At 40.3% G+C, this 54,682-nt stretch overlaps 1 protein-coding gene across 1 annotated transcript; it reads left to right on the plus strand.

The window, feature by feature from the left end:
• The first annotated feature begins 2,622 nt into the window (after nucleotides 1–2,622).
• Nucleotides 2,623–38,372, plus strand: PAXIP1 (PAX interacting protein 1). Its single transcript, XM_033009729.2, has 21 exons — nucleotides 2,623–2,808; nucleotides 8,068–8,202; nucleotides 10,126–10,169; nucleotides 14,964–15,027; nucleotides 15,998–16,111; nucleotides 19,968–20,612; nucleotides 23,454–24,165; nucleotides 24,958–25,052; nucleotides 26,033–26,128; nucleotides 26,463–26,600; nucleotides 27,925–28,046; nucleotides 28,607–28,791; nucleotides 28,922–28,965; nucleotides 31,523–31,590; nucleotides 31,985–32,087; nucleotides 32,987–33,155; nucleotides 34,916–35,016; nucleotides 36,199–36,333; nucleotides 36,417–36,492; nucleotides 37,073–37,133; nucleotides 37,583–38,372. The coding sequence occupies exons 1-21, from the start codon at nucleotides 2,722–2,724 to the stop codon at nucleotides 37,596–37,598; spliced, it is 3,210 nt and encodes a 1,069-aa protein (XP_032865620.2). The 5' UTR covers nucleotides 2,623–2,721; the 3' UTR covers nucleotides 37,599–38,372.
• The last annotated feature ends 16,310 nt before the right edge of the window (nucleotides 38,373–54,682 follow it).

The following is a 54,682-nucleotide window of genomic DNA, read 5'->3' on the forward strand; positions in this document are numbered from 1 at the left end:
TATTATTAAAAATCCCATTCGAAGTGTGCTGGTTGTTTGCATTATGCTTCTTTGTTGGTATTAGCACAGCACCTGACTGAAATACTTGTCATCTTGGAGCAGTATGAAGAGCTAAAAATAATGTGGCTATGGTAAATCCAAAGGATAGGAAAGCCAGGGGAACTCATTAGAGTAACAAAATAGGCTGAGCAGAGAAATCAAGAGGACAGATCACTGGTTTTCTCTGTGTGGAGTGGGAATATGTGGTAGCATATGAGGTTAGATATAAGGAAAGTACTCTTGTGAGAAGGGGCAATTTAGCAGTCCCACTGAGAAAGAAGATGAAGCCAAGTAATGAATGACATCATGAAAAGAACCCAGAGAAAAATGTGGAACAGAAACCTGAGAGACAGCGATATTTATGAAAGAAAAGAGGTGAGAATTACCAGTGCTGAAAGATGCAGATGATTACAGAGGCACTGAAATACAAAAGGAAAGGACACTCAGGAAGCAGTGGTGTTAATGGTACCTGATAGATCCAGAAGAAAAATATTTCGCTGCAAGTGAATGAAGATTTTGGTCAAAGTAGTTCTAATTTAGTGAGAAGAAGTCAAAATGGATGAAAAATGGAGTTGGAAAGAGGGAAAATTATGGAACAAAGAAAGCAAGGGCTGGACTTGGGGGCCTGGACGGCAGCTATAAAGGAAGGCAAGGCTCAGAGAAGTGTTTTTCAAAGACAGCCCAGGAAATACTTGGGGCAGGAGAAAATGACCCTGAGCAAGAGTTATTAGAAAAGACTTATGAGGACTTATTGGAAGTGAGATGAGAATATAAATTATTGGATGAAAGGGATAAATAGATTCAAAAGCAGATGGCTATTTCTACTTTTTTTCCTGTACTATGAAAAAAGTATATCATATCAAAGTTTAATGAATTTTAACCTTGGTTTTCACTAAAAAAGTAAATTATAATTGAGGGGGGGGGCAATACAGTAAAACCTGCAACCAATGGGTAAGATCTCTTTCTGGAGTACAACAAGAACAGGTGATAGGTTGGGTATTTCTTATACAGCTAGAATAGAAAGTGGCTGATGTCATTTGGAGATCCAGGAGACCAGAAGCCAAGCAGATGAATCACCTTCCTTGAAAAGGGATGAGAGCTATGTTAGGAAACTGTAGAGCACAAATTTTACTTCAACTCCCCCCAAAATACTGGATAAATAATAAATTGCTTGTAAACAGCTTAACAGTTTCTACCAGGTATATTTCAAGAATAACTTGGGTTAAAGAAATCTAATTTTCTCCTGGAAAAGTGTGATAGGCCTTGTAGATAGAAGGCAAATGATAGGTGTCCCGTACTTTTATTTCAGTAAGCCTTTTGATGTCATCTCGTAACTTCACTCAAGTATGGGAAAAAAATATTGTCCACGTAAAAGTATTACGAGAGATCCAAAACTCCTTTTGAACGCATAATGTGGGCACAAGATTTCTCTCACAATGCACAGATGTTTAAAATATGCCAGATGAACCAGGTGCTTGTGAGTGCTTATTTCTCTATGTGGACTATAAAGGTAATTTATATAAAGGTAAAGGGATTATTTCTGCTTTCTGATCAGTTATCTGAAGTTAGGCAAGATCCATCCCCCCTCTAGGTTTGAATGGTTTACCATCAACATAGAAGGATGCTTTGAGTAGGCTTTTGAGTGAAAATATCTGATCTTGGTAGTAGTCTGTATGTTCATTAAGGAGTTGCATGCTGGAATAGGTACTACGCCTATTGGATTTGCTGGCAAGCCCCGCTGGAAGGGCTAACCTGTTTTTTGGGGGAAAGGGTTGAATTTTGAAAGGTTAATTGAAAAAATGGTTTGAAACCGTGAAGCGCACCACGTTGCAACTCGCGTACAGCCTACACTGTGTAGTTTATCACTGCTCGCACTGGTAACTGTCTGTTGCTTCATTTCCCCCGATGGACAGAGATGAAAGCTCGGAATAGTGAAGAAAACGGGAGAACCACGGGCCTTGGCTCCTCGCTTTACACCGTGGGTTTGAGCGCGGGGAGGGCGGCTCCAGCCTCGCCCGGGCCCTCAGCGCCACGCAAGGACTCGCCTCAGGGGCCTGCGCGGGCGCCTTCGCCCGCCGGGGTGTCCGCCTGCGGGGAGCCGGGGGAGGCGAGGCGGAGCCGGGGCGGGAGCAGGCGGGAGCGGGGACCGGGCGGTGACGGCAGATGGAGCCGGTAACGGTCGTCGCCCTCACGGCGGGAGCGAGGGGCGGGAAGCGGGGCGGCCCTGGGAGGCGGGGCGCTCTCCCTCCCCCGCCTGCCTGCCAATGGGCGGGTCCGGGTATCCCCGCTGCCCGCCTCTGTCGTTCGGGGCGAGTCCATTGCGTTCCGTGCGGGGGGAAGGTTCGGTCCCGGATGCTGTGTCCTGGTCCGGTTCGGAGAGAGGGAGAGGAGCAGAGATAGCGCCCGAGCGTCAGAGCGAGGCGCTATCCTGCGGCAGTGGGGGTGGCTGATCGGGCGGGGGGAGCCGCTTATGTCCGGGCGGCTCTCCCCTCCCCCTTTCACCCCCCCTGCGTCCTGGCGGGGGATGGTGTGTCCCGCAGCGCGCGCCTTGCTCGCGCGGTTCGGCGGCTCGAGCGGGGGGAGGGGACGGGAGACCCGGGCCCCGGCGGCTTCTCCACAGTGAGCGCGGGGGAGGGGGGGGGTGGGGGGCGGCCGGGCGCCGCTGTGCTGGCGGCCGGGACCATGGCGGCGGACGAGGAGGAGCTGAAAGTCCCGGAGGAGATGTTCAAAGATGTCAAGTTCTTCGTGGTGGGAGACATCGACCCCAAGGTACCGGGTCACCCTTCTCCCCTCGCCCGCTTCCCGCCTTCCCCCCCACCCCCCTCACCGGGGGGGGGGAGAGGGGGGGGGGCACTGTGGGATCGCCCAGCTCCTCTCATTACCCCCCCCCCCGGACACTTCCCGCGCGGGCTCGACGCTCACGCGGCGCCTCGCTGCGCGCGCCCTCCCGCCTCCTGAGGGGGAGGGGAGGGGGGGGTAGTGCGCGCGCGCGCCTCGGGGGGTGCTGTGGGGGAGGGGGGAGTAGGGTAACGGCCGGTAACGGCGGCGCCGCCGCCCGCCATGGGAGCCCTTGGCCCCGGCGCGCAGGCCCCGTTCCCGCCCGAGCGGAGGAGGGGCGGGCCACGGGACTTCCTGTCACAGCCCGGGCCGGGCCGGGCCGGGCGTTCGGGGGGGGGGGGGGGGGGCAGCGGCTGCCGCTCCGCCGGGCCGGCCCCCGTCCGCCCGGCGCGTCCCGCCGCTGGGATCCGCACCCGGGACGGGGAGCGGCCATAGGCCGCTGCCGGCGCGGGGAGGCTCCGCCGAGGGCGGCGTGGCTGAGTGCCCGTTCCCCGCCCGCCGGGACCCCCGGGAGCTCTCGGGCCCGGCGGACGCACAGCGGTGCCGTTGTGGTTGAGGTGCCGTCTCCGTGTCTTCCCTGCCCCGCTGCAGAGGGGGTGAGGAGCAGAAGGCGACGACAAATGACCGGCCAGCCCTCTGGCCTAGGGCAGCAACCTGCGTGACAAGGTTGGCCTGCCCTGGCCGAGGGCCATACCCAAGATGGTGAAATTGGCTTATAGCTAATAACACCCCGTCATGTTGGGTGAAGGTGGTTAAAAAAAAAGTTTCTGTGGCATGTCCAATTAGACAAGTGTTTGAAGAGCACCGTACCTAGCTTTAGGACAGCACCTTCATGCTACGCATTTCACACTGAAATAAAAGTCTTCGCTGCTTTGGTAGGTGTTGCGGTCAAATCTTAGTTCAGCATCGAGTTCATTTAATCTCGTGTTCCGGCATTCACTGAGTCTTGCAGGCCTTTAAGTGAACTTGAGATGTAGGCACTGACCTGTTGAGATGGTTTTTATTCACAGGAATAGGATTATATGCTAAAAGAAATGCACTCTAGGAATAAAGAGCAGGAAAAAAACCCCAAGGTCTTTAGACATAAAATCTTTGACAATGAGTTAGCGCTTGAATAACAATTCCTGTATTAAAAAAAAAAAAAAGAACCTATAGCAGCAGTATTATTATGTGTATGAAGAAGGGTGCAAAAAAACCAGTAAGACTCTTGTATATAATTTATCATATAAATAGTGTCCCAAAAGTCATGTAGTTAGTTCTGTGTTGACATAGCAAGACAATCAGGGTATTCCCAGAGAGTGAGTAAACAAGCATTCTGTTAAGCTGCTTTTCTTACGTTTTTTTCTTCTTAACAGATAGTGTCATTGTCTTAAGGCTTCAATTTGCTCTAAGTTAGGTAGGCTAAATTCTGTATTTGTGGATGGCTTCTCTTGGTTGCAGGCAGACGCCGAAAGTGGCTCTGAAGTTGCTAAGGTCAGGCCTAGCGCTGCACAGAACTGGCTACGCTGCTTCCAAGACCAAATCATTCTGGGAGCTGTTTAGCCCCTCTCTCATCGCGAGCAAGACCTCAGTTGAGAAGTCCTGTGTATCTGAGTTGTTTCTGCAGCTGGCTGGTCTGCTTAAACACTGTTCCCCCAGTGCTCTGGTTTCTGAAATGGCTTGCTGGCGTGGACACGGAGGCCAGGGCTCGCTCCAGTCACGCTGGTGCCTGCCGAGCCCCAGGTCCTGCCTAGGCTGGGTTGCAGAGCTGAGTCAGAGCAGGAAAGTTGGTTGTGCTGAGCTTGGGGCCAGCTCTTGGTGGGTGCCTTTGTCCTCCTTCCTGCAGGTGCCCTCTGTGCCTGGGAGCAACCTGAACAAGAGGAGTGTTGGCCAGTTGTGTTTTGAACCGAGACAGGAAGCAGAAATTCTAAACTGAACTCCACAAACTGCTTTTTAAAACAGTTCTTCTAGTGAAATGTTGCTCCATTACTAACATAAAAGTTACAAATACATTTGGTGCTTTTGACTTCTTCATATACAAACAGTTGGTAGCTTTATTTTTGAGAAGCTTCTTCCTTCATTTTTTGGGGAGGAGCACACCTTGATCAACTTGTTTCCAAATGATTTGATGGAAAACCAGTTACCCTAATAAATATTAATACAGGCCTAGCACAAATGAGCACACTAATCCAAACATCCAAAAGTAAGAAAAGGAAAAAAAGTAGTATATTCAGGTGAATAACTGCATACCCACTACCTATTAAAACATACGCAGCATAAACTTGAACACAACAAAAGTCTGGAATTGTGCCTAGATGTTCTTCAGCAAATGAGGGAGAATTAGGATGCTGGCTCTCAACTTTAAATCCATTCTGTTGGGATGTGCATTTGGCTGCTCACACTTTACAGGAGGGATGAGTAGATATCAGCTTATTTTTTTTTAAATGCTTTTCCTGCTTTCCTAAGAGATGTAAACCCAAACCATAAGGCTTTGGTAACACCAGCTAAAACCTGTATTTCATACAGAAAGAGATAAAAAGTAATGCAATGCAGCATAAGGACTTGGAGCAGGATATTTGGTTTCTGGTTATCTCTTGTTTTATTAAGATTTGGGGTTTTTTTGTCTGTTGTCTTCTTTGTTTTGAACTATTCCTCTTGTTTCTCCCAGCATAGATTTTAGTGCGAGAGAATAAAGACAAAATTTATGTGCCCCAAAAAATGAAATTTCATTTAATGGAATTATGTCAAAGGTAACACCTAAAGGGTAGGATTTTTGCAATTATTAGGGCTTTTCAGCATTTTATTTTCTAGTTACAGGTATATGGTCAATACTAGTATAGGTGAAGTTCTTTAACTGTGCCAATACAGCTTTTCAGTCCAGACATCAGTTAAACTGAAGGAGTCGTGTGTTCTGGCAGTTTTGATGATGACATGAGATAAATTAGGGAAAGTCTTCTTTATACCACTTTAAAGAGACTTATGAAGTTATTATCTATCATATTTATAGTGTTTAAACTTATGACCTGAAATTAGTGTAACTTTTTGCATAAGCAGACTCTTTGCACAGACTCTTTAACACAGCATTGTTTCAATATAAAAAAAGTTCATACTTGTAGCTAATTGGTTATAACTTCTGTCTTGTGCTGGTGGATTTGGGTGCTCTGTTTTCATTACATTCACTCCTGTTTTTAGGCTTCCCTTAAACAGTTGAATGGGGCTTGTAACTCGGGGGAGCTGTGTGAGACAAGGAGCTTGTGTGGTGGGCTGTTCTTAAATAAGTACTGTAATTTTCAAAAGTGCTTTATTTTGATTTAGGTTTTCCCATTGGAATTATAGCACCTTGTGTTACTTAGCAGTTAACTGGATTTCATGCAGGAAGGTATCCCATGATTTAGGAGATTGATGTGTAAAATGGAAACACTCTTTCTTCTTCCTGGCTGTGTTGGCAAGAACAACAAGCTTGTTATCAATTTTCTTGATTATTTTAGAATAATTCTTTTATAATTTGATAATATCAAATACTTATCCACTGCAGAAAAAAGTCGTTATTTAAAAAAAAATGGCATTTTGAAGTCAGGTACTTCAGTGAGGAAATGCCAAAATTGTCTTCTCACTGAGTGGTGATTTTTCCATTCTTGTTTTTCTGCTTGGCATAGATGCTTTATAAGAGCCCCTGGCCACATTTGGAGAGTCTCTTTTTCAGTGTCTTCTCTGTCCTGTTTAGTGTACCTGGTAGGTAGTAATTGCTTAAGGACCAATTACTTAATATTTGGACGAGTGCGGTGCCTTGCTCTCTGCTGCTCACTGTTGTGCGGAGAGCATCCTGTTAAAAAGGGAGTGTCCCCAGCAGGTTTTGAGGGATGGACATCTGTCCTGAGCAGGTTTTGGAGGATGAACATCATATCAGTTTGGTTCTGCAAAATCATTATGAATTAAAACTATTTATTTCTAAGCAATAAAAGGTAAGAATAATCTTAATTGGCATTTTTAACATTTGAACTCTAGATATTATTTTAAAACATTTTTCTCTTCCTCCCCTCTACACCCTATTACCTTCTCTGTTACTTTTATTCAAATAAAAGTGAGTCCTGTTTTGGGGGGTGGGACTGGATTCATCACACTGATCTCTACAGTTGAGCTGAGAGAATGCTGAACTCTTAAACCAACATCTTCTATATGGGCCTTGCAAAAATAAGAGTAAGATGTGCTTTGTGAGTTGTGAAGTGTTTTGCATTTTCTGAGGGCAGAGTGATGGAGTGAGACATTTCAATTCCAGGTCTTTAAGGTAGTAATTTTGAGGGCATGTGTCCTACTTTTTTTTTTTTTTTTTTTCTTCTCTAAATCACTTAGTCTTCCGTCACTTCTTTTCCCAATACATCAACTCTTTGTTGGAAGATTTTTCCCTTCTCAAGGCAGTGCTTACAACTTTTTTTTTTGCTTGCAGATCCTTCTCATACCAGGAGGGTATTAGACATTTTCCTTCCTCAGTTCTTCTGTCTGGCTGCACTGTTTTTGAGCAGCTGGGTGACTTCTTCAAACTTACTCATATGCTCTGGGATGGGGTATATTGATTTGATCTAGAAATATTGGAACCAAATGCATTCGGTAAAGATGGAATTATTTTCTTAGTTGTTAAATGAACATTTACAAAAAATGCATGAACTTTTTTTTTTTTTGGTCTCTATCCATGTAAATAACTGGCCAAATCTGGAGGAATTCCTATGAAGACTGAAATGTACAGTTACGATTTTAACTTTTCTAAGATAATCATTGGGTTACCTTTTTTTAAACTTCAAGCTCTTCTTTTAAATTATATTCAAACGCTTCCAAAGCTACCATGTGCAAAAACAAACACTGAAGAAGACTTTCCTTATCCTGCCTGAGAGAAAATTGTTTTGAGATATTTTTTCAGGAATATGTTTTGGAAAAATTTTGATGTTTTCCAGATTTCTGTCTCAGCCTGAATTAATTTGGAAAGCAAATCTTCAACTTGAATGATTAAAATATGGCAAAGGTGTAAACCGTTGGCAGTGAGGTTTTCAATGGGATGCATTTGGCAACTTCAGGAAGAGTGCTAGCCACTTACAGGAGGACAAGCAAGAGAGGTCATATTAATTTCTCCCATGTATTAGTGTGTTCCTATGTTAATGTTTTTCTCAAATAAAAGGTGCTAAAAACTGTTGACTTATCCCTGTTCTCTTTTGGGTTTAGGTTATTCAACTTCTGAAAGCTGGGAAAGCAAAGGAGGTTTCTTACAATGCACTGGCGTCACATATTATTTCAGAAGATGGGGACAATCCTGAAGTTGGAGAATCTCGTGAAGTTTTTGATCTCCCTGTGGTAAAGGTGAATGACTCATCTATGATATTGTCAAAGTACTGACATGAATACTTCATTATTATAACAGAAAACATTCGTGTTAGGATGATGACCAAATTAAACATATTTAAAAATCTTTTTATTCTTCTTACACAAGCTTCTAGATATAGAAGTCTAGTAATAGACTTCTGTTACAATTCTGTTCTCTCCTGCCTCTTGTTGCTATCCATCTATCAGTGTTTTGGGGTTTGTCCTCTGTTTTGTTATTTTTCCAGATCGTTCTTTCAGTCATCTGTGAGATGGTGTCCTATTAGCTGTACTTTAGAAATGTTTTTGATGGGAAGGTTCTTGCAAGCTTCTGGCAATGGAAAACCTCAATTTAGAATAAGTATTAGACTGCTGAGCATTTTTTTTAAATGCATATAATTGGCAGGGTGCAAAATCATTTTGTTGATTCTGCATGTGTATACTATGCTAATTTTAAACAATATGAACTTGTAGAAATACCGATTTTTTTTTTTTTTTTTTTTTTTCTTCCTATTGATTTTAGTTTTTCAAGGTGGTTGTGTTTTGTTTGGTTGGGTTTTTTTGCCTTGCTCATACTGGAGTTACCAGTATTTTGTTACTACCTTGCAATATTGGGTTATTTTTCCAGTGAAAGAATCTGGGCTTCATATTTGAAAATATGAACTTGTCACTCTGCAAGTCATGAGAGTGCTCAGAAGAAAAAACACCGGTATTTCACTGCCTATACTTGTGGGCCCATGATTTTTGGGTTATTTTTTTCATACAGTTTCAGGTGGCAGTAGAGAATTTTGATAGCTTATGTCACGAGAATTCACCTGACACTGTAGAAGTATGAATTAATTCCAAAAAATAAAAAGTGCTTAGCTAGAGATTTTATGGTTATAGTGGGTGTGCTGATTAATTTTTAGTTCCTTTTTCTGAAGTGTTCTGATCTTATAAACAAGAAGATTGCTGCCATTCTCATGTGAAGGAAGGATATCAGTGTTATAACAGTGCTTTCTGCTTTCTAATGCCATTTACTTAAATAATTTTCTTTATAACTGCTACTAGCTAAACTTTTTCATTTGCCAAATGAGAGCATTTTTTTCAGTAGTGTCACTTAGTTTGACCTGAAAACATCACAGCATGATCTGTACTCAAGAAGATTAGACTAAGTATTAAGTGAGAGGCAAAGGTAGGTTGTTACTGAGAATAAGGAAGAGAAAAACTTGAAGTAGGAAAATCTCCCATTTTTTTTTTTTCAGAGGATTGAGTTAGGTATTAAATGCTTTGAGTTATTTCTTTTTTTATGCCTTCTAAGAGAAAGAGAATGAGAAGAATTGGGACACCATAAATGTAGTCATCACTATATATTTTTGTTTGTTTTTGAGGAAAAGTAATTGAATGTGATGCCATGCTTTCCTCCTTCTTCCTTATATGTTGTTCCTATATCTCCTCCATTCTTTACAACCTTCCTCTCTCCCCTCGAGCCCTTCTGTCACAGATAACTGTGTGCTTAGCAGCCAGCATTGCTGTGTGTTTAGAAACTTCTTTCTGTGTAAGGTTATGGTTCCTGACTCATTGGTGATGACTGTAAGGTAGGTTTTATTCTGTTATTTTTAAATTAAGAGCAGGGAGAACTGAAAGAAAGGGGGAGGATGAAAAAATACTATAAATGGTTTTCCTGGCACAATAGAAGGACAAGAGAAAGGGGTCTTGCTCCCTTATTGCTGCATATCCTTTGAGCAGTCCTTACATTAACTCTTACAATTATGTCAGAACAGTCTTTTTTGTAGAGGCTGAAGTACAATGTCTGTGAAACACTTAGACTTTCGAAGCTGGGAGATGGATATTGAAACTATCTCTAGTATAAACTTGGAAGGGAATTCATATTTTATACATGCAGACCAAGGTTTTTAATGTCTTGTGGTTTTTATTTTTCAGCCTTCCTGGGTGATCTTGTCTGTTCGCTGTGGAGCTCTTCTGCCGTATCCTTTAAGTTCAAATTTGAATCAATTCTATAGGAAACATGTTAAAATAGATACTAATGAGGGATTAAGGACTGCTTCAAGTATGTACAGCTTAAATTTTTAAAAAGGTAGGATGTGTTTTGCTTGCCAAGATTGCAGCGTGCTTGGAGCTTCTTTGTCTTACTTCAGTTTTCTTGTCCCTCTGGCTATTTTGGATGCATAATAGGCACTTGCAAGAAAACTGTCATCAGATGGACTGAAAACATTTTATCTGGAAGTTGATAATTACTGTGAGGAACCAGGAAAAATGCTGGAGTGCAGTAAGGGGGTGAATAATGGTTCAGAGTAGAATGGCCTATTCTGCCTTTTCTAGAAGCAGAATTAAATAAGGGATAAGTACACAACTCATATCAACACTGTAATATAAATAAAACTTTATATACAGATAGTTTTAGTATTTCCATTTTTGGCATAGTTTGTCCTTGCTTTTGGTAGACCCTTGTTGTTTGTGTTTGACTAGCTCCATGGTTCTTAACTTGTTTGGAGCATGTATTTTTGCATATAGATGGCATGTTCCTTCTTTTCTTGTCAGTTATTACTGTTTATCTTTATTTATGTTCCTCTCAATTTTTTATTTGGATCATAGGAATGGTGACAATGGCTATTATTATAGCGAAAAAATAATGCATTTTTTTCCTCCAGCAATTCATAGTAAAGATTCTGTATATGGAAAAGCTGAAGCAGAGCAATACATTTCAGTACAGGTATAAGCAGATGGTTGCAACAGAGAATGCCAGGACTAGGGAGGTATGCTGTCAGGCATGAGATCTCATTTTGGAATGAGGTTAGCAGGTGATTGTGTCTATAATAAAAACCATGAGGTGGTAGATGCAAGAATCCAGGTGTTCATATCAGGAATTAAGGTTTTAATGTGCTTCAGTGATTCGGAATTCATGTTTTATCCCCAGTATTTCAAGGTATGTGCCTTTGCATCTTGCTGTGACTTCTGGAAATAGCCTGTATATTCTCTACTTCTGCAAGAGAATTCAGCTCGGGGAGTGAACTGTAGGAAGAGAAAGCATTAAATTCATCAGATAAAATTATGATAATCGACATATCAGATAGGATTTAGCAGTTAGTGTGAAACACTTGCCATAGTCAGGGATGGTCTTCTGACCGAAGCAGAAGAAAGGTTTTCATGAATGACTTGGTTTCCAAATGGAAAAAGTGCACCAAACATTACATGGAAAAACCCAAATTAGCAGAGCTACTCCATTGTCATGTGATATAGGCTGGTGATTTTTGTCATTTGCATCTGCAAATAAATGTGTTTATAATCCTTTCATTATCATGATGGGAGTGTACAGTTGCTTACGTCACATGTCTTTAAGTCTTTTCTCTGTTCCTGAGGACTGGTTGAAAATAAAATAGCTTGTATTAGCTACATTTTCAGGATTAAGTAATCTAGCATTGCATTATTAGTGTTGTTCTTTCCCATGGAGAAGTTGCACTGTTAGAAAATTGGTCTGTCTGAAACCAGGGGTTTTTAAAAGGGTACCCTTAAGAGCTGACATTACATACTGAGAAGAAAATCAACAGATAAAACCACTGAGTGATGCAGTCCATAACTAAATTGTAGCAATAAATGTGTGAATGTAGCCCTCAAGGGTTATTGCTCAGGAAGTCTTTATTGTGCGTATACAGGGATAGCTGAATGAGAAGACCAGGTCTCAGCAGTATTATGTTCTTGAGTTGCGTGGAAGAGGGAAGTTTCGCCCACCTGTCAGCAATAAATGTGTCCTTGGATCTGTGACTTTATTCTTTCTAGCACTTCATGTCCTTAGAACCTGGTGGTTTTAGATTTTATTCTGAGCCTTATAGTGCTCACTAAAATGGGTTGTTAAGTCTTAACTTTGTCCTGTTTCAGACTCTTTATGACTTCTAGTGCAGTGGCATCTGGCCTTTCATTAGTGTTTTAGGTACTACCATAACGAAAAAAATATAGTTAATGGGAATAGCTTACAGTTGGTAGGTTTTTGACCCTGTTTAGGTAGAGGTAAGAGATTCCACATTTTTGTCTTTTGTTTATGTTTTAATTTGGAGATTTAATGCTCAAAGTGGTTGTTAGATTTCTGAAGAAACAAGTCCTAGAAACATCCTTCATCAGTAGATGTATGGATCTAATAAGAGGCTTAAAGATTTTCATGTTGGCTTACCAATTCCGGTACTTACTTGATGGGCATTTGCCTGTCAGTTGTTAAAGGTGAAGTTTACTGTAGAAAGATTTAATACAATATAAAAGCACAATAATTTTGCCTCTTTCTTATAATTACATTTTAATATTCCACTGTGAAAGTTGTTTTCACTAGGGAGCTTCAGAAGGCGGAATGTTCTGTTCCCTGCTAACTGATGTTTGCAAAATCTTAGTAACTTGCAGTTGAAGGGAAGTAACAGAAAAATTAATCTGTAAGCAGCCTTTGTGAAGAAGAAAAGACAGTTTTGTGTATGAAAACCTCAGTTATAATGCCATAAAGAGGGCTGGTGATTTCTTTCTTAATTCTCTTGATAGCGGCAAAATAAAGAATGAGGAAGGTTTATTTTGCCATGGTCTTGTACAGGTGAAAGAGGGTCAGAGCACTGCTGAATTTTGGTTGCTGGGAGGAAAAAAAAGTGAGTTTTGTTGCCTTCCCTCTTTTGTTTTCCAGACTCATGTGGAACATGATTGTTGTGATGCTTGTAACTGCTTTAAGAGGGCCTATTTATTTTCTATTCTTGGGAGAGTGCAAGCTGCAGTCAAACTGATGGACCTTTTAAAAGTTAAATACTGATCTATTGCTCCTTTATGTGCTAGGAGCAGATGTTAAGTCAGGAAGTAGACAACTGCACACTTTCAAAAGACCCAGTACTGAATCTCTACTTTAGGTGAGTTACTGAGCAACACAGTGAAATTTAGAATGTTCATCAGACCTGAATTTCTTGGACTATTCTGGATCATGGCAGCAATCTATTCTTAAGTTTTAAAGTGCTCTGGGCTTTGTTGTCAGCTTGCTATGTGCTGTCTCCTCTGGGTCTCAAAATTTAAGCATTGATGGTGCATCCGTCAACAGCACAGGGAAGACAATTTTATTAAATTTCAAAAATCTCAGTGTGTACTTGTAACACAATGGACATCTGTTTCTGTAGTCGTTTTTTTCAACAAGATAGGCATGTATCTTAAACACAAAATCTTACGAAAGTGTAGAAAAGTGAGAGAGGTGACAGAAGTCAGGTGGTCTGTCTGTCTTTCCCAGGTCACTTGTGTCAAACTGCTCTTATCTCCTGTTTCACAAGGCCCCTCCCATAGTGAAGATTTCATAGTCTCATCAGTCAACTTCCAGTGCCTCACTATTGTGTTGCTAGAGTTTAATCCCATTGCCACGTTGCAGTCTAACCCTGTTTTGATTTAGCTGAGGTACTCTGAACAGAGAGAACAAATTACTGTTCATTTGGCAGCCTTTAAGGGATTTGAAGATGTTTCGTCTTAGCTTGTTAAACACATCAATTCTGGTCTTTCAGTTTCCTCTTGTAAGTCATATCTATTAGGTCTGTAAAAATTCTCACTGCTCTTTTTCACATACTGTTTAATTTATCTATCTCTTCCATGCATTCGCAAACAAACCTGCATTGCTACCAGAGATCTTGTTGAGTGTTGAAAGCGTGGTGGAAAACTTCATGTTAGTTTCAGGCTGTGTTTCTGTTTCTGTGTCCCAGTGTAATGTTTTCTCAGTTTGTGTTTCACAGTTAACTCCTAGATTTCTTCCCCCTCCCTGTATCTGTTGCCTAGCCAACTTGCAATGCAGTGTTATATACCTCAGGAGGAGAAAATCAGCTGTGGAAGATTTGATACTTGCTTATACTGACTTGCCTACTACTGTTTGCAGATAATCTCTCTAATACTTTGGTTTGTTGTTTTTCTTGATATATGAGCTTGTTCCTTGATATGGTTGTTGTTGAGTGCCTTTTGTGGACTTAGTAACGTACTGTATGCTAGGAAGCTTTCTACTTTTCAATCTTTGAGTAATTGCAAAGGGCAGGTTAGGTTCCAAAAGAAATCTTCAACCAAAAACTACTGTTTGTTTACCAAACTTAGTAATTTCTGAAACCTCTGGCTTCTGTATTGCTTTCTAACCTTTTTTGGGGGGTTGTTTGTTATTTTTGGGGTTTTTTTTTGTTTGTTTAAAGTTGTGCTTTTATTTCTTGCTTGTTTTAAATTAAGTCGTCTACCAGATGGCCATCTTTTATAAGTGTGCAAAAAAGGCACTTTAACTTTCACACAGGTGTCTGCTATTAACTTTCATGTTAGAATAACACACTTCTCTTGGTCTGTCTTATTTTATAGAATTTCTTGTGCATCATAATACTTCTAGATTGTCTGTTGCTGACAGTAGAACAGATTTCTTCTTATTCTGTATTTCTAAGCATGGAAGATAAGCACTTAATAATGGAAGAATGCTCTTGATAATGACTTGACTTCTGTAAGCTAAGCATCCTGAGATGGGCTGAGGGAGATGTTCTGGGAAGAGGCAAGTTTATAATGTTACCAACACAGTCATAGTATTAGAGATTTCCTGATTCAGCTTGCGCCTCAGTTTTTTCCTGAGGCATACAACTTGAATTGGAAATGGACAACGTGCTTTTAAAGATAGAAGTTTTTGAATGGTCAAATACTTGATAATATCTGAGAATTACTATGCACACCATTTAATTTCCTTCTCATGTCCCTCAGAAAACTCTCATTTAAATTATTTTTCATCCTTGACACCTGCTTTCCAGTGTAAACGGCTTTTCTCCAGAATCGTGTCAGATCTTTTTTGGAGTCACTGCCTGTCTCTCTCAGGTAAGAAGTGAACCGTATTTCAGACTACTCCAATGTACAATATGTGTGCGATGCTTTGCTTTTTGAGGAGACATACCAGTTTTTCTGTTGTATTAGGACTTTTTTTTCTGTTAGGTGAATTATTGTCTCGGACAGTTTTTCACTGAAAATAAGGGCATGGACTGAATGTTCAATCAGTAATTTATCTTGTATTCAGCTGTGTGGTGATTCTAAAATGCAGAGTACATGAGACTATAAAGTCTTTGCTCCTGTTCTTATATTTCTGCATTAACACAATGTTCAGTCAACATGTTGACCTACTTCTGCACTGAAACCTTAACAAGGTTACCAGTGAATAAAGCAAGTGAAAAGGTGGTGCTTCAGTGTTCATAGCCAGCTCTGTATATCTCTGTGTGTGCAGACGTACAGGATAAGGCCCTAGGTGCTGATGGAGTATATGCATATATGTGCTTAGACTTTTCAACAAATTATTCCTGTAATACTGTCACTAATTCGGAATGGTAGTGGCTTAAATACATGTGACTTTCTTGGCAGGGAAGGGGGGACATTGATGTGACTTAAATTGTTAGAAATAAACACTTCATGTGTTTACAGAGTCTATTATTTTGGGTCTACTTGTTAAAATTCAGTTTAATGAATTTAAACAGGTTGTATAAGATAAATAATTCCTGTTTGCTTGATCACTAACTTTTTTCTCATGTGGTAAGTAATACATTAGTGTTGAGTTTTACAGGAGTGAAGAATGTTTTCTCTTTCTCTGTGCAGGTTAAAAATGATTGTTTGATGTCTCTTCTTGTGTGTCTCCGTCACCCTTTTTTCTCTGTAACTTTCATGCTAATTTGGTATTTAAAAGTGATAGGTAATACATTAACCAGACTTGTAAATGGTATGTCATGGATTGTACTAAAATTCTTCAAGCAGAAGGCGGCTGGTTGCATAGAACTAAAAGGCTTATTTACCTTCCTTTTAGGTTTCATCTGAAGACCGAAGTACGCTATGGGCTTTGATTACTTTTTATGGAGGGAATTGCCAGCTGAGCCTCAATAATAAGTGTACTCATTTGATTGTGCCTGAGCCAAAGGGGGTAAGGGTTTATTACATGTACAATTCTTCTTCTTGTAGCTCTCATTAACTTTTGAATAATCAAAAATTTTCCATCTCCCTGAAGTTAGGATTCTTAAGACTGTTCATTAGTCTTGAACTGCTAAATTCAACACAATTATGCTTTGCAGCTATTCAGTTCCTATTTATTTTCTGCATGGCTTTAAGCCTGATTAATTCAGAAGATGCCCAATTTCATATCAGTATTTGTATTTCTGGTTGAATTAATGCATTTTATTCTTTATTCTGTTTGTCTTAACCTAATTTTGACATGTCATAATCATTAGTGATTGTGATTTGTAATTCTGTAGATACAGAATCAGTGAAGAAAAATGAAGGACAGAATTGAAAACTTGGGTAAAATGCCATTTAGTGTTATGAGGGAGAAAGGAATAAAGAGAGCAGAAGGAGGAACAGGGTTGGTTTTGACTTTATTTTTCTTAAAGAGAACTCTCAAAATCCCTCCACTCACTCCTCTTAAAGAGAGATGGTAGGATAAACAGTACACAGCATTCCTGTCCAAGTGCTGATGAAGTAGTCATATTTCAAATCACTCCCATTATAGCATCATAGAATATCTCAGGTTGGAAGGGGGCCCATAAGGATCATTGAGTCCAACTCTCTGCTCCTCACAGGACCACCTAAAACTAATCCAGATGCTCCCTGAACTCTGACAGACTTGACCACGTTGCTGGGGAGCCTCTTCCAGTGACCGATCACCCTCTCAGTGAAGAGCCTTTTCCTAATCTGAACTAATGTGAGTTTCCCCTGACGCAGCCTCATTCCATTTCCTCATGTCCTGTCATTGGTCACAGAAGAGAGGAGATCTGCACCTCCCCCTCCCCTGCCACCCTTGAGGGAGCTGTAGACTACGATGAGATCACCCCTCAGCCTTGTCTTCTCTAAACTGACCAAACCAAGTGACCTCAGCTGCTCCTTATAAGTCTAGCTCTTGGGACCTTTCACCATCTTGGTCATCGTCCTCTGGACACACTTGAATAGTTTGATGTCCTTCCCAGCTAAATTGAGGCACCCAAAACTGCACACAGCACTCGAGGTGGAGCTGCACCGTGCAGTGTACAGTGGGACAATCACCCTCCCTGACTGGCTGGCTGTGCTGTACTTGATGCACCCCGGGACACGGTTGTCCCTTTTGGCTGCTGGGGCACACTGTTAATTCACATTCAACATACCATCAACCCAGACCTCTTTCCATGGGGCTGCTCTCCAGCCTCTTGTCCCCCAGTTTGTACACATAAGTAGGACTATCCCATCCCAGGTGCAGAATCCGGCACTTGCTCTGGCTAAATTACATACAGTTGGTGATTGCCCAGCTCTGTCCAAATCTCTCTAAGGCTTCTCTACCTGCAAGGTGATCCACAGCTCCCCCTAATTTAGTATCATCATTTGACTTCCTACTCCCATGTAGGAAGTCAAATGTTGTTGTCTTTATGGAAATGGAGAAACTGAATTGGAAAAATCATGTAACTGGCTAAAGGCAGCATTGAGCACATCAAAACAGCCTCCTCTACTGTAATAGCTCACTGAAACTTCATGAAGTATCAGGTTCTTCTCTTCCTGAAGAAGAAATACAGTTGTAATTGATTTGAGGGGGGGTGTGTGTGTGTCTGTTCAGAGACTGAAAATACTTAAAACAAATCGAAGCTCACTTAAAAAAGATTTCTTGGATGCTTTTAGGTAAGATGGTAGATGGAGAAAGGTTTTGGTTTTGTTTTTTGTGTTTTATTTTTTGCCTAATAACATGAGCACATTTCCATCACCATTTTTTTAAATTTCAAATGAGTGGAAGGTATCACACAGGTTAGTTATTTGAACATCAGTAACTCGAAGATCAGGTTCTATACACTACCTCCTTACATAAAGCATAAAACTTTGTCAAGTCTGTCTGTAATGTTGTTTTATACAAACTGAGTATTTTATTTTACCACCAGTGACGCTTTTTGTATTTTGGAGTTAATGTAGGCTACCTAATACTAAGAGAAAAACATGTGGCTAGTAGGATGACAGTAGACTTATGTGTGCAATACATAGGAAAGTGCTTTAGAATAAAACATGGGCTGGCACTGGGAGAAGAGAAAGTGTGGACGTGGGAAATGCTTGCTTTTTCTTCCCTGTTTCGTTTAAAACTATAAGAACCTTTGTAGGTTTGTTTTGGGGGTGGGAGGCATAGTGGTGGTGGTGTTTTTTGGGGAGGGTTTGAGTGTATGATCTTCCTTCTGTGGAAAATTTAGAAGGGTGTACTGAACATCACCCTAGTTGTCTCCTCCATCACAACAAGATAAAATGCTTGGACAAAGAGCTTTGCTACCTAATTTTTTTTTTTTTTAAGAGGCTGATAAACATTTAAGAAGTGTTGCCTTAAATCATAAGCTTTTTGAAGCAAAGGCTGCTGTCTTGAACTTGCCAGTCAAGAAACTGAGAAAAAAACCACATTAGCATTTCGTATCTGTAGGATAAAATATCTATCTTGTTTAATTTACATAATCATTGAATGGGAACAATTTTATAGACTGATTACTTAAAATGCTTCTAATCCTGCTGCTCTGACATATTACTACAAGAGAATCTGCAGCAGTTTGTAACGAGAACGGTTTTGACACTAGTGAAAACTTAAATGATTGCTTTGACTAGACACAAGATGATAAAACAAGGTTCTTAATAATTCTCACCACAAAGAAAGAATGAAAACTCATATCTGCAAATAAACTTGGTTTCATCTGTAATCTCTTTATTGTGTATGAATGACAGTTTAATTGTAGAAAATAACTCTAGAGAATCATTAAATTAAATTAATTTCCTCTGAGTGTGCTGGTTGTTAATTTATATTGTTTGACATACAAAGAAAATCCCAGTTCAATCACTTCTAAATATTGGATCCTGAAATTAGTTTCAAATATTCCAAAGAAAGTTTTCTTTTTTTTTTTTTTTCCCCCCCACTGTCTTGATATTTGTGAGGGTTTTCCATGAAGGAGCATGTTTGAGTAAATAGAGCACTGATTCTGTGTCTATTTCTATTTCTTAGGAAAGGAATCAGTTAAGTTTTACTAGTTTTATATATCTGCAAATGATGGAATGATAAGGAAGGAGGGAGGGATAAAGTGTTCTACTTTATCAGCATCCTAACCTCTCATTGAAATGGATTTACCTAATACTTGGATAGAAGTGTAACTTTCAAGTTGAAGGCAGCATTACAGTTTGCTGCTTCTGAGAAGGTGTATGGGATATATCCAACTGGTTTCCAATTTGTATTCCAGCTGAAATGCATTTTCTTCAGTGATCACCTTGTAAATATTTGTTTCCATTGTGGAATTCTGTTTTTTCCCTAAATACTTTTTCATGGTGTTTTTTCTTTTTTTTTTTTTTTTTTTCTTTTAGTGGAGAAAATATAAGTATAAACTGTATTTAGACTTACCTTAACATCCATCTAAAAATGAGCTGCATCTTAGTGTTGACTGCAGTGTTCCTAGTTGCTGGAATTCTGAAGGCTTTCCCAGAACCAAATTAATGATTTTCAAATCCTTTGGTGATAGGGTTTGTGAAGAATTTGGGGAGTGGTGTTTTTGCAAGTGAACACTTAATCTTCTGCACTTGTGTCTTCTGAGTTCTTTATATTGTAAATGTGGAGGGTTTTGTTTCAAACTCTTGGAACTTGTGGTTATGCACAGTAGTGTAGTTTCTCCTGTTAGTTCTGGGAGAGATCACTTTCTGTTATTGGACAGCCTCTGTGATCTGCCTCTCCATGCTCTATGCCTGACATCAAAAAAGTTATTTGGGATTTTTTGTCTTCAAATAAAATCTTTTTTTTTTTTTTTCCCCAGGAAAAATATGAATGTGCTTGTAAACGGGACAGCATTAAAATTGTGACACCAGACTGGGTACTGGATTCTATAGCTGATAAGACTAAAAAAGAAGAGACTCCGTATCATCCTCGTCTAATTATATACGAGGAGGAAGAAGAGGAGGAGGAAGAAGAGGAGGAAGAAGCAGAAAACGAAGAACAAGATTCTCAAAATGAAGCTAGTACTGATGAAAAATTATCAAGCCCAGCATCTTCTCGAGAAGGTTCACCTTTGGGTGATCAAGTTTTTTCACCAAAATCTACTACTGCTGATAAGGCGAAAGGGGAACTGATGTTTGATGATTCTTCAGATTCCTCTCCAGAAAAGCAAGAAAGAAATTTGAATTGGACACCAGCTGAAGTCCCACAGGCATCTGCAGCAAAGCGTAGGTTGCCTCAAGGGAAAGACTCTGGGTTAATTAATTTATGTGCCAATGTCCCACCAGTGCCAGGTAATATTTTGCCTCCGGATATGAGAGGCAATCTAATGGCTTCAGTACAAGGTGCCCAAAGTTCTGATCGACAAGAAATGATGGCTACGTGGAGTCCAGCCGTGCGGACATTAAGGAATATTACTAATAGTGCTGATATTCAGCAGATTAATAGACCATCAAATGTAGCACATGTAAGTGTTGGATTTTTAATTTATAAGATACTGGACTTTTTCTTAAGAACCGTCATATCCAACAACTTCAATTTCCTTTCATTGTTCTCTAAATGTACAAAGGATTAAAAGTTTCCCATGTTAGAAGTTGTAGCTAAATTAGTAACCTCTCCATAATAAGTAACTTTATTCCTAGCAGGTTCACAGAAGTAAGAATGCATTTGGAAAAAATGTTTGGAAGAGTAAAGCTGTGTTTAACTATAGCATGGTTTAGAGTTTCAGTAAGAGAAAAAAAATAATTAGTTAATTCAGAATTATTTGGCTAGTTCAGGAAACCTGATTTCGTACCCATCAAGCTTTTCATTCAGTGCAAGAAATTATTTGTGCTATAAACACTAAACTGTGAAATTGATCTCACAGTAGGTTCAGTTCTATATTGTGTTCTGCTGGGCATCGTTAAGTTGTTACATCGTATGAGCAGGATTAAAATGTAGAAGTCCTAGCTTACAAGTTCTTACGCCACTTGTATAGTTGAAATAATTGCAGCTTTTGTATTGAATTTATTTTTAGAAGAAAAGAAAAAGGGAGTGAGCATGCACTGAAATAACTAGCAGCATTGAAATTCTTAGATGCTAATGGGAAGGGAGGAACATGAGAAAAGTAGGTGCTGGTAAATGTTAAATGCATCTTTTACTTAAATAATTGCACTGATGCATTTATTTGGATGTTCATCTGATGGTAAAACTTTCAAAGGTGTCTGAATAATATAGAAGCTTACAGCTAGTACTTAAACACAAAAAGAGGAGTCACTCAGAAATCTTGGTTCCTTGTTGACCGTATGACTTCTGAATATGAAATGGAAATACAGGCTTCATTTTAAAACTCAGTCTTAGATTCCTCTTCTCGGTGCCTTGAATTGTTTAAGGACTGAGCAGAACTGCCAACGTCCTGGTCGGTTGGCCAGTGGTGGTGAGTTGGCTGATGCTTTCACGTCTGAACACTTAATCTTCTACAGCCCAGTCACTGTACTATCAAATACTCTTTAGTGGTGTCCCTGTGAAAGTATTTTTCTGTAAGTAATATTCATTAGAGCTACAGGGCAGTTGATGGTACCATGCTTCAGCTAGACTTCATTCTCCACAAGTCTGAGGGACTTGTCTGTGGTGTGCAAGCACTCTTCTCAGGAACTTTATCAGGCTGCCGTGCAGGTTGCCACGCTAGCTCCATGTGGAGAAAAGCTTTGCATCTTAGAATTTGTGAATCTGCTTCCTAGAGGGAGGAATACCAATTCTACCTTTTTACCTTACAACTTCCCTCTTGCTAGATTAAATTGTACTTTGTATCCTGCTTGGGTACCAGTGTTGGGTGGATTCCATGTTTTGTTTCATAATCTTGGAAAGTTAGTGTTTACTTTGAACCTCAGATTTCTACTGAATGGCAAGATCTGTAATAATAAGGTATTTTGCAGGTAGAAAAGTACTTTCTGAATATAGCCCTAGGATACTTTTGAAAGTTTTATCCCTTTACTTTGAAATACGTGTCCTGAAGTTTCTGTAATTTTGACTTTTGGGACTTCTTGTGGAGAGCAGCATGAAGGTACCTCCTCATACTGAGCCACGGAAACATTCTTTTTGTGTATGTTATTTTTAGTTATTGAATGTTTATACTGTGGTCCTGTCTAGACATTAGTGATGGGGAATGCATTGGTAATTGTGGTTGTAAATGTATGCTACACCAACAACATCAAAATTACTTAGATGAAACCTGAGGTGTTTTGAAGGACATTGTAAAAAACACTTTGAGCCACCTCTGATGAAGAAAGAGTCGATGGACATTTCATCAAGAGGATACAGTTAATTGGCTTTGTGTTTTACTGATGTGCTTTGATTACGCTGTCTCGCACACACGCATCACTGAAGTTTACTGTGATGAAATAGTGTGGATGAAGGAAACAAGCTTTGCAAGATTCACCAAAGCTGATTTCATGTTTAAAAGACTTTACAGATGGCAAGTCTAGAGTTTCCTGTTGCTCCTTCTGATTTTTAATAGGTAGCTTATATTGAAATATTTTAATAAATATGTAGACCTCATCCTAATCTGTTAGGAAGTTGCCTAATCTTCCCTCTTCTGATGCTTTAAAAACCTGATAACTGTGTCTGCTTAGTGTGAAATGATTCTTCCTTTAACAGTGAGTTATACATCTAAAAATGAAATTAAATTTAAGATTACTTCAGCATTCTGTAGAAACCTAAAATACATTGTTTTTAAGTACGGGGTGGTTAGTTTTTTTTCCTCCAAGAAACTATTAGTGCTAAGCAGATTAATGTTTTTCTTTGTATTTTGGGATTCAGTTTAAAAAAATAGAGCTAAATATTCCTGAATTGGTTCAAAAGAAAGCAAGGTTATATTAAGTTTCCGTGTTTCAAACAGGACTACTAATTAGAGGCATTATTAGCAATTTTTAAGTTAAATAAGATTATGGCAGTAAACTTGGAATTTAATGATCCAACATGATAGTAAAATTAATATTGCAATTGATTTCAGTTGATCATTGTAATTATTAATATGTTAATAGTCATAATGCTATTGGAGATACCATGAATAATACAGGGATAGGTTTGAATTTTAAATTTTGCTAAAATGTGCATTGCCTTAGATGAGGAGCCACATGTAGCTCCATGCTTTTCTGTGTGCAAGACCGGTCTTTTCATTTTGCTATTAAGAGTTAAAGATTTTTGTTTAGCTCACAATATATTTAAGCATTAAGATTCTTTTGAGAATTGAATTTTCCCAGTAGTTCTTTAAATATTTTTAAAAGTGAATGACAACAAAAAGGTCACAAAACTAATCTTTGTTTTCTAGATATTACAATCACTTTCAGCACCTACAAAAAGTTTAGAACAACAAGTAAATCATAGCCAACAGGGACATCCAAATGCGGTGCTGTTTAGTCAAGTGAAACTAACACCAGAGACACATTTATTACAGCAGTCACATCAAGCACAGCAGCAACAGCACCATCCTCTTTTACACCTTCAACCTCAACAACTTATGCAGCTACAACAGCAGCAGCAGCAGCAACCCCAGATTTCCCAGCAGACTTTCCAACAGCAGCAGCCTCATCAGTTTTCACAACAGCAACAGCAAGTTCATCAGCAGCACCAGTTCGCACAACAGCAGCTTCAGTTTCCACAGCAGCAGTTACATGCTCAACAGCAGCTACACCGGCCTCAGCAACAGCTCCAATTCCAACAGCAGCATGCTTTGCAACAGCAACTTCATCAGTTGCAGCAGCAGCAGCTACAGCAGCAACAGTTGCAGCAGCTGCAGCAACAGAACCTCCAACATCAGCAGCTGCAACATCAGCAGCAGCAGCTGCAGCAGCAGCAACACTTACAGCGATTACACCAACAGCATCAGCAACAGCAACTGCAGAATCAGGCAACACAACACTTAACTCAGACTTCTCAAACACTACAGCATCAAGTTGCAGCTCAGCAGCCACAACATCACCAGCAGCAACAGCAGCAACTGCAACAGCAGCCGCTTTTTGGACACGATCCAGCAGCGGAGAGTTAGTAATTATTGCCTTCTGTTCCTGGAAAAAAGTGGCCAATGTCATGACATAATGTGGGTTAGAATATAAATGGGATTGTAAGACTTAGAAATGCCATTTGTGGCTCAGGACCTGTTTTACTAATTTTTAGGCAAACAGATTATAACTAAGGATGATCCAGAAATCTGGAAAGCATGACTGCACTGAGGACGTTTTCTTTTCAAATGTATAGTTCATGCCACTAGCATATAAATGATACTATGAGAACAGTGTTAGTCTATGCATACCATAAATTTTTTAATATTTTTTTTTCCTTTGGAAGAGGGGAAGCAGAAAGCTTTCAAACAGCGTAACAACTGGAAAGACAGCTTAAATTTTAGAAATACTAGTAAAATAATGAGGATTCAGTATCAGATAGAAAGTTGTCATACCCTGCTTTGAATTCTGTCCATGCTAGTAGAACTGAAAGCTTTTTGATTGTTTTGTCTTTTCATAGCTGATCTGTATAAAAGAGTAAGTTACCGTATGTTTTCTTTAGGTGCCCCTTCCTTCTACCCCTTTAGCCCCCTTCCTTCAGGAAAAAAACTACCCAGAACAAAAAAAAATCGTGGGCTGAATTATGCCTTTAGATGTGGCTGTCAGCATTGCAATTTTGGATATTACTTTTCTCAAGAAAGATTTACTTTAAAATTGAATGACATTTATAACCTGGTAATAGGAAAGATTAGTGTAGCAAATATGCTCTGAGGTGAACTCTTCAGACTTGTAAGTATTTAATTTTTTGTTCTTTTATGTGCCAAACTATTCCAGTTCCAGAAGAATATTTCCTGCTGGGCTGTGTCTTTGCAATTGCTGATTACCCAGAACAGATGTCTGACAAACAGCTGTTAGCAACCTGGAAACGGGTAAGATTCTGCTCTATTTTTAAAAAGCTGTGATAGCATAATGTCGTAGTAACTAAAATTCGAAAGAAAACGTTGGAAGTATTTTAGCAGTCTTCACTTTTCTTTACGTATCCTTTTGTGTAATATTTGTGTTACAACCTAAAAACCATTATTCAACTGCAGCTGACCAGAAAAAGTGATAAAAATGCTTTAAATGTGCAGCCTGGTTGAATTAGGTCCTTAGCTGTAACATCAGCTAGCCTTAACTATTTCCTGACTATTTATGCTTTTAATCAGGCAGTTGTAGTGCAGCAGATGTAATAAAGCATTGCTATCTGTCTTTAATTTGATTGTACAAAAAGACTTTTTTTGCATATAATCTTGGCATTTAGTAGCCTGTGAGGTATCCACCTCAGTGAATAAGATGGAGGAATAGAGTGTTTCTATTTTTTGCCAACTTCTATTTTTCAGAAAAATCTGATTGTATCCTTTCCTAAATGAGAGGACTTTGATGTTCTTCAGAAACTTCTGATGGATTTTATAGTTGAATTTTCCCTACAATTTTGCATAATCAAGTAAGCTGTTGACATTTTTAACAGCACTTGTGTTTATTACTGAGATAGATTTGAATAGTTCATGAAGAAATGTTTGATAGTTATACTGCAAAAATAAAAAACGTGAGAAGGGTTATTTTTGTTTATATATCTTTATTTGTTTGTTTGTTTGTTTGTTTTTCATTGATTCTAAAAAAATTCTACACACTTTTTGTAGCTCAGTGAAAAGGTGCATATTTAATTTTGTTTTCTCCATTTCATTTTTTCTTCAAAAATGTTCTTAAGCTAGATAACACATCTTTTTTTGTGGGGGGTAACTCTTCAGTGCAATGGTGCTAATGGTGTCAGTGTCCTAAAGTGTAGGCTTTCATTTCAGACTGTTTGTTTCTTATGGTAATTTAAAAATTGTTACATATATTAGAAGTTCTGGGTTTGTTCTCTTACCAGATCATTCAAGCACATGGTGGGACAGTGGACCCTACCCTTACAAGCAGATGTACACATCTTCTTTGTGAAAGCCAAGTCAGTAACATGTATGCTCAGGTAAGCAAACTAGTAAGATGTATTCATGCATGCTTTAATTTTATTACTGGAAAGGTAGGGCTTTTCAGTATGTACTTCATGCTTAGATCGCAAGTATAAAATTAAAGTTTTCAACTGTGTGCTTTTTAATGATTTGTGGTTTATGGTATAATAAACTTTTATAATGCATGTACTAGATTTATTCCAGAAAACACTAAGAAAGATGCTATGAGAAGGAGAATTCTGTAAAAGCAGAGAAAAACAAATTATTAAAATGGAAGCCTTGTATTGTAGAAAAAGGTTAAAATAAAGATGTATTTTGTTTTTTCAAAGCTGTTTATGCATGTATTCATAGGCTTTAAGAGAAAGGAAGAGATGTATTACAGCACATTGGCTGAACTCAATCTTGAAGAAGAAAAAAATGGTACCACCTCATCGAGCCCTTCATTTTCCAGTGGCATTTCCACCAGGAGGAAAGCCGTGCTCTCAACATGTAAGAAGGAAAAGCTTACTTCTGAAGAATGTTTGCTTCATTACATGAGCAGCATTAAAATAAAGCTAGAAAATGCTTACTCAGAGTAAAATGCACATTTCTTTTGTCTCGGAAGAAAAGCTTCTGTTAATCTTGAGGTCCTGTGCTGATGTGGTGCATAATAGCGGGTGATTCAGAGTGCTTTTCAAGTCTTGCCGAGTTCTGAGTGCTGAGGTGCAAATATTACAGGAGTTTTTGGTAGCCAGGTGACAGGAATTCAAGCTGCGTAGTTTTTTACTAACAGCATGCCTAACGGTATATGCTTCCTTTACCATAACCCAGTATTTTTAGGGGATTTTTTGAGGGTTTTCCTTTTTCTCAGTCAATACCTAGCAAATATCAAAAGAGGAAGCCTGTGCTGTTAATGAGAGAATAGGTCACAGTGCCAGTAGCCTGTGCAACGAGGAGCACTGGGGAAGTTGGATTTTGTGTGTTTGGAAAATAAGCTTGCAGTCAAATTGAATGCATCTTGAAATGCACAGTGCGGTATAAAACAAGATGCCAAAGTATGTCTTGGCATTGGATTTCTTTCTGCTGGATGCAGACATACAGGATGATGGCCTTGCTACTGGCCTGTTCGAAAAGACATTAAAAAAACCAATAGGTTTGGGAAAATCAGAATATAGCAATGTGCATGTGAACACAGTGGTTACTAATAAATGTAATATCCAATGTAATAAATACAGTTTATTATCAACAACAAAATTGCTGTTGTCTTTTCCTAAATAAAAAGAGAGAATGGCAAAAATGAAAACTTGGCAAGGCTAAGGTTAAGAATGGAAGAAGTGGTGTTACAGTTCACCACCTGTAATCAGCAGGCACAGTTTATTTGGCTTCATGGCACGGTAGAGCAGAAGCTTGGGAGATTTTTTAAAAGTAGAGTAAGGCAAGTAAGTGTAAGTGTTTCTCTGTCTCCCTGAGTATAAACAGCAGCAGAAGAAAGAGGCGAGACATATGCGAGAAGAAAACTAACCGTGAACAGTTCCGTAGTGAAACTGTAGTCTTTGTAAATGAGAAAAAGCTGACCGGCAGGATGAAAATTATTCTTCCTGAGACAGAACTAGTGCTAGAGACCTGAAATGTTTATGTATAAACAAGTAACTTTTAAATTGTACTTTATGTATCCTACAAGCCAAGTTTTAATTGTGCCTGTGTGCCATAGTCACGGTAAGATACATTTCATTCTACTGTAGGTAAGTTAGTAACTGAAAAATATTTTCAGCAGGAGTGTTTTGTAAGTACCATCTATGTTCAGTTATTTGTAACTGTCTCTTTCTATCTGTAGATAATATCTGTGACTGGATTTGTTGATAGTGACAGAGATGACCTCAAACTAATGGCCTACCTAGCAGGTGCCAAATACACAGGCTATCTGTGTCGCAGCAATACAGTTCTCATCTGTAAAGAGTAAGTGGTTTATCTCTGCAGTACTCGTGTTCTCAGTTGCCTGTTGCCAGTTAGTGCCTGTCTTAATGCAAGGAGCTAGTTACATCTCGGTTTAAGAATGTTAATTTAATAAATTCTGTGATTTGATAGCAGCAAGTTTAGTGATGTTTCTTAAACTAAACTATTGCACTCTGTTACATGATAAAGTTTGCCGTCTGAAGACAGGCAAAAGAAAAGTAATTTTTAATTTCACTCTTCTACAATATTTTATAAGTGATCCTGATACATCATCTGTAAATATCTTTTTTTTTTTTTTTTTTATAATTGCTTTAAAACGTCGAGGGAGGGAAAATTAAGTTAAAATACAGGTCTAACTTGATTCCATTTGAGGCAGAAATTCTCCCCTAATTGACTTGTTCTAGCACATTAAGCAAAAATATTTTTTCAGAGTACCTACTTTGTCACAATTAAAATAGATAACAGGCCAACACAGAAATACTAGTATTTTAAGTTTATTATTAGAAATTGCTATTTTATATATTTAATCAAAATACATTTTTTTGTCTTCTCTGAACAACAAGGCCCAGTGGCTTGAAGTATGAGAAGGCTAAAGAGTGGAGAATACCATGTGTAAACGCACAATGGCTTTGTGACATACTGCTAGGAAATTTTGAAGCTTTACGGCAGATACAACACAGTCGGTATACGGTATTCAGTCTTCAAGACCCACTTTCTCCTAGTCAACATCTAGTTCTAAACCTTCTGGGTAAGAGTTTCAGTCCCCAAATCCTGTGTTCTGTAACATTTATATATGTAACCATTTAATCAATAGAAGCATGTGTCTTCTGTTATAAATGGTTACAGTGGTTTTATTTTTTTCGTTCTTCATTTCCTAGATGCTTGGAGAGTGCCATTAAAGGTATCACCAGAACTTCTAATGGTATGTGGAATTATTGTATATATATACCTGTTTTTATTAGATTGCTATTTAGTGGTTTTAATGTGTGAGCACATCTGTATATGGTGTGAGCAGCATGCCAAAGGGACTTAACACGGACCCGTACTGGACCTCCTGGCCGTACTTCCTGCTAATATTCTCTCTATTTTGAGAAATCTGAAGAATAAGCTTTTGCAGAACTAAGAACCTGCACTGCAATATTCAAAATCAAGGTACTTTTGAGACATCTTGGTCTAGTGCTTCACTCTTCAATTTTTACATCAGAACTTTAGAAAGGGCTTAGTATTTTTTGAGTCAGTACCTGAAAAACAGGCCACATAATGTTTTTCAAGGCAGAGCACCAAAAATCAGTAAGAATTTTATTAGAATATCAAATAAATTTTAAATAGGATAGATGATGTAAATTAAGGGTGGAACTACTTTATATCATCTCTTTGAAATATTCTAAGAACTAAAACCATGGGCGTATATAACATTTTATAATTTAAAAGTGTATCTTGCTTCAAAAAGTGTAGTTGATAACCCTGGAAATAACAGCAGTGTAAATGAGCAACAGTGATGATATGAAGAATGTACCTTAAAGATACAAAACATTAAGTTTTTGTTATGAAGTGTATTCTGTGAAACATTCAAAACTTGACAGGTAAAAGAGCTGAGGTAGAAACTGCAACTTAGCTTCTGAACCGTTTCCTTGTTTTGAATATATAGAAAACTTTCAATTTTTGTATTGTAAATTATCTTCCCATTTCACATGTATACTTGATAACTATTTTGACAGTGTCTGTCTTGATGTAGGTAAATCCCAAATTGAGCTAGTGAGTTCTCAGTTAATTTGTACAACAGATGAATGTCAGATAACATTTTATATTGCACAAAAATGTTTTGCCATACCACTTGTGTTCTGGGTGACTTTTTATCTTGGTCATTTTGTATACTCTTCAGAAAAGAGGAGCTTAGTAACTGTTGTAACTTAGTTTGTGCTAACACTTGAAATGGAGTCTGGGGCACTATTTGTTGTTTTAATGCCTTTCAGCTTTAGAAGTGGCCACTATCATACCTCTGGCCATAAGTCTGAAATGTTCTTCTTCGTATAGACCCCTGTGGAATTGTTTTGTGTGCCCATAGGAAACTAATTTTTAGGAAATGAACTGCCTTCAAAAATCTGTGTATTTCATATTTTCCTGAAGAAGGATGCATTCTACTACTGGCAAAATAAAAAAATTTTGAAGATATTCAGTATGCATAATTGGTATTTAAAATAGCTTTTAACTAATTCAGTTTGGGGCTGGTTGCCACTGCCTTTTGGGTCCACACTGCAGTCGAGTTCATCTTAAAATTGGGCATGTGCCTTCTTTGTATGACTCAGACCAGGTGGTGGCTCATGTTTTGTCTTACATAGCAAATGCAGAGAACTTAGGGGTCAGAAAGACCAATTTGCTACCTCCCTGTCTGTATTTATTATATGGGGATCCTTCTTGCTCATGTGAAGTGAGAATCTTGTAACTTAGGCCGAAAGAGACTTCTGAAGGGAATCTTGTCCAGCTCCCCTCAGGATACCCACGTGTGAAGAATATGATTTGGTGATAGAAAATTCAAGGCAGCATGTGGAAGTGTCAAAGTACTTCACTGCCTTCACAGTAGGCATTTCTATTTGTCTTGGGATTTAAAGTATGGGGTCCTCTTGGTGCCATCTGCCTTGTGCATTTTCACAGTTGAAATGTTGATCAAAAAGTGAGCACCTGTGGTTTTCTTTCAGCTGCTCTTACCAGTGATTGTCTAGCTTGAAAACACATCTCCTTAAGAGTAGGGAACAAGCCCCTGTGGCCTGTTCTTCCCAAGGACCATCTGCACAGTGAGGCTGGAATAATGCTGCCTGTCTTTCTGGTCATGTGCCTCTAGCATTCCTCATTAAATGTCAGGTGTAGATTTGAAGGTTAAAAAGGAATGGATGTCTAATGCTCCTGCAAGTGAGAGCTGTGGTTTCAAGTTACTCAGGCCAGGGAGAGCCTAAAAACTACATTTCTCTGCCTCTGGGCAAATGCTCTGGTGGCTGATCTAGTTCTGGGGAGGCAGGAATGTCTATCCAGCGAGTACCAGAGCATCCTCTGGAGCTTCTGCTTAGGCAGTTACGGAACTTGAGTGTTTAAAATGCAGCTTTCTGTTGATATTAAAGCACCTGGAGGAATATTGTAGTCTTCATGTATTTAACAAATGTACAAGATTTTCAGTCTCTTATTTAATTTGGGATTTCAATTGATGATTAGCAGTATTATTTAAAGAAAAAAAGCCCCACAGTGTTTTATTTGGTGTACACTTAAATGGTTACATAGCTTTGTGGAGAAGCTTTGGTTAATACTCAGATTTGCTTTTGAGTCAGTGGTGTAAGCAGTAGGTGCACCAGTACGCATTCAGTAGCATGTCTTTTTCATTTGCTTCTCTTTCTTTGATATAGTCTCAGAATATGGGTGTATAGTTTTCCAGAATAAAGTTTGCTTTCCTGCTCAATCCACATATAAACTTGTAGATGATCTAATTTCAGGGTGTGAGGTTGCCTTTGAAACCAAAGCAAAATGAATCCAGTGTTCAGCCGTCTTCCAAGAGAGCAAGGTAAGAATAGCGAGCAATCATTGCCAGTAGTCCTTAATTTACTTTCCCACAGAAGTGTCAGCTGGCCATCGATCTGGTTCCATCCTTTGCCCTGCTAATTTAAATAATTATCAATGTTTTTTGCATATTGCCAGCTACTGAACTGCCAGGAATAAAATAAATAGAGAGTGAAGTAGTAAGAGAGTTGGGAGAGAACAGAAACAGGAGAAAACGTCCTTTTTCTCAGCCTAGCAACTTTTTCTTCAGAAAAAGACTGATCGTGCCCAATTCTCATTCATCTGAGCACTTCCATTGGTAAAAGTTGTGAGAGTGTGCTTGTCTAGTTTTAAAATAAATAATAGTAATACAACTTTGGGCCCAAACTTCACATTCTGCTGTATTTCATGTTTTGTAGGATTGAAGACCTACCACCACCTACTAAAAAACTCACCCCAGAATTGACACCAATGGTGCTCTTCACAGGATTTGAACCTATTCAAGTTCAGCAGTACATTAAGGTGACTTTCATGCTTATCTCGTGTGAACTACATTGAAACTTGTGTTAACTTTTTTTCTTGAGGTTCAATTTTTCCTATCTAAGACTTGAATAGCATACATCTAGTGGATAAAAACCCATACTGGCTGGGGCTGAGGTTACAGTTTAATTTATGTGAAATGAGTTTTATTTGGTAAATGTTCTGCTTCAGTTAACTGTGCTTCTATGCTACTTGCTTTTTTCTTTCTATATGGTTGTTTTAAAAAGCAAGAAGGCCCCTTCCACATTTGTTCTTAAATCAACAAACTTCATGACCAAATTTAGGTGAGAAAAGTAGTGATGGTTGTATTGGATAAGACCCAAGATTCTTCTAGTGTAGTTGCTGTCTGTAATGCCAAAAGAAGAAAGAGATAGTAATTCAGTATCATCAAAAATACATGTGGAACTGGTGTATTTAAAGAATACGTGGTTTTCATTAGATACTTTTCTCTTCAAAGACAGGCAAAATTACGTTTGCTGTAGCTACAGTGTATATTACACCTTTCATAGAAAAGAGCAAAATTGTTATATTTGCTGCTTACTGAAATTTAATAGTATATTTCACTTCATAAAAGATTTTCATTTGTGTCCTACAGTTACTTCCTTGCTTAAAAAACCCCAACCCAAAAAACTGCAGAAGCAGAATGTAGCTTTCAGTCTTGCCAGATGAAATTTGTGACTGGAAGCACCTGGATTTTCAACGGCTGTAAATTCTGTCCTTTAATTGGCCATAATAAAGGAATGACTGTAACACAGCAATCCCCTTTATTTACTGTTTCATTAGAAGCTTAGTTTTATTTGACGGTGATAGGATTCTTCCATTTTTTCCTCCAATATTTAAAGAACTGTTTCTTCCTGATTTGTGTTTTGTACAACTTTCAGAAACTCTATATCCTTGGAGGTGAAGTAGCAGAATCTGCCCAGAAATGTACCCATCTAATCGCCAGTAAAGTGACTCGAACTGTCAAGTTCCTGACAGCAATTTCTGTAGTCAAGCACATAGTAACTCCAGAGTGGTTAGAAGAGTGTTTCAAATGCCAGAAGTTTGTTGGTAAGTCAAAGTAGTATCAACTTCTATAGTAACCTTAAGGTTCGTTGATTTAAATAGGCAAAGATGGCATGCGGATTTAAATATGCTTTGTTGCTTTGATTTCTGTCATTCGTATCTCTTGCCAGTTTTCTAAAGAGTTCAGGTTTGAAAGCAGAGATTTTAAATCTCTGCAAATTGGACTACCATAGTTCATAATTGATGTTATGTTTAAAGAGTTATACCAGCAGCTAGTTTGTATTTCACTTCAGGTTGAAGGTTATGTTGGAATTGTTAAATAAAGCTGTCATAAGAAGAAATTATGTTGTTTTTTTTTTAAGTTCTCTTTCAACAGAACATATTGTTTCCTTTAGTTTTCATTTGGTTTAATACAGTTTCTTTCCATTAAATGAATTTAAAAAATACTTTAGAAGTTTCATTTAGAGTGATCAAATATTTGGATGTTGTTAAGCATTATATTTATTTCTCATATAGACATTTGCAGATTTTTACCTATGGTTACATTACTTTTTAAGCCCCAAATACTTCTGGTTTTAATAATTCTTCTAAAATACAAGTTGTAAGAAAGCAAGCCACTGTGTGAAATACATACAGAAATGTATTAAATAATTAAAGTTAATTAGTTTAATACTGCAACTGTGTTGGAAGATACCGGCTTTATGTTTACACTGCTTTTCTGTTGACAGCCGAAAAGAACAAAATAGATGGTTTTGGTCTGCTTGACAAGGATTTTGGATATGAAGAAAATATTCTTAAAGACTGATTATTTGTTTTATGATTGTTTTATGCTTTTTATATAATTTGCTTGCAAGGAGCAAATATATAACATTGCTGCCTAACCATCACAGAGACTTAAATCTGCAGATAGTTAACAAATAAACCAGTAAACATTTTTATAAATCTGAAGAAGGCAACTTGCTTGGTTCAGCGTCATTGAACTGAGAAATCAATCCATGTGAAAACTACTAGAAAATAAAGGAAGTCTGGGGATTTAGAAGGATGACTGTTTTGATCTAGTTCTTGAAGTACTTGTTTACTAAAATCTAGTCGATCTGTAGCTGTTGGGCTGACTTCACTTTTGTACCTAGTCCAATGACGGAAAATATAGCAATTGTTTAGAAGAACTGTCTTGCTAGTTTTCTTCGTCTTATGGAAGAGTGTTAACACCAGCTCTTGCTGGTTACCAGAATTGTCCTTGGAAAGACAAATTTGTTTTCCATATAATTTTTTTTTTTATTATTTAAACTTAGGTGTTTTGAATTAAATCTGATTTAGACATATCTTACTGTGGAAAGATGAAGTTAAGATTGGAATTCCATCCTTAAAAAAAATTAAAATCAGCTGAAATAACAGGACAAGGGAAACGGACAGATAGTTTGCTCTGTTAAGACTGCTTGAGGTGTTGAAGACAGTTTCTGGGCTTCTGAAAACATTTTTGCAGTGTTTTGCACTTCAACTTAATAATTTTGCTCCTTTGTAGAGAATCAGCAAATAAAAGTTTGCAAGTTCCTCCAGTAAGTTAGAAAAAGGGACTTCACAGGACAGTGGTTGTTGCTGTGAAACACACAGTTTTATTCTCCAAGTAATTGTGGGTTATCCTTGTAAGATGGATAATAAAAGGCAGTATTATAATCATGTTAAAATTAATGACTGTTTACCATTTAGAGTCACCCTCCCAGCAGCACTTTCTGATTGGATTAGATCCTGGGTAACATGGATGTCTTTGGTTTTTGTGTGTTACATCGTCAGTCTTTCTTTTTCAGATGAGCAGAACTTTGTGCTCAGAGATGCTGAAGCTGAGGTGCTATTCTGCTTTAGTTTAGAAGAGTCTCTGAAGAGAGCGCAGGTAGCTCCACTGTTCAAGGTATGCAGTTTAAAAGGACATTTAAATACTTGGAGCTTTTCAACCTAATCTGTTTAGCATTGGGACCACAGCTTTTGTAGCCAAGGGCGATAAAGCAGGCTAGCATATAATGTGAAGCATGTGTTTTAAATTTGATTTTTTACTTTATGCTTATTTCCTGCTTGAGCATTTTTGGGATGGATCTAAACCCTCTGTAGATGTGAACAAAACATGCTCGGTATAGTTGACAGTGTTTGTTCCCTTACAAAATTTAGAACATTGCTCCATTTTTTGTAAAATGCCACTTATGGAAGGGACCTTTTATTTTTTTTTTTTTAACACCAGCCTGATAGTCAAACTACTTGTCCATAAAAATGAGGGTCTGAGAGTGAATTTGTACCTCAGCCTAAGGGACTTCTAGCCTGATTCTCCTGTTTGTGAGGCTGGCACAAGATGGTTTTCATGCCTCCAGTTAAAATTTCATTACAGTGCAGAGAGGTATGTGAAGATCCAGGTTGCTAGAGATTCTTCAGTGTAATTGAATTTGAGACTTTTTCTTGAGGCAGACCACCTATAAAGGGTATTTTTACAACTTGTAATGAATAAGAATCTATGTCTTTTATTAAGTCTAAATACTATATTTCACTCAGTTTTGCAGTCTAAATAGCAAGTTTATTTTTTTTTATTCCTAGCTGGCAAATAGAGATAGTTTACTTTGTGATCTGATCACCTGTAACTATCTCAGTCAAGTAGTAGGATGATTTTTGTCAGAATGTAATACATTGGCTATTAATTAAAAGATGAAAGTTGTTTTGCAACACTTGAGATGTCCCTGTGCTTGAAGAAGCAAGGAGCATTTTTGTTTATTCTTCTATGTCTTACCAAGCTGCAGTTAATAGTTTAATCAGCAGTCATTTGAAGGTTTCTTGGTTGTTATTTTACAGGTGTTGAAACAGGCACACCTGAAATGTTCAAAGTTGTAAAAAATTTGGGTTTTCCGCTCCAGGGAAAACATCAGTGGTAATTAAGAACAAGTCATCAGCTGATGAATTTGTTGCCATAAACTGTGATACCCAATATCAGCTTGCAAAGCCTGCCCCATGATTGTAGAAGAGAAGAGTCACGTGATAGTAAAACTTAATGTGTTGCAGAAATCAGTGGACAAAATAATGTGTTTTCTTATTCTTTCTTTTCTCTTTTTAGGGAAAATATTTTTACATTACACCTGGAATTTGTCCCAGTCTTTCCACCATGAAAGCTATTGTGGAATGTGCAGGAGGAAAAGTATTATCTAAACAACCATCTTTTCGGAAACTCATGGAGCATAAGCAGAATAAAGTGAGTAGAGTGCTGCTTTCTAAAATTTACTGGTAATATCTTACTGTGTTATTCTGAGTTTACGATTAGTTTCTTTTGTTTAGAGTTTGCCAGAGATAATCTTGATTTCCTGTGAAAATGACCTTCATTTATGTCGAGAATATTTCGCAAGAGGCATAGGTATGTATAAGATATCAATGTAATTTGAACAGTATAGCTGTTATTTTGATTTTTTTAAAAGAAATTATTATTATTTTACAAGTACAGACATCTTTTGAAGCTTTCAGATAATAACAGAGGAATACATGGTCCATCCTGCAAACCATGGAAAAATCTGACCCAGCTGTTAGCTGTATTTCTAATAGAGGTGTCAGGTCCCACACCTACAGAGCCAGGTCACCATAATTCTCTGGAAGGGTAGGCTTGAATTTGGGGCTTCAGTCCTGTGTGAGGCAAGATTACTGTCTCAGTATTCAAGTTAGTTAAAAGATTTTGGGTTTTTCACCTTGGCTGTTTTTACTTCAGCATAGAACCCCAAGACATGCTGTATTTATTAACAAAGACGTGCATGGAGAAGTCTAGTATTTACAGTGTGGAGTGTGTGATGGATAACAGTAGGGCCCTGGTAGCAGTGGGGCCATACTCCCTCATGCCTTTGTGTGAAGAGCAGAAAGGTACAGAACAGCCCCTCCTGATGCTCATGCAGAAAGAGAATGGCTTCCTAGGATGTAAACTGTAGGTGTGTTTTCGGTATTTCCAGATGTCCACAATGCTGAGTTTGTCCTGACTGGAGTACTTACTCAAACACTGGATTATGAATCATATCCTTTTTGTGTAAAGGCTGTCTGTGGCTTAGGAAAATACTGTTTGCTAAAAGTTTTTCTTAATTGGGAACTAATTATTCATAATTTTTTAGGATATGTAACGTTTACTTGATAGGAGGGTAGTTTAACACCCAGAAGCCTACCTTAAATTCAAAGTGGAATTACTTTTGGATAGGAGCTACTTCAGTGGAGGTGGGAGTCAGGTTTGTCAAAAAGTAATAGTAGTAGAATATTAAGCAACAGGAAAAAAACTTGTCACTGAGTTATATATTTATCATGAGTTACTTGCAAATGAGGAAAATAGCTTTTTACTGAAGAAGATTATAAATGCTGTTTGATAAGTGCTGTGGAAGGTCCAGTAAAAGTTCTGTGTCTTTATGCATGTTTTTTATGTAAGTTCTGTTTTGCAGTCATTTCTTAAAGTTGTTCTTTCTTAACAAACATACATATAAATTTACTTGATGGATAGTAAAATGCCTTACTGCTTCGGAATCCTTGGAGCATTAAATCTAGCTGTTCAGCCATTGTACAAAGCAACTAAAACTTCCTGTGGATGCTGTTTTCCAGCTGTTTTCCTAGGGATGATGAGCAGTTTAAAGCAGGAAAGCAAAAATAAACTGCATCTTTTTTAGGATGTGTAATTTTATTATGCTGAAACATAATTTACTATGTTTTGTATTATACTACTGTTTTAAAAGAGCCCACTTTAGGTATCACAATTAGCCCATTTTTAAACATTTTAACGTAAAAGATGATACTTCAGCCAAAACTGTAATTTGGATGTAAAAATAAAAGGGCTTACTATCTATTAAATTATGGATGTTGAAGATGAAAATGTTTTGTACTTTATTTTTATTTCTTATACTCTATTTTCTTTTATATTGATATTTTGCCCACATTTTAAATAAATGTACTTTTAAATGTTTTACTCTATATTTTAGTGGTGGTTTATTTTTTTGAATACTGTGCAAAAATGGCACTCTGGTAAGAGTAAATTACTCAAATCTTTTTCCAAGCAATGTAAAATTATTTTAAGCTTATTTTACCAGGTATGTTTTAATATATGAAATCCCAGTGCTTTGAAGGGAAATCATTGTAAATGTATATATGTGTTTTTACTGAAACAAGCAGCTTGAAGGAAGGAGAAACTATAACCCTACATATTACTCTGTTGTAATAACTTCTGTTTGTATAGTGAGTTTTACTAAATAAATATTAAAAACCAGTCTCCCAAAACTATATTCAGTTGTATTTGATAATACCCACGCAGTTCTAATAATCTTACTTTACCATTTTTGTCAGTTTAGATTCTGGTAGATGAAAAAGTCATCCCAAAAGCATTTATTCATGGATCAGCAAGCCATTCAGCTCTGGTGGGGAGTGCAGATGCTCACTTCTCTGTACAGCATCAAGTGTGTATTATAGCACCATGTGAACCATTCACAGAACAATTCAAAATAGAAGATAAAAAACTACTTTAAATAATAGCCTATCAAGCTAATTTTTTTTTTTCTTGAAACAGTTTGTATTTTTATGCAGAAACATTTCACAGAGAAGCATTTACAAACACAGTATCATTAAACTGGGGTAAGCTGCTATTTTTGGCTTATGCAAAGCTTTCTACAAAGAAATTTCAAATCTCTCTTTTGTGCTGTGGCTTAAAATGTAAATCCACCTGATACTCAACCACTGTTTTTGTTGCCTTACTTCCCATGCCTCGGTTCAACAAAGTGCTTAAGCGAATGACAAATTCAAGCTGTAAGAACACAGTGGTAGTGAATTGCAAAGTGAAGGAAATCCCAGGGAGGTCAGTGCTGTGCCTGTTGCCTGTCACTGCTGGCTCCAGCTCCTCAGCTGTCCTGATCCACTCCTGCATTCGCTGTTTCTATTGTCAGCAGTAAGGGGATACATGATCATAACAAGAATGGTAAAATTGAATTGAAGGTTAAAAAGTGATGGTACAGGGTGGGAGAAAATGGTACTCCTTCCCAAATGCCATTTGCTTGGAATGGCAGTTATGTGGTTTTTCTTAGTGTGATGTTCAGCTCTCAATAATACAGTTTCCTCCTCGTTACAAGATTAAGAAAAAGTCTTTAATGTGGAGACCTAAGGATGGAAGTTGAAGACATGATTTTATGCTTTAACTTTTAAAACCAGTAAAAAATGGAGGGAGTGCAGTGGGAGTTAATTGCTGGCTGATAAGTTGTGCAAATGACTTAAATTGTTCAGACATGTAGACCTGGCAAGCCTGATCTCCCTTTACTGTCAGTGGAGGGAGAGAGTATTTCTAAAACCTGACTTAGTTAAAGACCCCTGCAGAGAGCACATCTCCTAACAGTTCAGCAAACTAGATCAGTTATTTACATCTTTTACAACACAGAAAATAGGTGAGATGAATCACACCTTAAAGAACTTCAGTAATGCATTGCGTAAATACTATTTTTTTAGTGGAAAAAAAAAGTACACCCTTTTTTTTCTCCTTTCAAATGCACTTCAGAATGTGTACTACTGAAATTATCTAAATCTATGTTAATCTCTGTATGGTTTGAGACTTTCTTCATTATATTAGTTACCAGGTTGCAGAAAGTTTTTTGTATGCCTTTTCCTTTAAAACAAATATTAGTTGTTGTAGCTTTTGGACTTCTGAAAATGTTGTTATACACAAAACTTCTTAACTTGAATAAATACTTTCTACCTGTCGTGCGTTCAGCATATCTTCTGTGTGCCTTACAAACGGTGAGTTGCCGTATCAAATGTAAACGCTGGTTTCAAAAAGAGATACGCGCGTGTCATGAGTCAGTGGCACTGCCTAACTGTGCACGAAGTCAAACACAGGCCATGCAAATTTGCAGGATTGGGTTCTAGAACCTAACAAGACTTGCTAGAACAGCTTTTTGCAAAACGAAACTTGGCACCGAGGGAGGAGAGGCAGAGAGAAACAAGGATTGAATGTGTTAGCAGTTTCTGCCTCGGCACCATGAGCTGCTAGACTCGATAATGCATTTGTGCCTCAATGAGAGTTCTCACCTGTTTTTAGGATTAACGTCAATGGTTTCCACAATGAAGCAGTGTTGAGGATATATAATACCTTTGCCAAAGATCACTAGAGTCGAGATGTGAGTGCAGTAGCATGTGAAACGTAAATTTCCTTATGAAAACTATCCAAAATGCTGTCAGATACTGCATAGAAAAGCTTGCAAAAACCAAATGCAGTCATGGAACAAATGAACCCCCTGGGAAACGTGAGTGGTAATGCATCTGTTTTATCATCAATGTAGACAGTGTGTTTATTTAGCCAACATCCAAGTATGACTGATTTGATTAACCTTTCAATTAGAGGTAAAAACAGAACCTGCCAAGAAATAGTCTTTCAAGAATCACAGGAGCTGTCCAGAGCCAACTGGCTTGCACAGATGTTACTGTGCGTGTGGTTAGTGATAGAGAAAGGGTTTGATGAAGTATTCTGATACTAGATTGCTCTTATGAACATACTTTTTTCCTTTAGTGAAAGGTTAATAATACGTAAGTGTCTATTTGATCCTGTCTCCTGTACTCTGGAAAAAATAAGTACCTTCCATGTTGTTCAGTTGCTTGCAGAAGCATTAAGTCCATAATACAAGCTTGTGTTCTTTGTAGAAAACCTGTCCTGATACAGCAGTTATTTAAAGATTAATATAGAACATATCTGTAATAGCAAAGACATTCCATCAGTTAGGGATATGCTGGAAGACAGGGAGACATGGTCTCCACTCATTAGCCTGCAGCTTTTTTTGCCATGTGAATTGCAGACGTGAGGCTGGAAGAGACTTCTGGAGGTCCGGTCAAGTTTTCAGTGTCTCAGAGGATGGAGATAGCCCAGCCTCTGTGGCCATTCTGTTTCTGTATTTTGCTACCCTCAAGGTGATAAACCATCCTTATATCTAACCAGAACATCCATTGTTCCACAAGTGGCTGCTGATTCTTAATTTCATCCCATGCACCTCCAAGAAGAGTCTGGCTCCTGTCTTCTTCCTGCCCTCCCGGTAGGTTGTCATAGATGACAGTAAGACCTTCTGCTCTTAAGGCTGAGCACACTCAGCCCTCAGCCTCTCCTTGTGCATTGTGTACTTACACCCCCCTAATCATGTTGATGGTCTTCTGCTGGACTTGCTCCAGTAGGTCATTGCCCTACTGTATGGAGGAGCCCGAAACTGTGAAAAGAGAGAAAAGGTAGTTGGCCATTTCCATGTCTTTCATCACTAGGTCCCTTGCCACATTCAGCTGCAGACTTTCCTCTTTCTTTCTTTACCTTTTTCTTTTTGCTGCTGATGTATTTAAGGAAGCTTTTCATCCTGCCTTTCACATCTCTTGCTAGTTACAACTCAGGCTGAGCTACTCCTGAATTAAAAATCAGCTGTGCAGTTCTAAATGTGTAAAACATCTGCACTGGAGCAGATAAGCACCAGAATGGATGTGTTTAGGTTGTGCAACTTTAATCTTTACGCAGCTCTACTATTAAAAATTCATCAAACGCTTTCTAAGCACAGTTTAGTTGGTTTGCCCTACCTCAAGGCAAAAGAGTAGACAAGAATACAGCTCTGTTGATATTTATATATTTTACATTTAAGTATCGTGATGCCTTACAGGGTGCTATGAGGTTACATAAACTAATGTATGTTACGTCAGAATTGCCCTTTTTACGGATGGAAATTAAGATTGAGAGAAATTTGCACTGAGAATGGTGAAGCAGGGAATAAAACCCAAGTTAGCTATGTTCAGAGTTTGCATCTTGACAGCCAGTCAAAGCCTGTTCCCTTTCCACTTTCTTCTGTCTGTCCTGTGCTGCTTGCAGCAAGAATAAAGAAATAGCAAAGCAGCAGAGCTAAGGAACAGCAACAGAAGAAAGAGAGCACACACCAGTGAAACCAGGAAAGAGACTCAGGCTGAGTCCTCAAAGAGCAAACTTTTACAGGTGACTCCAGGATGTAATAGCGGTAATTATCCCTAGAATTTCTATGGAATAGTGGTAATGAGTACAAGAATTGTTAGTAAGGGAGCTGCAGATGTGTTCCATTTTACCTGCAGCACTGTGAGGTTGAGTGAGACCATCTCCAAAATGTTTGCGAGATTTCATTCTGCAGGAAGCAGGGTAGGCTACAGCTGCTTCCTTCTTGTTGCTTTCTTAATCTTCAGAATCTGTGCTAGTGTTTAAGAAAAAATACTTCCTAGTTGTTACAGTTCCCAAATGTCTCTCAGCCTGGCTAGTACCAGCCTTGGATCAACATTTCTGACACAGAGTACCTGCCCAACCCATCTCATTCCGGTGCTAATGGTACTTCGTGTCACCATCGTGAGCTTGCTGCCCATCCAAGCTCTGTGGAAGAGGGAATGTGATCTGTGCACTGGCTGCTCGGTGCAGAGCAGGTTACACTAGAACTAAGCAGCTGGGTTAGGAAAGTGCCTGCTTTTTCTTAAAAAAGCATTACAGTGTCTCTGAAATGCAACGGGCCCCTCTCGAGGGAAAGGCATGCTTGAAAAGCTTCCTCAGTGGGGTATAGGAGCTTTCCCTGGAGGAAGCCAAGGGGAGAGTGACTGAGCCCTCGGGAGATGCTCAGAGCTCTGCCAAGGGAATTTTAACCTACGGAGTACATATGCAAACAATTGTGAAGAGTGAGTGATGCTTGGGAAAATATTCCCACCCTTATCAATAGGGTACGTTTCTTTGATCCTCGAGCACCGTTTTGTCAGGAGGAGACCAAGCTGTGCCTGCCAGGGAGAAAGCGTGGTAGTGAAGGGACAGCCCAGATTGGACACGGCTTTGAACGGGCCTGCCTGGGGTGTTTCTTCATAGAAAGCTATGCAAAAAGAAGAAAACAACCCAATTTTAAGAGGTCAAATTTTATTAGAATGTTGACTAAAACACTTTTAAATGAAGCAGCTACATCAAAGAGAATGGAGATGAAATGGAGGTTTCCCTCCCTGCTCTCCACGGCTTTTAAGGACTGATCCTCACTTGATTTCATTCAACTCAGGGTGTTGGGGTTGTGGGAAATTGCACAGTCCTTTCTGTTTCTCTTTCCAGATACTGAAAATACCTTACTAAGCAATGATACCTCCTCACTATCTTAATGGCTTTTGGAATTTGACATTTAAATTAGATAAACTCGCAGCTTTTAATGGACAACAACTCTGTCCTACAATCCCTGGCTGCTGCGCAAAGGGACTGAGAGAGAAGATAGAGAAATGACTTTGTCAGCAAAGATCTACATTTCTGCTACATTTGGGAAGTCAGACTTAGCCCATGGGGCCCAGAACAACTGGAGCCCATCAGCCTTCCAGAGCCCGGCGGGAGCAGAGAAAGGAAGATGAGCTCAGTGCTATGCTAGCCAAGAGCCCAGGCAAAGGCAGTTAGTCTTCCCAGGAAGAACCATTTGAAGAAAAATACATGAGCATTTCAAACCTGCTCCAACTTGTCTATGTTCTGTTAAAGCAATAAATAAAATATTTTCAAAGGAGAAAAAAAGGGTTTGATTTTTCATGTGATGATGGTGGCTCCTAACCCCGCATGGCGAGGGGCAGTGGAGCCACGAGGCCAGCTTGGAGAAAGATCTGAACTGCAGATGAGTCAGGAGGGCTTAAAAAGTTGGAGTGCTGGCTGGGCTGTGTGCTCCAAGGCTCTGACAGATGCGAAGTAAACCGGCTTCGTTTTGTCTGCAGGGAAATTTTGCTGTCTCACCTGGGTAAAGTGGAGTGCTTCTGTGGTAACTCACCCCAGTGTTCAAACCTGAATATTGCTGAAGCCACAGAAATACTGCAGCCGAGTACATTTTGCGCTCTAAGCCCAGATGGAGGGGAGCCTGCGGGATGGGCCCTGCAGACATGATGGAAATGCACTGGGAGGAAAAGAGAGGAATCAAAATGCAGACATGCTCTTCCTCTTCCCACATCCTTTAGCTGAGAGGCTTGATGGTGACAGCTCACAACAGCTCTCTAAGGGGAGACCACAGAGGAGCTGTGGTGCAAGACATATTTAAGTCACCTCTTTAGCAGAGTTTGAAACACAGCAAACCCATCTCTCCTGTTTCTGACTCTACCTGGACTGAATGAAAACGAGACTCCCGTCTCCCTGGCGATAGCAACATCTCTATTTCTCATGCAGTGTGTTTTTCTGTCTGTGCTTCTTACCCTCTCATTTCATACTGCTTTCCCCCCTCATCTCCGTTTGAAGATTGCTTTACCTGGCCTCCAAATGCCACCATCTTTCTGACGGAGAGCCCAGCACAGTATATAAACCATTCAGGATATTAAAAATGCTACCGAATGCATTAAAAGTAATATATTTTGTGTCCTTAGTCTCTAAACCCTCCAGGATGCTGTCTGCAGTGTGAGCAGCAACTCTCATTTCCTCCTGTGCTCTTTGACTTGTCTGTTCCTCGCATGAATGTGGGGTCATAGCACCGCTTCGGAGAGGAAATCAAGCAGTTTACTCACTGGTAAGTTCCCCAGAGTTTCTTTGCAATGAACATATCAACGTGTGTTTTATAGAGCTTTTTCCTCTCAGTCAGCAGTGACTGATACGGCTTCATTTCCTCTCCTACCATACCAAGAAGTTTTTTATTGCGAACTGCATTTCTGCTTCCATGGAACAGACAATATAATAAAGTCTAGTTATTAAAAGAAGTATCTCTCTTGATCTTGGAGACAGAAGTTAGGTAGAAGAAAAAATGTTTGTAACCTGCTCTGATTTGTTTTGTTGTAGGGTAGCAAAATACCTGAAATGCGAATTGGTCAAGTGCAAGCTCCATCAAATATCCATTCATTTACATTTGTGGTGATATGCCAGTATCAGCAAACCCCTGGAAGAGCTGGTACTACTGTGATGACCCAGAAATATTAGAAGCAGCTTTACAAGGAGGGCATGTATCTCTTTCTAAGACAGCTGATCAAAGCTGGATCATGTGCACACATGGAGAAAGGCTTTTGTGACTGAAACCCCTTCTACTTTATCCAGTGATACAATCTGATATGTGAAAGACTTCATCCCTCCTAACACACTTGCTCCCCTACGTCAGTGAGCTGGGCTATGTGAACCCCTGGGAGCATCAGTCACTCGAGCAGTATGATGGCAAGACAACAAAACCTGCCCACGGGTTGAAGCTGCAGTGCTTCTCTCTGTAGATAGTTTAAAATGATAAACTACAGAGCCATTATAAAACCTATTTTCTCATGGACGTGAAACCCAAGGACTTTCTAAGAAGCAATAAAAGTATAAGGACTAAATGACATCTCGAGCTCGATACTTGGGTCAGTGAGAACAAGGGAATGCAAGAGATGTGATGATACATGCTGGGATGGCTCCGAAGAACTGAGTCACTGGTCGTCAGCCTGAAGCTGGAACAGCTGAGCATCCTGTGGAGGCATAGCACTACCATGCTTGCTTTGAAAGAGATGCAGGGGAAATACCAAACAACAGTGGAAACTTCATGCTAGTGCCCCTGAGCAATGAAGGAAAATGTACCCTGCCCCCACCAAAAGGTGTGTATGTGTGATTTTGTGAGGCTAAGAGCCTCTGGGAGCTGACAAATTAGTAAATTATTTTATTTAAATTGAAGCATTTTGCAAGAAACTGTCCGTTTTGATGAAACTAGTTTGAGACTTTTTGACTAGGAAGGCAAAATGAATTATCAAAGTATCAACTAATAAAATAATTGGAATGAAACTAATTGAGAAAACAAAGCAGAAACAAAATATTTTATACCACTGTAATCAAATGTGCTCAATGTGGGAAAACTAAAATGGGAATTCACATTTCCAGTTTTTCAGCAGTATCACCTGATAACTGCTGAAACAATGCAGAAGTCTTGCAGTTTATCTAAAAGCTGAACAAATAAGGAGAGAAGCTTTTCAAGTTTAATTTTTTTCTCAAGCACCACACTAGGTGTAACTGCTAGCTACCAGCTACTTCTTGTAGCACCTCTGACGAACTTGTTAGTGCAACATCATGCAGCACTTCAGGCTTGTTCAGTCATTTATTTAGGTGATCTAACTGATACCATTAATTGTTTAACCTTCAGTTGCACAGACCTCTAGAAATTCATCACCTACCCTCCACATGCAAGCTGCAAACAGCCATGCTAGCCCTTACTGAGCAAAGGTGAAGTTTCTGTCTCAAGCATCCTGAGCATGAGTGGGCTAGTAAACAAGAGGGGCACAAGTGTAAGGAGAGGTGTGTCCTTCAAAGGACTGTCACGAAAATTACAGCTTTGATAGCAGCATCCTATAAACTTAAAAAGCACAGCATGGGAAACATAAAGGCAGAAACTGAACTCTTTTTCTGCCTATAAATAATTTAATTCAATTTCTTCCCCTCTGAAAAACACTCATACCAAAACCCAATTTGCACTGGGTTCAAAAAAAATGACTCCCGAAATTTTCAGCTTATAAAATTCAGAAATGACAAAGGAGGTTGAAGGAGCTGTGGCACTGAGTGCTGCTTTGCTTTGTTTCTTTGTGTGGATGCTCTGTTTTGCTTTGCTGTGATGAGTATGACTCCTTGGATTTTTAGCAAAGCAATATACCCCTTGGTGTCATTAAAAGGTAATTTAATATGTCATCAAAGACTGAAATGCTTTCCCTGGGTTTTGCCCTTTAGCTGCTGAATCCAGGGAAGAAAGTCCAGGTAACTTCAGCCGCCAGGGAATGAAAACACGTGTTTAACCTGAAGCATGGAAGTAATTATACTGACCTCTCTGGCAGTTATCACCAAACCTAAACCTACACCGAAAGCACTGAAACTGGGGATAACCAAGTACCAGATGGATAACCTACAGAGGAGCAACACGGAGAAGAGCCACAGCCATCTAGTCCTGCATTAACACCACTCACTCCTCCCTATTAGTTTTACCCATCATGGCAACTTTCTTCCAAAAGGTGTGTTTTGTGGCTGCAAACATGCAGAGGCTGATCTCTGGTTTCATTGCTGACCTCTCTTGCAAAGCCATGCTCTGCCAGTTTGCAGTGAATCCCAGTTTCAACATGGGTGAAAACTCATAATAATAACTCAGCAGCATTAAAGAAGAGTAATAATCTCTGCCTCACTTCTGCCTGTAAAATGCACAGAATATACACCTTGCTTTAATACGACAGTGAATCTGTGCTAGTTATTGTGTCTGCATAGAAGAAAATACTGATTGCCTGTGCAGTGTGATCTACTGCTGTGCACTTTACTGTGTTCTTTAAGTCCTGGTTGAGTGTTTGTCACTTGTCCTCTTCCAGACCATAGGTCAAGGCACACTCTTGGTGTCTGAAAACTTCTGTGCTGTTATCCATCACCCACAGCTTCAGCCTCTTTGAGTGATTAATTACCAGGTAACACGTGTGGTAGAGGTTTCTGCCGTAATTATTACTTGCAGATCCTCAACGTGCTGTTCCTCCTACACAAACAGGTACTGTCAGGACCTTTTCAAACCAGGTGACAATAGGCTGAGGCAAGACCGTGTCACCGAGTACATGTTACAGGCACACCAGTGTGCTGCTTTCTTAGCAAAACTGACTGTAGTGTCAGGGTCCTGTGACTCCTAACAAGAAAAAGAGGATCATTTGTGGTCACGGCAAGGACAAGGATGCTCCCTTCTGGAAGGGAATTGCGGCATGTCTGTCTGCCATCTGCCACCTACATGCCATCTCTCCTCCCAGCCGCGCTCTTCATGTGTGACTCGGTGCTCCCCATGCAGAAGTGCATCCAAACCCTCAGCATTAAAGGCAGCACTGAACACAAGAGGGTTTTTCTTTAGGACAGCATGGAAAAAAGTGCTTGGGGCGACCAGATTGCGTAGTGGAGCAGCTGTAATGAGGCTGCTAATGCTGATGTATTTTGTTTGTTGGTTTTCTTGGGCTCTGCAGCCTGGCAGAACACTGTGTTCCTGATGTTCATCTCCTGCGTTGCATTTAGAGTAAAATGAAACCTGGTGAGAAGCAAGCTATTTACAAACAGGTTTCTTAACTGAGATTTATTGTTTACATGTCCATCATCACAACTTAAGTGTGTGATGTTTGCTGGACACAGATGTCCCTCCTGTAAGAATATATTTATTTTTATCTAATGCTAACGAGCCTTGAATGTTTATCTAGTGCCGTATATTTAACTCTAATGGGCAGTTTTGACATTCGTATGCTGAGTCTCCCAAAGTCACATCCCTGTCTCTCATATGTGAGTTCACCTGTCATGTAGCCCTTGAGCACAAAGCCATGACCTTAGTGATGGACAAGGTCATTGTGAAATTCCTCTGAACCCTCTTGTCCTCTCTGTTGGTCTGGCAGCATCATGCAGAAGGGGTTGTCTGTGCAAGGACCATCTGAAATTATGTGGTTCACGTGAGTGTCATGAACATCAACACTCACTACTGCCACCCCAGAAGGCTTCAGATCCAGAGGCTGATTTGAGATTTATGACACTTAAAACATATTTTTGCCATTTAATTTTGTGGGGTTTAAGCATATTTTCAATTTTTTCTCATCAGACACAGATTTAGAAACATTATTTTAAATAGGGAATTAGGTAATTACAGAGTTTGTGTTATTCTTAGAATCATAGAATGGTTTGGGTTGACAGGGACCTTTAAATATCACCTAGTTCCAACCCCCCTGCCACGGGCAGGGACACCTCCCACTAGACCAGGTTGCTCAAAGCCCCGTCCAGCCTGGCCTTGAACCCTTCCAGGGAGGGGGCAGCCACAGCTTCTCTGGGCACCCTGGGCCAGTGCCTCACCACCGTCATCATAAAAAATTTCTTCACCTCTTCACAGGAGAGATGTTCCAGTCCTCTGACCATTTGTGTAGCCCTCCTCTGGACCTGCTCTAACAGGTCCATGTCTTTCCTGTGCTGGAGGCCCCAGAGCTGTCATCTGGCTGGGCTGTCACCAGCGTGGAGTAGAGGCTCAGAGTCACCTCCCTTAACCTACTGCTCACACTTCTCTTGATGCTGCCCAGGATATGATTGCCCTTCTGGCTGTGAGCGCACATTGCCAGCTCATCATCAACTTTTCATCCACCAGTGACCCCAGGTCCTTCTCCACAGGGCTGCTCTCAATCCATTCATCCCCCAGCCTATTGATACGGGGGGGGGGGGGACGACTGCCCTGACCCAGGGGCAGGGCCTCGCACTTGGTGACTTCAGGAGCTGGAGCCTTGGTTGAAAACAAAAGTGCCACCCAAGGCTCAGTAAGCTGTGGAGATGTCATCTCTTGCACTCTTACTATCTACTCAGGAAAGCTTTGAAAGTCCGACGCTGTGCGCTGAGCTGTCACTGCTGGGTGATGAGCTCTTCATAACACAGAGAAAGCAGGATTCATGATCGTAATTGAGTTCTTCAAAAAAAATCCCGTCGTATCCTGGGTATGAAATGCCTAATCAAATCATGTTTACTGCTCAGCACTAGACTGCTAATTTGCTTTGATTTAGAATTTAAAAGGATAATTGTGGATGTGTGCATTTGCGTAGGTTGCTGTGAAAAGTCTTTCCTCCCCATTTAATAAGCAGCCCATTAATATGGACTGTGTTAATTTCACTTTCCTTTTTCAATACAATTGATTTTAGTCCCTCTATTAGAGGAAGCGATTGAGATGGGGAATGCCGTGTGCTCACACGAGGCGCAGTGTGGGAGATGGGGAGCAGAGGAGCAGCCTCTTCTCATGGCATCCGTGGGATTCCCCTTGCCCTAGAAAAACCCTCCCAGGAAAAACAGGGACAGATACTCACACTTTACAGCTCTACTCTTAATATTCTTTGCGGCAGTTTAACAAAACCACTTAAACATATTTACCTCTGTTTTAGCATTAATAAAAGTAGAATGAGCTGAAAGTTGCAGGTAAACATGGTATCAGCATAACACATAAAATAATTCCTGTTTACCAGAAGCACTTTTCTTTGAGCTTAGTTCCTACTTTCAGATGGTACCAGGGATGAATCCCTGCTCCTATCTGCTCGTGCCCTGATACTCTTTGTTGGAGGCACTTTGAAGCCTCTCAAACAATCAAAAGCTGCCCAGACTGGGCTGCAGCTGCATGCCTGGAGAACAGCTCATCTGCCTTGTTTTACTGTTTATTTTACTTGAGGATGACTCCATTGATCACGGTGCCTCGACCTGCATCCAACTGAGGCTGCCTCCCAGATGCTGGTTTCTGAGTCCAATTAATCAGATTAGCTCTTAAAGGTGAGAGAGTCAAGATAATATGAGATCATGTGTCTCGGTATCCATGTTTGCAAGAAAACAATAACTATAGACATGGAAGTGCAATAAAGTTGGTCCATGTGTCCTTTGCAGGGGCAGAGCTGATGCCACCGGGCAGGGCTCACCTTCCCCTGCACTGCCCTTTCGCCACAGCCTGATGCAAGCCCAGAGGTGAGACAAAGTCAGCTGCAGCAGCCAGGGATGACCCCAAGTCACCAAGCAGCAAAGCTTGTTCACCATCAGTATGGTCAGGAGCTGAGAGACTCCTCTGCAACAAATCCAATCCCTGAGTTACGGCAATATTTTCCCCTTGAAATTCTGTTTCTCATGTTCCCCAGCACAGCAATATTTCCTAAGCTGTTTTCCTCTGTGATTACGTTTTGCACAGGAGATACAGCACGTGGAGCCATTTTCCCACGCGACAAGAGGATGTTTTGCACACATTCCTTTAGAGACCTATTGCCGCACCTCTGGGGATCTGGAATACTATATCAAATAATACACCTTAATTAAAATAAATAGTGCTCCTAATTATGTCTTGTCACACAGGCCACCTGATCAGGAAGACCGAGCAGATGAGGCCCTCTATAGACAGATAGGAGCAGCCTCATGTTCACAAGCCCTGGTCCTCACGGGGGACTTCAGCCACCCCAATATCTGCTGGAGGGACAACACAGCAGGGCACAAGCAATCCAGGAGGTTCCTGGAATGCGTTGATGATCCCTTCCTTCTCCAAGTGACAGAGGAGCCAACAAGCAAAGGTGCTGTGTTGGACCTTGTTCTCAACAACAAGGAGGGGCTGGTGGGGAATGTGAAGCTCAAGGGCAGCCTTAGCTGCAGTGACCGTGAAATGGTGAAGTTCAAGATCCTTAGGGCAGCGAGGACAGTGCACAGCAAGCTCGCTAGCCTGGACTTCAGGAGAGAGGGGCCCAAGAAAGGTGGTTAATATTCAAGGATCACCTGCTCCATGCTCAGGAGCAATGCAACCCAACAAAGAAGAAATCAGGCAAGAACTCCAAGAGGCTTGCATGGATGAAAGAGGAGATCCTGGACAAACTGAAATATAAAAAGGAAGCCTACAGCAGGTGGAAGCAAGGATAGGTAGTCTGAGAGGGATACAGAGAAACTGTCCGACAGGCTTGAGAGGTGGGCCCAAGAAAATCTCATGAAGTTCTGCAAGGCCAAGTGCAAGGTCCTGCACATGGGTTGAGGCAATCCAAAACACAAATGGAGGCTGAGCGATGAGTGGATTGAGAGCAGCCTTGCAGAGAAGGATCTGAGGGTAGTAGTGGATGGAAAAATGATTATGAGCCAGCAATGTGCGCTCACAGCCCAGAAAGCCAACTGTACCCTGGGCTGCATCAAGAGCAGTGTGGCCAGCAGGTTGAGATTCTCCCCCTCTGTTCTGCTCTTGTGAGACCCCACCTGGTATATTGCATCCAATTCTAGAGTCCCCAGCACAAAAATGAGCATCTTTGAAATGACAATGAGGAAATCTTTCCGGCAGGGTGGGAATGGCTGGTACTCTGTTTTCAGAAAGTTGTTGATTCATCCTGTTTATGTGCATCTTTCCAGGGTATCACTTCACATCTGGAGTCTCTAAGTGAGCCCCCACCCCGTACCTCTGAGGCACAGCAACATCTGGGTCACTGCAATTTTTGTTTTTATTTGGGTTTCAGAGTCAGTTTGGTTCCCCAAAATTTCTGGCTATCTAAATCCAGGGCCATCTGGCTTCTTTCTATGCAAGTAATTGAAAAAGCTCATTGTGCTCATTCAACCTAAAAAGGAAAGTGAAAAATATTATCTGCTAAGAGTCTCATCCCTTATTAATTCTCTTGTTTCTAGAGAGGGAGGACTCTTTAGTTTCCAGAATCACCCCAAATTATTTTTTATTAACTTTACTTGTTTAGTACTCAAGGTATGTACTCTACTACCCACAGCGCAGCAGCCCTGTATGCAGTACAGATGTGATTGCTCTCTCAGATGAACCGGGAAGTCTGTCATCTCCAACAGGCTGTTGCAAAGTGAGAGTTATGCAAAAGACTGCGCCTGGTGTGCACGGTGGCTGCTGGAGGCAATTCACCACAAGAGGAATGGATATGCTCCAAAATTGGCACTAATGAGGCAAAAGGAGCTGGATTAAGCAGTGTCTTCAAAATGTAACTGAATACTGCTTCTCGGGAAGAAAGGTAACAGTAAAAGAAACAATAAAGTCAACTTTTTTTAATTTCATCAGTCATTAAGCTCTGTGGTCACGTCCATGAAAATGCCACTGGAGGAGATAGCTGGATTTCTGCTTAGCAGCCCCTGCATTTAGAGCTTAAATCACAAATACCAGGAAAAAGTCTCCTCTTTTATCTGCCCCCCACCTTGACTGAGATGGGGGTTTTATCTTTTGATTTTATGATAGGAAATAGGAAAGAACCACAGATATAGGAAGTGCTGGAATTTGTTTGGACCTCGGGTCTCACAAAGACAATTCTGTGCAGAAAAATCACAGCACATAGGGCTGATACCTGGATCCAGAGCTCCGGAACTCTCACCAGGGGTGACCTAATCTCAAAGTTACTATGGGCCGGGGCTGGAAGATGCCTGCTGAACAGCCTCCTCTGCAAAGGCACCAGGGGACACTGCAGCAAGGAGCCTTCACTGCGTAACACCGTATTATGCAGAAAGGAAGAGTTAGAAACACAGAATGTTTTTCACTGCTGGGAAGCTTTAGACTGGGATATATTACAGTGGGAACTTGCCGTAGTCTGTGTCCTTTCTTCTTGCTCCTAGTCTGTGTCCAAAATACTTGTCCCTTCTAGTCTCACTGCAGGGGGAGCGCACGGAGCTCGGGGCACCTGAACTGCCGCGCGTGGAGGGTCCCACAGATAACGACTGGGTTTAGGAAAAGGAAAAAAAAAAACAACCAAACAAAAAACAGTGGCAAGATCCCCTCCAGCTGTTTGCTGACCGCTGGCCTGCTGCCTGTCCTGGGGAACAAAACAAAACAAAAACAAAAACAAAAACAAAAACACATAAACAACGTTCGACCGGGCTGGAAACAGCGGGAAAAGGCGGGAGCCCCGCGGGGCCGAGCGGCCGCTCCGAGCGGCCTCTGCTGCCACCTGCCGCCCGCAGCGCCCGGATCCGGATCCGGCTCCCGGGCCCAGCTCCGGCTCCCGGGCCCCCGGCTCCGGCTCCCGGCCCCCCGGTCCCCCGATGCCGACTCCCGGCTCCCGGCTCCGGCTCCCGGCTCCCGGCTCCCGGCTGCCGGCTCCCGGCTCCGGGCCTCACCGCTCAGACACGGCCCAGGCTCTGGGCCCGGCCCAGACCCCGCTCAGACCCCGCCCGGCTCAGAGCCCACGCCACTCGGGACACGGCCCGGCTCCTCCTCGCTGTTTTTCCTCACGAAAATGAGGAAAATCACTACTTCCTCCCCCGCGCCCTCACCCCCACCCCCCACCCCCTCCAATATGCTGCCACAGCTTCCAGGAGTTTATTTCCAGAAAATCCCCTTCCACGGGAGAGCTGAGGGGTGGCACTGCCGCCTCAGTGCAGGAGGCACCGGCTGGGCCCTTCATTAGAAAGGGTGCCTTGTCCTGGCTTTGCTCGCCCCGAAGGAACTTGGACAGTGTGAGGCATTTCTCCATCCCAAAACACAAACCCCCAGGCCACTGATAAGACAAAAAAAAAAAAAAAAAAAAAATATATATATATATATATATATATATATATATATATATATATATATAAACCCTGCTGATGCCTCCACCAGCTAGTGCCATGTCCAGTTACAATTTTGCCGGGGGCAGCATTCAGAGAAGTAGCTGTGTTTTGGAAGAGGGTCCCCGCTGAACTGCTGAGCCCTCAGCTGAGAAGGCTGAACTGCCTTCTGAGAGCTGCTGGCACAGCCGCTGCCTTCGGCGATGCGAGCGTGGAGCGGGAGCCAGGGAACCCGATCCTGTCCCCATCCCTTCTGCATAACCCCTGCTCAAACCTCAGCTGAGACATCTTTTCCACCTGTGTCTCTTTGCACGTTTTCCCAGCGGTTGCACAGGGCTCCTGATGCTTTCCACAGAGGGCTGGTGTGAGACTTGCTTCATTAATGTGCGTGCATTTCCTTGAGGAAAGTGCTATATATTATAATTGCAAAGTGCAGACAGAGATGGCAGGCTGAATCACTTCTGCTGTCCTCATGTAGTTCCGCTCCAGTGGCACCGCAGCATCCTGAGGTTAGAAAACTTTCAAAACACTGACACCAACCTCCATGCCAGGATGCTGGGCTCTGCATGAGCTGTGTTGGTGAATTTGAACCTTTTACGCTACGCCTGAGCTTTACCCAGCTCTGCTG

The sequence above is a fragment of the Tyto alba genome, unplaced genomic scaffold, assembly GCF_018691265.1.
Source record: "Tyto alba isolate M040663 unplaced genomic scaffold, T.alba_DEE_v4.0 Super-Scaffold_38, whole genome shotgun sequence".
Taxonomy (NCBI): domain Eukaryota; kingdom Metazoa; phylum Chordata; class Aves; order Strigiformes; family Tytonidae; genus Tyto; species Tyto alba.

Coding starts and splice junctions, on each gene's coding strand:
- PAXIP1 (XM_033009729.2), top strand. CDS start 2,722: ATGGCGGCGGACGAGGAGGAGCTGAAAGTCCCGGAGGAGATGTTCAAA. Junction 20,613..23,453: donor GACCATCAAATGTAGCACAT/GTAAGTGTTGGA, acceptor TTTGTTTTCTAG/ATATTACAATCACTTTCAGC. Junction 26,601..27,924: donor GAAAGCCGTGCTCTCAACAT/GTAAGAAGGAAA, acceptor TTCTATCTGTAG/ATAATATCTGTGACTGGATT.